The following is a 50,571-nucleotide window of genomic DNA, read 5'->3' on the forward strand; positions in this document are numbered from 1 at the left end:
TTTTTAGTAGTTAATCTTTATCATTTGTACGAGTTAATTTTTTAATATTAAAATATTAATCACTTTCATTTTTACTGTAATGAACCGAAAGTTACAGTATCGGAAATTGAGCCTTGAGTACTGTTTCCGTGAAATTTATTCATGAATATTTATTAGAAATATTTATGAATTATAGTTGAATGGTTATTTAGTGTTTAATTAAGTGAAGTAGCTTGAATTTAGTTTAAAGGGCTAAATTGCATAAGGAATAAAAGTTTAATTATAGATTAAAGAAGTAAAAGGGACTAATCTAGTAATTAGACCCTAAGTGTCATATGTGTGTTAATATTGAATAACGTGTGCAATAATTGGTATATATGTGTAATATAGCTATTACACATGTTAGTTTTATATTTATTATAGGTTAATAATAGTATAATAAGTAAAATTGATAAAATAGAAAAAGAAGATAGAAAGACTAACAGAGAGCAAACGTGAAAGAAAGAAGAAAGAAAGAAAGAAAGAAAAAAGGGAAATTTAGGATTAAGGCCCTAAAGTTTGATTAGTAAGTTGTTTTAGCTCATTTTCTTATGATTTTTATGTTTATGGATGCCTAATTCAAAGTTCTACATGTATGAGGTTAAAATGAAGAAAAATAGAGAATTTTTAGATATTGATTTAGTTGAATAAATTGAGGTTTTATGGGTTAAATTGATAGAAATTGAAGTTAGAAGTGATTAGTTAAAGGAATTTCTAAGTTAGGTTTAAATAGGGACTAAGTTGAATAGAGCTCAAAATTTATGTTTTATAATGAATTTTATGAGATATTTACGTTTTGGTGAAACAGGGTTAGAACAATTTCTGGATTCTCTGTTCTGACTTTAGAAATTCACCATAAATTGTGTATTAAGAATTAAGACTCAAACTTTATTTGAATGGATTCCTTATTGAGTCTATTTTTAATTGAAACAAATGGCATAGTCATTGGATTTCTATACAGGAAGAAATTTGATTCGTAGTGCACAAGGGTCAGAGTAGCCGAACCCTGAAACAGGGGAGACTTTTTCTAATAAACTGTACTAATTGGCCTGACCAAAAATTCTAGAAAAAAATTAGTAAGTAAATATATGAGTCTAGTTTCAGGAAAAATTTACGGAATTAGATTTCGAGTTTCGTAACTCGAGATATGATTTTTTTAGCGACCGTGACGCAGATGGATAGTTTACTACGAAAACTGTTTAAGTGCTAAGATAAGTTTTGTAATGCCTCCTGCTCGACTCGGGCGATGGTCTCGGGTAGGGGGACGTTACATTTACTATTTAATTTTTTAAAATATCAACTCTAATCAAGACAGAATTTAAACCTCCAAAATTTTATTTAAATTATGAATTTCATTATTTAAATTTTTTCCATATAGTAAAAAACTCAAATAGAAGAAAGAATGAAGAAAGGGAGAGGAAGAGAAGGGAAAATAAAGAAAATAAAAGGGGAAGTTAAAGGAAAATAAAAGAAAAATAATTAAATTTTTCAAAAAGAAAAAAAGTATAGGGATTAGTTATGGAATTTGGCCTAAAAATATTATTTGAAATGTGATATAACATTAGAGGTGTCCATGGCTTGGGCCGGGTCCAATGAAAAAATTGGGCCCATTTGCTAGGCCCAACCTATAAATGGGCCTAAAATTTGCCCATGCTTGGCCCGAATAAAAATGTTGAAACTTGAGCCAGGCCCAGCCGTATTATTTTTATATTATTTTTTATATAATTTTTAAAAAACATAATACATCAAAAATACTAAAAATATTAAAATAAATGTTTCTCGAAAAATTGAAAATAAATTAAAAATCAATATGTACATTTAAATAACACTAAGATATGTGCAACTTAATAAGCAAATACCTCTAAAATAGTAACAAAAATAATAATAAAACAAAAGTTATACAATATACAAACAATAACAACAAAATAGTAGCAACATAGCAGTGAAATGGTAGCAAAATAGTAAAAAAAATAGCAAAAAACGTAATTACAAAAACAACAAGAACATAAAAAAAAGTAGTAATTTTTTTTGTATATTGGGGCCGGGCTAGGATCGAGCTAAAAAAGCCTTATATGAGGCCCAACCCGTTTTCTAAACAAGCATGATTTTTTACACAAGCCCATTTTTCAGGCCTATATTTTTACTCAAACCCTTCTACTTTTCGAGCGAGCTGGGTGGCCCCGCCCATAAACAAATTTATATAACATATGCCATGTTAACTTGTCATTAAACTATTAATGGCAATTAATGATTTAATAATTAAAATATAATAAATAACATTAATGATTATATTATAATTTTTAAAATTTGATGATAAAATGTAATTTAAACTATTAAATTTATTGTTTACCCTAATAATTATTAGGAATAGCAACTCTCATCCTCATTATCCTCCTTAAATTTGAAACAAATACTTCAGTAAGAAGGAATTTAAGATTTCAAAAGATTTTTTTTTTGAAAAATATTTTTAGTATAATTTATTTAATATCTTAATAAAAAATAATTTGAGAAATTGTGACAAATTATATACTACAATTGGTTCACCATTTCAAAATTTAACACTAGAGATAATGATAGATGGAAATAGAGTTGAAGTGCCAAAATGGATATTTTCAAAATAGAAGTGGCACATTAAAAGATTTGTTAAATTATAAGAGCCAAAAACGGAATTATCCCAAATCTTGTTTCTTAAAATTGGGCTCATTATTTTTTGTGGGTGTTAGCAGGGGTGGGGTTTACAGGGGTTTTAGGCCCAGTTTGGAAAATAGGGTAAGAAGTGAGGAAGAGAGCAAGAGGAGCAGCGACCGGCGAGAGAGATGGCAGGAGCGTTTTGGGGAACAAGAGTGATGGAGATAGTGAAGAAGCACGACTCTGGTGGTCTCGTTTGGAAGAGAATTAAGCTCACTTCCACCCGCAAAGCCAACGCCAAGAAGCGTCTCCATCGCGTTTGGCAGGTCCTTATATCCTTCTCTCCTTTTTTTTTCTTTTTTTTTTAATGCCCCAACCTTTCTTCTTCTGGGGTTTTTGTCTTGCGGCTTCATGCTTTATGCTCTCAATTGTTTCACTTAGGTTTTGGGAAGTAGTTAGAATTATAGGGAAAATATGAACTGTGGAAGAAGGTTGTGAACAAGTTCAAGTTAACATTTGATAGTTTATTACATTTAGAGATTAGTTGCAAATTTCGTACCCACAATTAATAGCACAGTCAACCATACATGCTCAAGATAGCTTATAGACTTCAACTTCATTTGGTATAATGTCCTGTTAGTTTAGATTTCATCTTAGGATTATTTACTATTCATGATAAATGTTTTCCTCTTTGCTTTGCGTGTGTGTGTGTGTCCCTTTCCTGTAGCTCTTACAAAACGGTTCTTCCATTTTATGGCCACTGGCATGTGTCTGCTGAAGTTCCGTATGTGCTGTTTTTAAAGGGGTTTTAGTGGTAGCCTCGCATTAGATTGTGTATAATCAGTGAACTCGAGTTCAGTGGTTTAGAACTATGCAATATGTTATCTGGATTCTGGGTCGGTGTTAGATGCGGGTATGTGCAACTTCAAATATTTTTCTGTGTTTGGAAGATCATACCATCATATCAATGTCCAAATATGTGCCAGATACAATTGTATGATACGGATACTTTAAAGAAAATTAAGAGTCCAGTTAACAGAGCTGAGCACACAGAAAGGGTTAGTTTAATCTTGAGTCTGAAGAGGGGATAGTACAGGATTCAGGCGACCTGGACATTTTTACTTTCTATCTAATGACTTGGTTGGCCAATTGACTGCTGTCATTCTACTTGGTCAAGTTGTAGTTTAAATTTCTCACATTAGGTTGTCTACTTACCATGATTTTATAGTCATGGTGGCACTTGGATAAGAGAATCATCATATATTGTCTTTCGGCCTTTCATTTGCTTGGATCTAAAGACTCCTTGAGTTTTTATCGTCTGCTAAAGGGAAATTATTTAATTACAACCATGTAATATTCTGAGAAAAACATTATTTTAGTAATTGACCACTTTTGTAGTGGCCTATGGATGATGGATTCAAATCCCTATTTCATGTTTGCTATTTGTGAAATAGAGTTATGACTTAAACCATTATATGAAAGAAACCTAACATTTCTTTTATTTAGCATTGCCACTGGTGGAACTTAGCCTGCCTATATACCAGTTTTTCTTGCCACGAGGTCAGTTTTGTCAAAGGGTGGATGGGGCTCTCTAGGCTTTAGATCTCTTATATTGCCTTAGGCACAAAATGAAGCGCTTGCCTGATTGAAGTCATATTTAAATATATACACATATATTTATGAATACATATTTGTATGCATAAAGTAAGCTTAAATATATAGTCATATATATTGCAATATTTGTGTATAAATAAAATAAGCTTATATATAGTTATGATTTGCCCACCTCATCCCTTAACCATGTGGGCGGGGGTTCGATCCCCCCTCATGAGAATGGAGCACATTTCATGACCAACCGTTTACCGCTTTGGAGTGCACCTGTAGCAAGGGGATTAGTCACTGTTGGTGCCAGCGGTGGATACCCTAGTTATGATCAAATATATATATAGTTATGATTATAAATTCTAAAGAGTGGTCAAGTTTATTTACAAAACATGCAATTTTTTAGTTGGCCAATATGCTTGATTTCTTACTGTTCTGATATTGTTGAATTCTCACATATCGAGAGGTAGGGGTTTTGATACTATCTTCTTTTTTACTAGTAAAGGTTTATTTAAAAAAGTAAAAAATAAAATAATCAGGCGGGCTTTTCTTTTGCTTATTGCCATACTAAAAAGAGTGCCTAGGTACACCAGGCATGCACTTGATCAAATGCCCTTGCCGGAAAGGGTGTGAGGTGTTTTTGTTGTCTAACGCCAAGGCACTAGGCATGTGCCTTGACATCATTGAGGTCCAGACCTCCAACTGAAAGGCCATTTATAACCATATTTAAGAAAGAAATCAGGTTGTGATATTCTATTTTGCTGTTTGCATTACATTCAGTAACAGTCAGATAACTTCTGTTGCAAGGGGCTTATGAGAATTGAATCGTGATTCCTTTGGCTTTCACACATCTATGTGCTGCAAAACTCGAATGTTAAAATTACTATAATTGTTTCCTCTTTTGCCTAATTACTCTTTATATGGTATGCCAATGAACTTGCAGATTGTTGATCCTGTAACGTGGGACTCATGGATGATTATATTTTTGCCTAATCATTTTAGATATGATTTTCAAGCCTTGTATATTTTTGAGATTTTGGAAATGTTTACTTCTTTCAGAATGAAGCTGTTTTGAGAGCATGCGCAGAACCACCTCCTTCGAAAGCAACGGACGTAGCTGCTGCTGCTGGTGAGAAAGGTGTGGAACAATCAACTTAATGGACAATTAATGAAGAGTCAACATGAGCCTGAAAGGAAGAAATTGGTGACTCTTTGGGGGTTAATGGTGCAAAATTTTTACAATCTGAGATTTGAAATTTAGTTGTATGGTATCATTGACCACCTCTTTTTTTTTTTTATTGTTGTTTAAAGACGATTGTTGTGAGGTGGTGGGTCAATGGATATAGGCAAACCTTAATCACATATCTCTTATCAGTAGCTGTCCATGAAAAAGAAGAATGCTAAAGTGGTTTGGTTATGATGTGAGGTGAAATAAGGTATCATCATCCTTTACGTTCGACTTGATTGTTTTTAAGGGTTCACTTAAAAGGCTCCCCTTCTTAAAATTCAGCGGCTGCCGGTTTGCCTCTTGTTTCGGCAGCTGACACTTGACAGGGACATTAATAAATTAAAAAAAAAAAGAAACTAGCTTTTGAATGAATTAATTATGGGGCCAAAAATATCAGGGTCGGATCTCTAAATGAGGAGCAAAACCCTTTTTAGGGTTGTTTAGAGGATACTAACTTTTAAGTTTTTTACTACTGGAACCGAGGTTTGGTGGAATAGTAGTGAGATAAGATGGAGAGTGAAAGAAGAGGTGGTCCATTCGGGTAGTTTGAAGACGGATTAGATGGTGGACCCGTAACCCAACCAAAAGAAAAAAAGGGGTTTGAGAAGCCCTACTGCATTGTCTGATTTTGACATTTGGGGAATTCTTCTTTCTATACGTCTCGACTCCCCACTTGAAGAATAGATCCTTGAGTTTGCACATTGTTACACGCAACAAATCACATGTCCTTGTTTTACCAATACTTTCCTCATAAATATATATACCTTCTGCCTTGTAATTTGTGTTTGGTTAACGTAGAATCTAAACAGAATGAAGTAGATTGGCATGTTCGTAGGAATTTCATATATAGTATGTGCTTGTATTTGGGGTACTCTTATGAGCATTTGTATGCAGGGTGGAAGCTGTAGATGGCCTCCCTACCCTGTCATAAGAAAAAAAAAAACATTCATTGTTTTGTTGGCGAGATACCAACCAAGCCTTTCAAAACTCAAATCTAACTTTTGGATTTTGGGGTTCAAAAGTCAGATATGAGATTACATGATGGTTTGTATGAGGACAAGTTGAGTTTGTTTCAAGTGATTGAGTTGAATAAATTCATACGTGAAGCCTGCAAATACTTTTGCTGTTTTTCAATGCGTGGGTGTGTGGGCAAAGTCCTCCACAAAGGCCTCCCACGTGATTCACAAATTTGAAGCCCATCTCATCAATCCCACACCACCCATCCTATTTCTTCCCCTTAGTGTTACAAATTAATCAGATATTAACACGGTTAAGAAACTCACCAAATTATTTTTATTATATAATTTTGAAAAAAAAATTATGCTTTAAAATGAAAATAATAATTTCATGATAATTTATAAATTTTTAAAAATAATATCTAAAAACTCTCCCTCACTTATACTCACAGAATTAGACAAGTGTTTTTTTTTTTAACCTCAATCACACATTGTTTTGGTTATAGATTCTTTCTTTCTTTCTTTTCTCTCTCAATTTAGATTTTACATTTTTAATGATTTGATTTTATGTTGTTTCAAATTTAAGAGGTTTTGGTCAACAGTCAATGCTGGTCAATAGTCTCTTAACAACTGCCAATGACCTTGTCATCTATGATATAAGAAAAGTCAAACATGTGGTGTATTTTTATTGGTTGAATGTGCTATTTTCTTTTACCACCATTAACTTTTTGGAACAAAAAATATAACTGAATAATAATTTAAACATCAAAATGAGACAAAAAAAAAAGTTTAGGTGTGAATAAATAAGTATAGTTCAGGTTAAATTGTGACATACGCCTTTAAATACTCAACTATATTATTTCTTTATTCTTTTCTTAAACTATATTTTCCGAAAATTTGTTAAATAATTTATTTATTCATTTTTAAGTGTATTTTCTTAAAACTATTACATATATCTATATCAAAATAATTATATCATTTTTATTAGATCTATAGTAATAATAAAACTTCAGACTAAATTGGTATTATGAGTTAATTAAATATCAATTATGTTAAAAATAATTAAATTATCAATACACTCTAACATGAAAAACGTACTAATGAATTAATCTTCTCAAAGTTTGAGTTTTGAAAATGATATTATTAAGAGGAATAAATGATAAATTTTAAAAAGAATTAATCTTTATGAATTATAAAATAATCATATTCATATAATTTTATACATGCATACATTTTTTTTTAATGAATGACATCACCTGATTCATTGGTGCTATATAGATGACACAAATTGTAAATTCAATATCAATATAAATCCTACCTTTATCTAGATTTATAAAATTATAGTGATTTTTAAATTCTAATTTTTTATTTTTCAAAATATAATAAAAATATGTATTATTCTACAATCAAGTGGTTTTGTTTCAGTTACAACGTCAGTTGCATTTTCAAATATAGTTAGAAACTCAATCAAATTTGTCTTATTTGTGTTTATTTTTCTTTTATCCAAAACAGTATGTATTTTGATTTATGGATTTTGGAAATTTCTTGTGGCCAGGATCGAATGTTATTTTAACTCTTGAATTTTATAAAAACATCAAATTTGATCTTAATCATTATGAAGATAATCGAAGATTTTTTTATGTGAATACTTATGGAAAGTATGATTACAGTTTATCAAGCTACGCTTAAACTTTATTCAATTTAGAATATAAGTGTGAGGTTGTTAAATAGTGAATGTATAATATTTCAATAATAATTTATACCTGTTAAAGGATAATGAATTATCTTTCTCGACAATAAGATGAGACTCCAAACGACACAAATAAATTACTGTGTTTATCTCTGTTTTTTCCTACAATTGTCACGTGATTCAGTTACAACTTATCCTTAGTAAAAATTTTAATTCAATATATAAATTTATATCTATAACTTGGTCCTTTCACCATCATAATCTTCAATATATATTTATTAATTAAAATTAAATGTGTTGAAAAAGAAAAACATGTACATAAATGTGTTGCGTAAAGAAGTGCAATAGCGTGAGATGATCTAATAACCCATTTTCCGCATTTGCTTATCTTAGTGAGCTCCGTAGGATAGGAAGCTGATGGAATTTTTATTTTTATTTTAATACTATCATTCATTATTATTTTTAACTTGAATTTCAGTCAAAAATAATTTTGGACCAATCCAGTCTTCTTCACTAGGTTTATTTATTATATTAAAATATATTATAAAATCTTTATATTCTTCCTAAATTTTAAAATTATTTTGTTACTTAAGCTTCGTTTACAAGATCATTTTGTTTAGTTACATTGCTATTGAGTGAATGTTTTTTATTTAATTTTAAAATGTCACACTAACAAATTTAACCGTATAAATAATTGGGTCTAAATTTTGAAATCTAAAAAGTAAAAAGATTAAATGCTTGAAAATAAAAATATGACGACTGAATTTTAAATTTATGAATAATACAAAGACTCATTACATATTCTTAACTAAATCCAACTCAATTAACTAATCAATCGAAGCAATAAAATTTTGAATCTATACACTCAAAGTCTAAATGTCAACACGGTTAAAAACTTCGTTAATGAATTGAAAAACATTTCATTATTAATTTTAAAAAAATAAAAGTATATATTAATTAAGAAAATAATTGAAATGATTGACTCATTCAATAACTTGTTAAAGTTTAAATTGCACTATTTTTTCCCCAAAACCAAATTACAGACTTACCTCATCAATCATCCCTCTCATATATTAAACTTGGATTGTGTTGTTTTTGCCTTGCCTGTTATGGCATTGCACTCAATTATGGAGATAGTGAAGATATATATAATTTTATGCCGCCCTCAGCCTGTGTGGCATCCACTTGGCGATCACACAAAGCTCCATCGCCCACTGTTCAAGCTTTCAGGTTATTTAATTTTATATTGTTTTATAATAATATTTTGGCTCAATAAGTCATGGATGATTACCATAATTGATAACCTGTATTTTCGGCTTAGGTTTATGGGGTTTAATTAATCAGGAGTGAGTCAACAATAAAAGGGGACATCCTCCTTTGCATGCAAGACACGTGTGCTACACAACAGTAAAGCTGCTCCTTAGTCCTCCCTTCTTTCACAAAATCAATTATTCCAAAAAGTACTACTCATAAAAGGAGACTACTGCCCCCTAAAAGAAAATACAATAAGTTATTTCTGTTAAGTATTTCACCATTTTTACAGTAAAAATTAATGCAGTTAATAGAATAACTAGCATATTATATGTACCTCATTTTAACGTATATAGATTAATTTTTGACAATAAAAATAAATTTGAATTAACTTTTTAATAAAAAGATTGATTTGTTCTTTGATATAATATATAGAGACTAATTTATCTATTTTTAATAAAAGAGACAAAATGTAATTTTACTTCCAATACAATAACGCCATTGAACTTTTACCATACTGCAGGGTAGGTGCACAATAGTGGGAGAATCTTACTGTTGAAATCCAATTGAGCTACAAAATTTCGAAGCATGAGAATATTTTTCTATTGTGTACCAAGTTAAATGAGGGTCACCATTTCTTTACGTACAAGTAATACTTAAATGGCGATACGTAGAAAGGAGGTGGAAAAATCTTGAGAGTTTCAAGTTTAAGTTTTATGAATAAAAGGATCTAGTATCATTAACAATTTAGTCTCCTTACTTCCACCAACTAGTCTTTTAATTTCAAAGTTTTTAGTTAACCCTGTTTGCCTACAACCTTGGACCTACACAAACTTCCCTGTTCATTGTATTGATTTGAAAAAATTAAGATCCGAATGTCAGTTTCTGGGCACAAGAGTTGGTTGGCTCATCTTTCAATGATATTATACTGGAATGGAGTGTCGATGAAGGAATATGAGAACTAGGTGCCGCCGTTTCAGATTTCTTTTTGGTGAAGATTCTGACCATGGTGAAGTAGTGGATGTCAATGGGAATTGGGTTCTTTTTCTTTTCAAGTGACTACAAACTCGCCCAATGCTGATTTGCAAAGATCTTATGCCTTATTCTCATGCTTCTCAAAAAGATTTCAGCTTTTGGTAAAGTTCTCATATATATTACTGTATGCCTTTTTCTTTTTCTGCATTTCCTTCTTTTAAAAACCATTAGCCTTTTTTACCTAGCTTTACAATGCTCATGTGCAAATCAAAGTAAAGTTGACCATAAATGAGGTACCAAAAGGAGGCTAATATCACTAACTTGATAACATTTAGAGATTACATTAAAAGGGGATAACCATGTTTTATAACACAGTTTGCTCTTTCATTTAATAGTTAATGCCGAATTCTATCTCTTCCTTATAATCACAGACAAAGAGACACAAAGACATAAATTACCAAACACTAGACTAGTTTTTCTTTTCTTTTCTTTTCTTTGAAGATGTTACACTGATTGGCTAATCAGAATCCGAGCTACTGGTACAGGCAGGAAAAGAGAGAGAAAAAAAAAAGGGTGTGAACTGTGACTTTTTAGGGTTTTCTTCTGAAATAAGGAAAACTATTGCAACAACTGCTTTCCTCGTGGTCATCCGTGTCATTATTTGAAACTTGGGTGATCCCACTGGAGACGGATGACGAGGAAGAAGGGGCTAGGTTTAAGTCAGCCCTGTCTTTGGTCAGGAAATCATAGAAGACAGGCTTGCTTGTCCTTAATTTACCAATTCTTTGGTTGCAAGATTGCAGGCCTTCATCGTTTTTAGCACTTCTTTTCTTCAAGAATATGCGGCACAGCACCCAATTTTCCATCGGCACCACATTGTTCTGCACAGATTTTTTAATGCAAAATCAATGATTTTGCTTTGACCAACACATACAGGCATAATGAAAGCAACAATGTAATATGGCAATTGACCTGAGTTTGGTTCTTCTTATTGGGTGGGGCATTGGAAGCAGCTGTCTCGGTGCTAACAACACGATATTCATGCATAATCCAATCAGTCCTACATCCATTTGGGGCTTTTCCTCTATAAAAAACCAGAGTTTTCTTCATACCCACAGCTTGGTTGCTCCTAGATGTTACAATTTGTTTGTCGATTCCAGTTGCTTTCCAGTAACCTGAAATAGTGGCTCTGTTTGATCTATTGGTATTAGGATACTTGGCTTCTCTAGTGCTGAAAAAATACCTCTCCTGCTCCAAATCACCTGCTCAACCACACAAACGAACATTCAGAAAAAAAAATCTAATTTTTGGTCCCAAAAGATTTGGTGGTAAATGAGAAATTAAAATCAACCTGGCAAATCCCAAGGATCAGCTTTACAAACATCGACTTCGGGTATGATAGAGGCAGGCAAAGGGCAAGCAAGCACTTTTCGTCTCAAGTACTGAACCACTAACTCTTCATCCGTAGGATGGAAACGAAAGCCAGGAGGCAATCTCAGCACACCATTCTTTACAAAATTAAGCTTCTCCATCTTCAACACAGTTGGTGATATGAGAGAGAGAGAGAGAGAGGGGTGGTGAGTAATTGAGAGGGAAAAGTGTGGCGTCTTTATAGAAGGGTAATGGTGGGGGGGTTCTTAAGAGGCGAATAGAATAAGGAGGGCAGGGGATCCAATTGGCGTAAACTAGACTCAATCTCTTTTTTGACGCTATTTTAACAAAAAACGTTTAAACAAGTTTAAAATCGAAATGGTTGAAGTTATTGAATTTAAAGCACAAGTGAAAGCGTCTAAAGTTGGAAGCCTAGTTTACTTCGACTTCCTCCCTATGCGTATGGGAATAACCGTAGCTGTTTCCAATTATTTACTCATTTACCTAAACGTACATCTGTGATCTGTGGGGGCAGTTTCAAAATCCCATTTCTTCACTTCACTTTGTTTTTGAGTTATGGGAATAAGAGATATCTTTTACGTATTTATTTCTCAAACATTCTTTCATAATCTTCGTAATTTGAGTTATGGTTTAATTCACTCAAAAAAATAAAATATTTAATTTTAAAAAATTTAAGAGATTTTGTGTTTGATTGGACGACTATGTTATCCTCCTTGCGGAAAGTTTGGAGGATGGGAGGGGTAGTTTGGTCAAGAAAAATCAGGTGGGTCTTTCGGTAAATGTATGAAAATAAAGTGGTCGGACATACATGCCCTCCTAATTAAGGATCGAAAGGGGTGAAGTCAGGTCGATGTCATTATGGTTACAGCTGGAGCTCACCCAAAGACATTATAATGGGTGCGGTAATGAAAGTACGCAAGTACCCTTCACAAAACCCCTTTTATAGACAAGGCAACCACTCGTCGGGCATGCATCGCAGGGGACAACATATTGTTAGCCGTTGGTTTCTGGATACAGCAAAATCTCAACATCTTTTCTATCCTTTTGCCCTCTTTCCTTCTACTTATTACATAAAATCAAAGGTTTCATTCGTAATTTCACTCTTAAATTATATCTCAATTTTTTTAAAATATTTTAAATTCACCCTTAAAGTTTTTCTAAAATAGAAATAAAATTAATAATTTATTAGATATTATAGTAATTTTAAATCCATGACTCGCAAATGAACAAAATTTTCCACAATATCAGTAAGTAGACTTATTTGTAAAAACATTAGATAAATAAATGTGAGGATGTATTATTTTTATATTATAATAAAAAAGAAAAGAAAAGAAAAGAAAATGAAATTTGCTACGTGATGAAGGCAGCAACAATGAAAATTATGAAGCAAAGTGGAGGCTTCAATTGTTTGATATAATTATTAGTGCATGTTTAACGTATGTAGGCGGAGACGATTACTTGTGCCAATGGGATATATATCTTTCAAAAAAAAAATTAAAAATAAGCCGTCTTGTCCCCCAAAACAAATATCTTCTTCACTCATTCTATTATTTTTTTCCCACCATATACTATATTTTTAAGTGAAAACGATGTACAATTTTGTTTAAGTGAAATATGTTAGTAGCTTTCAGTAATAATTACTTATTATTTTAAAATGATGATGTGTCATTTAATATATTATTACTGCATTGAGTATAAATTAATATATATATATATATATTTAAAGACAACGTTAGGTGATTAAAAAATTTTAGTATGAAAATTTATATGCTTAATATTGATTGTTTTAATTATAAATTTGATTACCATGTTGATGTTGTTAAATATAAATATTTTTTACAATGATTTTTTTGCATTTTATGTTATTAATTAATGGTATATTTTAATCTAAATATACAAAAATCAAAGTGTTAAGTTTAAAATTATTATAAAACTTAAAAGTAAATATTTTAAACAATGTTGAAAGTAATAATAAATAAATTAATTTGAACTATTTTGTTATTTACTATTTAAAGGATAGTTTAATCTTAAATAAAATTATAAAATTCAATCATTGTAATTTTTTAAGTGATAAGTTACTTAGTATGTACTTTGCTTTTTCAATTAATTAAAAAAAATCTATTAAGTGAATTTTAATGTCAATTTCAAAGTAAATAAAAAATAAATTAATTAGGGCGTTGGCATTGTTGACAAAGGCTAAAGCCTTGTGTCTTATAGTATTGAAGTTTTAATTCCTTCATGCACATTTGTCTTATGTGATTTTAGTTTGATTGATGGATTTTGTACGAGATTATTTTAATTGTGTGTTATAATAATTTGATTTTATTTTATAATTATTCAAAAATATGTATATTTGTAATTATATTATAATTGTGTGTTATAATAATTTGATTTTATTTTATAATTATTCAAAAACATGTATATTTGTAATTGTATTATAATTATATTAAAAACGATCCATGAAAATTTTTCAATGCATTGCTTTTTTTCTTAGAATAACCAAATAAGCCTTAGCCTCGTTTGACATTACATTTGGAGGTGGAAAATTATTTTTCAACCCAAAGAAATGTCCAACACTTGGCTTTTGTCGTTAAAAGAAGGTAAAAAATTAGAGTTTAGGTGCTTTTGATTTTTGTGTTTGAAAATGTAAATTATCAAAATGTTATTATTTATATTAATTATTTAAAATACATTTCAAAATTTAGATTACTTTATTTATATTTTATGTATTATTATATTAAATAATTTAATTATTATTTAAAAATTATGATTATCAGTATATTAAATTATTTACATATTATTTATTATCATATTTAAAATTTAAAAATATTTCACTTGTAATTACATTTACAAATAATTTATTAATTATTAAAAAATATTTAAAATGTATATTCTAAGTATAATTATATTAAATTAATTAATTTTTAATTTTTAATATCATATCTAAAATGAATCTTTAAATTAACAAATCACACTTTTTTACAACGCTTTCTTGGAGCATTTCTGTAAACTAATTTTTTTCAAACTAAACTTTGCCAAATTACCCTTTAATAAGGTAATTATAATTAAGTATAAACAAGAATATCACAAAAATTGTGGGGAATAGATAAGTTGGTGACAGACAAAATCAGTTAGAAAACAAAAAACTAGTTGTGGAGTGACGATCCGGACGAAGGGAGAAGACCAAGACGATGATAAAAATGAATAAAAGAGACGCTGCTTGTTTCTATGGTGAGGGAGAGGGGTCCTTGAAATTGACAATGTCGCTCTTTTGACATTTGCTATCCTATTGTCTGTCAGTTTCTTTTTCTTTAAGGATGATAATAAGATATTAAATTGAGTGGCAAGAATGGTAAAAAGTGGAATTGTATTTTTATTTTTAGGTAAATTAATATTCATGTATTAGATAAAAAAATAAATTATACGTGGAAAAAAAAATAAAAAATAAGGAGGGGGTAAAGTGGTCATAAAAAGTCATATGGGATGCCTTGTAAAGGAGGGAGGGGGCAAGGCAACGACGTCAGAGAAAGGGGTAACGGAGAAAAGTGGGAGCTTTCAACTTCAAATGTGACGGATTACCCCATTTCCAAAGATTTCCTAAATCTTTCTTTCTTGTCTCACTATTTTGGATGAGATGCATCTATTTCATTTATATTTACTCTCTCTCAATAATGCTAAGGATGGAATCTCGCTGTGAAAATGACAAATATGCCCTCCCAAAGTTGTTTGCTGTTTGCTTCCTCCCCCATTTCTCTCTTTTCCTAATGCCAGCAATTGAAGTTTTGTGCAGGGTATAGGGTTAGTTTGGGGATAAAAGCGAGGTAAGCGTGGGGACAGTTGAGATTTAGTTAAACCGGAGCCTCTAACATTGACAAATGAAGAAAAAGGGCGTTTCCGTAGGGCGAAGAGAATGTCCTTTTCCACATTTCATCCATTTGTGTTGCCAGGACACAACTGGAAAATGCAAATTATATAAATATATTCGGAAAGAAAAAAGAAAGAGAGAATCCACAAGCGAATGCTCCTATCCCACTTCTGTCTTGTATAATATAATATAAATAATGGAAGGAAAATATGGGTTTCGTAATAAGCCAAGTTGCGGCTCTGATTTTGGCTTTCGAATTTTCCTTTTTATTAATTTGGCTTGGGTTTGGGTTCGGGGTTGAGTCAAAGAAGATTGCGTGTGCGTGTGGGGGTTGAAGAGGGTTTTAAGGAGTAAGAAAGAAACGTCAAAGGCTGCAATTATTGTATTTTTGAGTAAAATATGTTGTTCACTGGAATATGTCTTTCTACTCTCTCCTAAATATCTTTTACATTATATTTCTCCCTTTCCCCCTTCTCCTTTCTTCCTATCAACCCAAAATAAACCCCTATTTACCAGATTTCACACAAACCTAACCTTCCATCACGTTCACATCTCCAAAGTAATTGCTTTTTAGATCACATGGGTTTCTTTACAAAAAAAAAAAAACACTACTTAAAAGGTATAGATTTCTTCTATTTTTTAATTATTTAAATTACTTTGAAAAGCAGGAGAAATTAGAAAGTCGTGCAGAGCATCAAAGCTTGCACAGCAAGAGTTACACAAAAAACCAATTTGAAACACCCTTAATTATCCCTCCACATCATACTTAAAATAGTGATTAAACACTAAAGCTTGCCTTTAAGTCGAACATGAAAAATTAAATAAACCATTTGTTAATGTCTTTGTGTAATTATTATATGATAAGAAATTGAATAAAATGATGTTAGCGTTAGTGCTTAAAAGCCCTTTATGTCAATCATTTATGTATAATGCCCCCTTTCTCCTTTTTCTTTAGGCATCATTTGTCTTTGCCCTTTTAAATAAAAATGCTACTCTCTTTATTCCACACTTTGCTACTTATTCCATAATTTGGAATCCTCTTTTTTTTTTTTTCTAAATTAAATAAATAAAGATGAAATTATGCCTATCAAAAGGAATTTCTAGAAACAAATTAAGCAGGGTGTAGTAATTTCAAAAGCAACCAATGTATGTAAACATTTCAAAGTTGACCTAAGGCAGCACATTTTCTTGAGTTTAAAGCCAATTTTGTCAAATTAATTGCGGCCTCAAGCAATACATCCAAATGGAATACATGTATTATCCTTAAAATATATATATATTTAAATTTTTACGATATTCGATAATTACGTTAGATCTTAAAAGAAATTCCTAACTCAAATTCGAATTAAAAAGGGGATTGGAGAGAGCAGCGAAACATGATTAAATTGAGACTAAGACAACAAATAGAGAGACTTAAACCTCTCCTACTTGACTACGTAACCGGATGAAACAGACGGGTGGTGAGAGTGAGGTTTGTGGCTTAGGCAGGCCATTTAGGTATCTGTGTCGGGTGCAACCCAGCAACTTGCATGTTCCCAACCCTTTAGAAATGTGCAAATTTCATTGCTATCTTGGGATATAATGAGTCAATTCCTGAATTGTTATTTTCATTAAATACACCTACTTTTCTTCTTATTATTATGTATCTATTTAAATAAGAATCCCCCTCCTGGATAACAGTTTTATACGTATACGGACGGATTTTTTTGACCAATATGTAATTTGGTTTCTACTCTAATTGATATTACAATTGTAGTTAGCTTCTGAAATATGTAACTTTAATACAAAATTAGTTTAAATATTTTCTTTTTTACAAAAGACTTTGGAATTTATGGATGTTAATTAATTCACCATCCTACTTCTGTATTGAGTTCCTCTTTGGGAAATGAAGGAATTTCCTAACAGGAGCTGGCAAATAAAGCATGGGAAGTTATAATTAGTAGCATAACTATAAAAATATTGTTATTTCAATAGGCAACCATGGCTGGTCCATGGGTAGATACAGTTCAGCACTTGAGCTAATAATATATTTATTCAAGCAGCAGCAGGTCTTGTTTGGAAGTTGGAACCCAACAAACTTTCATCCCATCTACAAAATTCTCAAATTTGTTAAAGAACCTATACCTAGTCCCAGTACTATAGTCAAATTTACACGATTTAACTTCCTAGGCTAGATTAGGGGTGAGCACATAATTACAATCAAGTTACTCCAATTAATCAATGCAATTTGATTGATTTAGTTTGGTTCTAATTTTAATTTATTAAGAGAATTAATTTAAATAAATTAACTCGATTAGTTATACAAGAGTCGATAGTGAATAAAGTCACGCCTATATGCATTAAAAAAAAAAACATTTACTATCCCAACATTTGGGCCAAAATAATAATAATAAAACCCAATATATGATTTTCCCACGGCATCCATTACCACAATCACGTTCAATTTTAGATGGATATTAATTTTACTATGAAAGGGAGAGTTCATACCCCTAAAAGAACACACTCCCTATAAAGCACCTCTAATCCTCCTAACAGTACAATTTAACTGCAACTCCTTGGTAGTAAAAAAGTACGAAGCACAAAACGAAAGCCCTATGTTTCCACATAAGTTCACACAACACGACAATAACAAGTAGTGGATAGTTATAGGACCATTATAACATATAAATAAGCAGGAGGCCCCAGTTCTCAATTGCAGACTGAAATGCAGTGCAGTAGTTGTCACGTCTCAAACCCCTTCTTCTTCTTCTTCTTCTCCTTCTTCGTCTTCTTTATCAATTAACTTTTACACCTTTTCTGACACATCACGCTCCACCAATCCCAGATGATTTGGCTTTTGCCTTATCTGATTTGGAACCCAGTTTTCACTCCATATTTACATATATGTTTCTGTTTCATTCTCATACACATATAATTTGCCTTGTGATATCTCCTCTTTAACAAGCTACTCCATGCCCAAAAAGCATTGCCTCCTCTACCTGCCTCTAGCAAAGACCTATGGGGAATGACATTTGCCTTTTAAGAACTGCCCAAGTTGAAACTTTGAATTAGCTTCCAAGGGGGAAAAAATAACTAAAAAGATGGTTCCATGCAATAAAGGAACAGAAGAGTGTTTGGTAGGATAGAAAATCCTCACTTGTTAAAAAATTTAGTTATTATATTTTGTATGTTAAAATGCATCCAATTTCTGACTTTCATTAAATATGTGTGGATGCAAGAGGAACCATGTTTGTAAATGTTTTCTGGCATGGGGTAGAGTGAGTGCAGGATTGAAGAGGAAGTTGAGATAGGCTAATGGGTAAAGGTCTAATTGGGTTTTTTTGGCTGCTAAGGGATCACAACAATGATCCAAACTGTGTTATAGAATAAGCCCAAAGCTTCAAGAAAAAGACCAAAACCAATAATACAAATATAAATTTACCATTTTTTTATCTTATGCTATGGTGCATCCGTTATTGTAAAAATTATATTTATAAAAGCAGAGTGAAGTTTTTTTACATTTGCAATTAAATTAAGAGTTTGATAACTATATTATAGGGTGTAGTAAAAAAAATAAAAAAATAATTATCTAAATAAATGTGACACTTTCACACCCTCAACTAATTTGTAGAGTCTAAAAAATTCCATCGGCAGTGTATCAAATAATTATCCTAAAGATGAGTAATCGGTACATTGATACTGTACTTTTTTTATTCCACAAATAACTTTAAAAAATCGACATGCGTCTTTTTTTTAAAAAATATGTATTTTTTAACATTTTATTATACCTTTAAATGACACTTGTTCACCCCTAACCTTATTTGTAAAGTCTAAAAACTCTGATAGTGTATCAAATATTTACTTTTAAAAAATCGTGTGAAAATATCATTTAATTGATGAAATAAGAAAGTTGAAGCTTTAAAGATGAAAATTTATTTTTATATTTTATATTTTCGCTGTTTTAATTTAAATTATGTGTAGGGTTTTTTAGATTTCAATTATTTTGGTAAAATACTTTTCCAGTCTTTCTTAATTTTAATATAGAGTAAATTGATCTCTTTCAAAGAAATCAATGTAATTTAGTTTCAATTAATTTCAAAAGTTTAAGGAAAATTAATCAAGAAATTAATATTTCTCACCGATTATATATTATTTTGATTGGTATAAGAAGAAAATTAGCCCTCAGTGTTTATATACTCTATATAAATGTTGATAGAACATGCAATATTAACACCAAATTAATAAAATGTGTAAATATTGTGAGTTAAATTTATTATTATATCAATAATAAATATGTACAATTGATAGAAAATATTAAAGATGTGATTAATTATTCTTAATTGCTTATTTTCGAAATTGATAAAAATTAAATTATTTTGAATTTTTTAGGAGAGAAAATAAACATCTTTTTACCAATTATTTTTTAATAAATATATAAAGAATGATAAAAACATCATCATAGCACTATTTAATTTAAAAAGAAGAAGGTGTTTTTCAATTTTTTTAACTAAGTTTGTGCGACATTAATTTGTGAAACTAAGTCAATTAAAACTTAATATTTATTAATATAAATACAGATGGTAAAAGTACCAAGAAGACCCTTGTATTTGAAGGCAAATTGCATTTTCCCTCGCTATTAAAAAAATGGACAAATTAGCTCCAATATGTTAGAAAAAAAAAGTAGAAATTGGACCTTATGTTAAAAGTTTATCCATATGTGATGTTAAGTGATTATTTGGCTTTTTTTTTTCAAATATTTTATATAAGTGACGTGGAATTAAAGGATGAGTAGGCTTAGGTTAAAGTATCATGGAAACCCCTATACTAGGAGTCAGATTATATTTTGCCCACTTTACTAAAAAAATGGGTAAATTAATCCCTATGTTAAATCAAATAGTAAATTGGTCTTTCTATTAAAAATTCCATTGCTGTCTACTATAAAGTGATAACGTGGTTGATGGAGCACCTATACAACGACACATAGTGTGCCATGTATACCTCATGCTAACGTGATATTTTTTTTTTCATCAAATATTTAAAAATTAAAAAATTTCAAATAAATAAATAAAATTTTAAAAAATTAAAAAAAAAACCACATGTAAGATGAACCTAGACAAAAAAAATTATAAAAAATATTGAAATTATTAAAAATGATCAATACCAATGTCCAAAATGAACTTGGAAAATGGTTTAAGTTCATTCTAGAGTGGTTTCTTAGAAAATATTGAAACCATTTATCTAAGTTAATTTTAGAGTGGTTTCGGTAGAAAATTATTTAAGAATTATAAGAAAATATAAATAATTTTAAAACTTTTAAAAAATTAATAATAAAAATTATTGTGAAAGGGTACTATTATATATGTTTATATATATTTGAATTATAAGAAAATAACAAAATAAGACTCATCAACTTGATTGATTAAAAAATCAACTAGATTAAAAAGATATATATATATTTGAATTTTTTAAACACATCATATGTGTAAATATTTAGTTTTATAATTTTAATAGTTGTTTAACAAACACTCCATAATTGTCTATGTTCATTTTGAATATTATTTTAAAATATTTTATCAATTTTTAATAATTTTAATTTTTTAATAATTTCTTATAAAATTTAATTTTTTCTATATTTTTATAATTTTTGTAATTAAATGAAAAACCATACATATGTGGGATTTTAAAAGAAATTATAAAAAAGATTTATTTTTAAGATTTTTATAATTTTTTAAATATTATCATATTAACATGAGGTATACATAGTACATCATGCATCGATGGCAGTCACCTTAACACTTAACAATAAAAAATAGATGAAATCTTTAATAAAAAATTAATTTACTCTTTGATCTATTGTATAAAGACTAATTTGAAGATGACATGGACGGCACAACATATCACATGAGCTGTCAGCATTTAAATGAATGTTATTAGGTGAAGCTCTTTGTTTTTAGCTCACTTTATGTTGCCTGGAAATCCAAATAATTGACAGAAAGATAGTATGGAAAATTTGGAAAACTTGATACATTGGTTTGGGTCCAAAACTTTTGCTTATTAATTAATTATCTTTGAATCCAGCCACTCGTTTAGCTACTGCTAGATGCCAAACTCCAATAATTCCAACATGAAAATCACTTTGGCTGGCTTATTAATAAAAACACTTGTCTCTTTTCGGTATTTAATAATTCTTTTTTTGGGCATTAAACAGGTTTCTTTTCCCCAAGTTCTTACAAATCACACTATAACACCTGAAATTAAAAGTAAGGATAATAAAACATATTCTTACCAAAACTGCTCTCAAATTGTTTGTTTGTTTGGTTTATTGAATTGGGTTCTAATCTATTTAAGTGTGGTATACTTGACTAAACACGAAGCATTATTTAACTAGAATTTTAAAAACTCTTAATCAAATTATTTAATGTGATCGGATAAACATAAAAGTCTTAATCTCTTGGTGATTAAAATGCTATTTTTCAGAGATAAACATTTTTCTAGGACTCTTTAGTTCTTTAATTGATCATATTAGAAAGTTTAAAATGATGATAATGTTTATCTTTATCTCTTGAAAGAATTTTAGTGCTGTTAGAAGACTAATTTTGTGAAGACTTTTAGTTGATAATTAATGAGATAATTCCAACTTTTAAATAGGAGTTTAAAACTTATCAAAACTCTACTGAATAGACTCTTGTATCAAGCCCATAAATAGGTTGCTTGTGGTGCCACTTTTAAGTGCAGTTTTTTAATGTCTTTGTCGACAACTTTAATGTTTTTTTTGCGGTTATTTTGTGACACTTTTTCAGCTATTCTTTAGAGAGTTTATTAATTGTATTGTGAGGTACTTGGGTGAATAATTTGTGATAATTTAGGTCGGTATTGGTATTGCAATTACTTCTTTGTGTAAAGGTAGATTGTAATTAAGTCAATAAATGATCCAAACAATTGTTGAATAAAATCATTTACTGGGTAAAGCTTCTTAGACATTTTCGTTCTAACTGTTGTTACAATAAACATTAAGCAAAATTGCAGACTAATTATTTTTCACATATAAATAGTTTTCAAAAATCAAAATTTACTTTATCAAGCAACATAATTATATTCGATATTTAATTTTATTAATATACCAAATAATTTTATAATATAGAATTATTTCTTATAAAATTCAATACTAAAAATTCAACATTTAATTTTCAATCACTTATTTTTTTTAGTTTATTAAATAAAACCTAACTTATTATTAAGTGAATAGTTAAACATTATTAAATTGTTCGAAAAATTAAAACAAAATAAATTTAAAAATTAGAAGGAAATAACTTATTTTGTTACACACTTGTCTATATCCAATAAAGACAATTGTCAAAATTATATATGAATTTTGCTTTAATGTGCACTCTTAATACATAAAACTTCGATTTTGATCAACTTTACACATGAAACTTAGATTTAATTTAAATTTCACAAATCACTAACATTATTATTGATATAACACTATTTTGTGTTTACATATTACATACACAGATAATTATACTTGTATAAAAGAAAAATAAATTGATGTAATTGAATTAAAATCAAAGTTTTATATATACCTTTGAACCAAAATCAAAGTTTATGTATTAAATTGCATATTGGATCAAAGTTCATGTATAGTTTTAATATTTATTTCTATCCAATATCATTTCTAACTTAAATTAACTTTAATTGGTCAAGACTTGCTTGAAGTAATTGTTAGAAATCTTGTCTGGCACCTAAATGACACGGATTTAAATCTTGTCATCCCTCATCTCCTCCTCAATATTGTAATGATAAAAGAAAAGTATTTAAAACAAAATTAATTAAAATTTTGAAAGGAAAAACAAAATACAAAAACGTTGAAATTTTTCTAGATTTTATTAGGAAATGGCTCCTACCTTGAGCCTTTTACAGCTTGTTTTTCTCTAGCCAGTTGAGACTTGCTTTCTCCCATCATTGGCTCTTTGTTTCCTTTACACTTTGTACCTGTCCAAATTTGACCGGGCCCAAAGCCCAAACCTAAAACAGGCCCAAATAACCCCAAAACCCAACAACCCTAGCCCAAACACAAACAAAAAAAATCTAAAAGAAACCCTAGCCTAACCGCCCATAACGTTTGCCACCGCCTGTCACGCCAACTGCCTTCTCACACCCTAGCACGGCCGACGTCGCATCACTAGCGCAACTAGCGCACCTGCTCCACTGTTGCCACCGCCGTTTACCTGCAAAAGAAACAGACAAGTAAGTTGTAAGAATGGCTATATATAAAGCCACAAAATCATTTGTAAAAGGGGGAGATTTTTTTGAAATACATAGAATTTTACAGTAAACATAGAGCATAAAGAAGTTAGAGATCCAAGTATAAAAACAAAAATCCCAGAAATAGGTTCGGAGAAATAGCAAGGTATACAAAGGCCAAGGTTTCTTCATCTTTATTTTATTTTCTTTTTTTTCGAATCTATATACAGTCATATATCAATATTTCCTCCTTTTTTTAAGAAAAAATATCAAAGAAAATAAAAGTAAAAAAAAGGGGAAAAAAGGCACCTTTTTCGGAATTCGCAGTGGCCGACGACGGCGGCGGCGGACGACGGTGGTCGGCTGGAGCTCTTACCGGCGACCAGACTGAGGAGGATAGAGAGAGAGAGAGAAAATAAGCTTTTTTTTAAAGCATGCAGGAAATGAAAAAAAAAACAACTGTTTGACTTATATAACGGTACCAAAACGGTACTGTTTTGGCCCTCCCCCCAAGGCGTAAAACAACGTCGTTTTGGGGTGGAGCGGGCCGACCCGACCTGTCTAGCCTGGGATCTGCGTGTTTTGAAGCGGAGGGGTTATTTGCGCTTTTGGCCCCTCCGCTTTTTCATGACTTCGCAATTAAGCTTTTGTTAATTTTAATCTTACCCTGAAATTTATTTCGTTTTCAATTTGGTACCTATGTGAACGACGCCGTTTTAAGGGGTCAGGATATTTCCTCCTTTAGACCCTCCTGGTTTCTTGCGTGTCAGTCCCCTTTTCTTTTATTTATTTTAAATTCGCCTCAAAAATTCCATTTTCAATCCAATTTCGTCCCTTTTTCACTTTTTTCTCATTATTCTATTTTAATTTTAATATTATTCATAATATTATATTTTATTATTGTTATTATGTTTGTATTTTTTATTTATTAGCATTCTATCATTATCATTTTTATACTTATACATATATATGTTATATAGTTTTATTATTAGTTTTTAGTATTATTGTTCTTATTAATGTATTCGCATATCACATATGTATTCTTTTAATATATATACATTATACTCCATATTACGCGTATATATTAATATTATATTACGTATATTTGTTCTTCTTAAACATTATATATATATATTTTTTATGTATATTATGTCTATATTTTAATATATTATGTATATTTTATATATTGTGTATATATTACATATATACTTTTAATATTATCATATATTTATTTTTAATATATATGTATATATTTATGAAATATTATTAATAATTGTTTTTTTTACAATGTTATCATTATTATTGTATTATTACTATTATTATTATTATACCTTTTATTATTATTACTACTGTATTATTACTATTATTATTATTACATTTTCTTATTATTACATTTTCTTCCTTTTGTAATTACTTATACTGTAATGAACCGAAAGTTACGGTATCGGAAATTGAGTCTTGAGTACTGTTTCCGTGAAATTTATTCATGAATATTTATTAGAAATATTTATGGATTATAGTTGAATGGTTATTTAGTGTTTAATTAAGTGAAGTAGCTTGAATTTAGTTTAAAGGATTAAATTGCATAAGGAATAAAAGTTTAATTATAGATTAAAGAAGTAAAAGGGACTAATCTAGCAATTAGACCCTAAGTGCCATGTGTGTGAATGTATGATATAACATGTGTAATAGTTGGTATATATGTGTAATAGCTATAAGATATTTTATGTTATAGCTATTACACATGTTAATTTTATATTTATTATAGGTTAATAATAATATAATATAGTATAATGAATAAAGAATAATGAGTAAAGAATAGAAAAGTTATAGAGAGCAAACGTGAGAAAGAAAGAAAGAAAGAAATAAAGATAGAAAGACTAACAGAGAGCAAACGTGAGAAAGAAAGAAGGAAAGAAAGAAAGAAATAAAAAAGGGAAATTTGAGGATTAATGCCCTAAAGTTTGATTGGTAAGTTGTTTTAGCTCATTTTCCTATGATTTTTATGTTTATGGATGCCTAATTCAAAGTTCTACATGTATGAGGTTAAAATGAAGAAAAATAGAGAATTTTTAGATATTGATTTAGTTGAATAAATTGAGGTTTTATGGGTTAAATTGATAGAAATTGAAGTTAGAAGTGATTAGTTAAAGGAATTTCTAAGTTAGGTTTAAATAGGGACTAAGTTGAATAGAGCTCAAAATTTATGTTTTATAATGAATTTTATGAGTTAGAAATTGTTAATGAGTTGATTAAAAGAGAATATGAAGCTTAAGTTAAAGAAAAAAAGATTAGTAATGGAAAAAGGATGAAATTGGAATTTTTGTTAAAGTTTGGTAGAAAGTGAAAATGTGTTTTATGAATTAATATATTGATGATTTTTAATTGTATGATTGTTAGTAGCAAACGTAGCACCGGATACATCATCAAAGAAGGGAAAAGAGAAAGTGAACGAAGATATCGATTAAATTCGATAAATAGTGGTTTGTATTTCTATAAACCGAGCTTAATCGTTATTGCTATATTTGATATTTATATTGTATGAAAATGTGAATGAGGTAAGTATTTTTACCATATTGAAATGAATGTGATTTTGAATACCCTATTAACAGTGTCGGGCTAGTCGGATATAGTTGACATGTCATAGGAATTGGAAGTATTGGGATATTCCGACATTGAGTCAATGAGACACTATGTGTCGACTACTGTTAAAGTTTCGAATTTGTTCCGATGAAGTACTTTGTGTACTATAATGTTAAAGTTCCGGATTTATTCCGATGAAGCACTATGTGCTTATCCCGGAGTGTGGGTTGGATCCGTGTATCCGTCAGTGTCCGAGTTATGTTAATAAGGGTAAATAAAGTAAAGGTTATTAAAGTACTGATTGATATTGAATAATAGCAACAATGTGTTTGAATTACCATGTTTTAAAGTTGATTAAGCTATTGTTTATAGAAATACCACTGAGAGTATTCTCAGCGTACGGTTTGTTTCCGTGCGCAGGCTAGGTACGAAAGTATAAGGACTCAGCATACAAGCCGATCCCCAAACTCAAATTGGTGAAGTTTCTATCTTTTTGGAAAATGGCATTGTACCTAGGATGTCTTTTGGTCATTTTGAAAGTATCTAAGTTGTTAAGTGATATTTTGGTATGTTTTGTAAATGTTACCAAAACCTTAAGTATGGTATGTTTTGATATGTTAGTGAAGAGTAATAAGAGGAAGTGTTGGTAAATATTGTAGAGAGAAGAAATGAAGATGTTATAAACTTAGTTATCAACATTTTATACTAAAACAGATTTGGACAGTAGCGGTAGTCCAACTTTGAAAATATACCAAAAATAATATAAAGTGAATTAGATAATGAATAAAATTTGTAATTGAAGCTTAATGAATCTATTTTTATATGGAAGAAATAAAATAGGTAAAAGAGTTGTATTTTATGAGATATTTACGTTTTGGTGAAACAGGGTTAGAACAATTTTTGGATTCCCTGTTCTGACTTTAGAAATTCACCATAAATTGTGTATTAAGAATTAGGACTCAAGCTTTATTTTTATGGATTTCTTATTGAGTCTATTTTTAATTGAAGCAAATGACATAGTCATTGGATTTCTGTACAGGAATAAATTTGATTCGTAGTGCACAAGGGTCAGAGTAGCCGAACCCTGAAACAGGGGAGACTTTTTCTAATAAACTGTACTAATTGGCCTGACCAAAAATTCTAGAAAAAAATTAGTAAGTAGATATATGAGTCTAGTTTCAGGAAAAATTTATGGAATTAGATTTCGAGTTTTTTAACTCGAGATATGATTTTTTTAGCGACCGTGACGCAGATGGATAGTTTACTACGAAAACTGTTTAAGTGCTAAGATAAGTTTTGTAATGTCTCCTGCTCGACTCCGGCGACGGTCTCGGGTAGGGGGACGTTACATATACGCTATTATTTTCATACTAACTAATTTAATATATATATATTAGCACACGTATTTGGTTATATATCACTACTCTTATTATTATCGTTTCATCACATATTTATTTATATCCTTGTAAATAATTTCGAACCTTAAATCATTCATTATTTGTATTATCATTATTATTACTAATATTAATAATCTTATCATGACAATTATTATTACTATCATTAGTATTATTACATTTTACTACCATTATTATTATTTATATTATTATTATTATCGTTTTCGTTATCATTGTCATTTTTATTTTACCATATTTTATTTATTTTTATTTATTTATTTATTTACTTTTGTATTCGATTATTTCATTTTCCTCATTCATTTGTTTACATTTACATATTACTAAGCTTTGCTATTATTTCATCTTTTATAATTGCTCATATTACTGTTTTTGACACTGTCGCACCTATTATTATGTTATTATACATATTAATACCATAATTTGCTTTTATGTTTTACTATAAATCACGTTATTTTTTACTCAATATGTTAAAACAATTCTTTCATAAAAGTAATATCTTGTATTAGGTAATTCGAGATAATCATGCCCTAACTTACTGGGTTTCGATTTTTCTCATTTAACCTAAATAACAGAATATTCTTTTAAATCGCTATACGAGTTTTAAAGAAATACTTATTTTCGGGGATACGAGGTGTGGTGCCCTAACTTACCGGGTATGACATTTTATTACCTCGAAATAAGATTTTTCACAAATAAAGGCATTATTCGGTGTTCAGAAATTCGAGAAAACGTGCCCTAACTTACTGGGTTTCGATTTTCCTCGTTCACTTTAACTAGCCGAATGTCCTTTTAAAAGGAGTTAAAATACATTAATTTTAAATAAAAGGCAAGCTTAGTCTCAAAGTTCGAGATGTCATGTCCTAACTTACTCGGTATGATATTTTATTAGTTCGAGATGAGAGAGTCCTTAACATCCGTTTTAATTTATTCAATCATTTTTAAATTAGCATTAATACAAAGAGGGATCGCATTTTAAATTCTTTCAAGTTTTAGATTTTCGACACTGAGACACTAATTAATCAACTAGGTACCAATTTTGGGCGTATTGAGGGTGCTAATCCTTCCTCGTGCGTAATCGACTCCCGAACTCATTTTTTGATTTTCGTAGACCAAAAATTATCGTTTTAGTAAATCTTAAACTTTATTAAAATGATTAATTTAAGGTAATCCGATCACACCTCATCAAAAAGATTGGTGGCGACTCCCGTTCTGTCATTTTCGTTTCCAAAGTCGATTTTCGTTTTTCCAAAAAAATGGTTTCGACACACTTGATTTGAAAGGCCTTTCTTAATCATCATGGTCATGGTCATCACTAACGAAATCAAGATACCAATTCGTTGAGTTTTTAGTGGTTGATGCCCAAAGATGTGTGTGTGTGTTTTTCTTAGTTATGATAGTGATTTAGGATCAAATGTATGATTTAATCTTCAATAAGGTGGGCATAACATTTTTTCCAATAATGGTACGTGGGGGGCTTCCATCCCGGTCTAGCTTGGGTTTCTTCTAAGCTTAGATTCATTGTATAGGCTTTGAACTTGTGTGAGCTGGGGTTGGGCTTAAGGTTCATTGTGCTTTTATGTTTTCTTATATCTGTTCTTTTCAATATCGTCTATTGTAAGAGTGAAGTGATGTTATGCACATGAAGGTCAAACATATATATATTTTTTGTCAACATGGGCAATTGCTGAGTTTCGTGTCAAAGGTCATGTCATGTGTCGTATTAATTTAATTTAAGTCATGGATTGCACATTCATCCTCTTCATAATTTATAAAATCACGAGATGTGATGGCACATGCACCCAAACGCAACCGTCCATTGTTCATCTCCACAAAAAAAGTCTTGATATTCAATCAATATATTATGGGATCTCAAAGATCATATGCTAAATAATGTCGAATATTGCATATGCAATGCATGTGATAGAGAATTGCACCGTCTTAAAAATATAGAGAGAAGTATACATATTCTTCCAAGATTTGATGAAAAATAAAATATATATTCCAATCCATGCTACTTTGTGTTTACTACTTAGTGTTGATATTCACTAAATTCTTACTTTTCCAAAGAATATATATGTTTTATATTTTGAATTGAATAATCTTGTTTAACCATGTAACTAATAGAATAACTTTTACTGGTGATATAAAGGTTAAATTAGTTTAACTTTTATTTAATTTTTTCGGTACAATCAAATATTATAAATAAAAAAGTTTAAACATAAAATTTAATTCTCAAATCAACATGAACCCAAAAATGTAGTTGGAAGTCTCATCAAGTGTAGTAAAAGGGGATATCAAAGCTCCTATCTACTTAATCTTTTTCCTTCTCGGTCTTCGCCACTATTTGAATTCATGCTAATTATACTACCATTTTATTCGTAGGACAATTCTTAAGGAAGTGTTTAAATGAGTAATTTTCAAATTTTTAAGACTTTTACAATGTTAAAATATTATTTTATTTGGATAATTTTTTTTAGAAAAACATAGATTATATATTGAAATTTGATAAGTTAAAAAAAGTATTTATAAAATAAGAGTAATGATATTAAAAATAATATAAAAATATAACATGAGTATCATTATTAGTTTTGTAAAAATATATAAATAATTTTAAAATATAAAATACAAAAAAATATATTATATTTTTAATTTTATAGTGAAACTATATAAATTAAATAAATTTATAATTTATTTTGAAAAGTTATTTTTTAGGTGAAATCTAAATAGAGAATTTGAATAATTATTTTTTTTACCAAAACAAATAATATATTTTTTAGAGTATGTTTTGGACAATATAGAATTTATGTAAAAAAGTGTAATTACTAGTGTAATAATTATTTCATTTGTAATTATAAGTAATTTTAATTTCTAAACCATGTTTAACTATTAGAGTATAATTATATTGGAATTTGAAATTAAAAAATGAATAAAAAAAGTTTGGAAACCATCATAAAAAGTTTGGAAACCATCATACAAGTCAAATAATAATTGGATTTAAGTGTAATCAATTGTAATTACAAATATGCGTGACATGTTTGAATAATCATTATAAGTAGTGGGTGTCATTGAATTTAGTGTAATTCAGTTACACTTTCTAATTCTTAAATGAGTTTGAAAATTGGAGTAATTATGTAAATAATTATAAATAATTACACTCAAATCAAATAATCATATAATTTTTCATACATATTCGTGCTTGATTTAAGTTTTAATAAATTGTTTCTATACAATAATAATAGCATTTTAATTTTAAAATATAATTATAAGTTATTTTGCTAATAATTAATCCAAAAATTTTATTATTAAGAGATAATTTTCCAAATATTTCAAGTTTCCCCCTACTCTCAACCTATAAAACTTACTTTATATTTTTAAAGGAGGAGAAATATCACCAAAGTCTCACCACCGGATGCATTTGGGTGCACCTTCAATGGAGAAATACCACTCCAAATTACAGTTGTTGAAACTTTTTTTTTGAAATCGACTTTTATTTTAAAACGAAAAGATGTGGGAGTCGCCACCAATCATTTTTATGAGGTGTGATCGGATCACCTTGTAATTTTAATGAAAGGTTTGATTTATTAAAACGATTTTTAGTCTACAAAAATTTAAGAAATGAGTTCGGGAGTCGGTTACGCATGAGAAAGGATTACCACCCTCATGACCTGCAAAATTGGTACCTAATTGATTACTTGATGTCTTAGTGTCAAAAATTAAAAATTTGAAGAGAATTTAAAACTCAATCCCTTTGTATCAAGACATTTTAATAGAAAAGGCTTTATTCCGAATTAATCGAGAAGAAGGATCATGTCCCGTGAGTTAGGACACAACGCCTTTAGTTTTCAAAAACCAAAATAATCACCGTTTCGATCGTTATTTCAATTTTGTTTTTTGTTATTTCAAATAGGATATTCGATTATTTCAGTTCTAGGAAAATGCCATACTCCGTAAGTTAGGAATACAACTTCTTCAAATCTAAAAACTAATGGACATTACTCAGTTTTGAACATTTTATACGTTACAAAAAGTGAAGATAACCCCTTTTTTGAAATGATATATATATTTTTAAACAAAAATGAGTGAATAAACGAATTGATAAATGATGATAGTAATGCAACTACAATAATAATGAGATTATCAATTTTATAATAATAAGTAAGTAAAATAATGATAATAACAAGGATAAAATAGGATAACATGTATAAATAAATGATATAGTAGATTGATAAAATAAAATAAAATGGCTATATGGGTAGGATATTAGAATAATAAAATATAAATAAATAAAAGGATACTATAATAACAATAATGTAATCATAATAATAAAATAGATAAGGTAACTTAAAATAAAAATAAAAGGAAGATGTATGATTAAAAAGACATGATATGAAAGTGCCAAAAATAATAAAGAAATAATAAAATAACAAAAAATAAAATATGAAATAATAATGACAATATGACAAAAAATGTTCAAATATGAACAATAGAAATTTTAAAATAAATGGCAAGGCAATAATAAGTAAATAAATAACTAAATAATAATATATAAAAAAGTCTAGAAAGGGTTGAAATTAAATAAATAAAGGATTAAATCAGAATTAAAATGAAATTAAGAGCCTAACTTTTAATAAATGAATAAGTAAATAAGGACTAAATCAAAATTCAAATGAAATTTAAGGGGATAAATTGTAAATTAAAAAAAGACAGAATAAATGACCAAAACTGAACGCGCGAAAAAAAGTAGGGATCAAATGGGAAATTATTCCCAAACCCCCTAAACACACTGTTCCAAGGGACCAAATGATCAGAGGACCAAAATAAAAATAAAATAAGATTAAGTGGATAAATTTAAAAGAGCAAAAAGATTGAAAATAGGACTAGATTCAAAAGCCTTTAAAAAGCGGAAGGACCGAAGTTGCAAATAGACCCTTGCTGCGAAAACACGCAGATTCTAGGGTGGGTCGGATCGTTTTGGCATATCATGCCTGAAATGATGCCATTTTGGGGTTTAAAGAACTAGGCCAAAATAACGTCGTTTCCACTCCCTATTTAAGTAAAAGAAATTCCAAATAAAAAAAACATTTTAGCCAATTTTTTAAAAAAATTTCTGAAACCCTTTTTTTTTCTCTCCAAGCCTCCCCATGTCTGGCCCCGAGGTCCGGCGAGTTCTTGCGGCAGTCGCCGGCGACAGGCTCTGCCGTTCTCAGTGGCCGAAAGATGCAAAAACATCTCATTTTTTGGCCTTTTAACTCCCAAAACCGAAATCTGGGATCGATTTTCTCAGAAACTTGTTAAAAATTGCCAAAAAAACAAAAGAAAACAAAAAAACCCTTCGATTTTAGGGTTTTAAGAAACTTTCCATCATAAAAGGGGTCACCTTTGATCGGTGGTGACAACCTCAGCCGGTCATAGTGGTGGAATACGAAGCGTCATGTATGTTTTCAACTTTTTTTTAATGTTTTTATTTATATAAAAAAACATATTCGCAAAAAAAAAAAGAAAAAGAAAAATCACTTTCGAAATTTTGTATTCTGTTTGTTTGATTACTTTTTTTCCCTTTGAAATACATTGTGTAACACCCCCTACCCGTATTCATTGCCGGAATAGGGTACGAGGCAATACCGGAGTTTACTAAACTTTTTCAGATAATTTTGAGTCATTTATTATTCATATTTTGAAATAATCATAACGTCTCTCTATTGGGCCCTCGAAGCCCAAAACATACATTAGAAACCAACTGGAATAAAATCGAGATCATAAAAAATTTCGCAAAATCTTAAATTATATTTTCATCTAAGTACTTACCATTTCAATGCTCCTTATAATTAAACATGTTACTATTCAATCAATAGCTTGGCACTTGTCTAAGCGTCAAACAACAACATTGTTAGTATACTTGCACATATTTCATATAAATTCAACATTGATATACCTATTTTCTCAACAAATCACACTTGAGTTTAATAATAGTCTCAACTTACATAATTTCCTTGTATCAACATATCAAAGATAATTATATATGTACATGTCACAAAACATATTATTATCTTACTGTTTCTTTATAAGCATATATCATTCATTTCGTTATGTCAATATTTCATGCACCATCATTTCCTTATATCTTGTATATATTTATTTCGGTAATAGTTCGTATTAAACTTAACATAAACTAAATTCCATGTACCTATACTTATTTCATTTATCTATCTTCTTAATTATTTCATACAACTATTTTGTACGTATATTTCCATATGACCAATTCCTGTAAACATTTCATACAAACATTTCATATAACCATTCCATCTGATACATATTACCTGAATATCGATTGTTCAATAGATATCTTGGCGTTTCTCTTCCTCGATCTTATTTATCTTCGACATGATGTCATAGTATCTTTCAACTATGGTTTTACTCGTTTTCTGTCATGTTGCCATGGTATCTTTCAACCATGGTCTTACTCATTTCATGTCAGGTTGCCATGGTATCTTTCAACCATGGTCTTATTCATTTCATATCACGTTGCCATGGTATCTTTCAACCATGGTCTTACACATTTCATATCAGGTTGCCATGGTATCTTTCAACCATGGTCTTACACATTCCATATCAGAGAGCACACTCCTGCGAACCTCATCCTTATAGTGGGATTACCAGTCCAGGCTAAATCCCCTGTAATATAAACTCATAGAGTATTGTTGGGATTACCAGTCCAGGCTAAATCCCCTGCAACGACAATTAATCTAATGAGCTTGGATTTGGATTACCAGTCCAGGCTAAATTCAGACCCTAATTCGGATTACCCGTCCGGGCTAAATCCATTTTCCACATATTCTTCGGGAGGGCTATATCAGGATAGGATCACCCGTTTGGGCTAGATCCTTTTTATCGTCAATTCCCTTTCAGAGATCCATCGAATTTTCCTTTCATTCAACCGGGATTTTTTCCCCTTTTTTTTTCAAATATATCAATGTTTCATAAATTTCCATATAATGAACATTCAAATCATATTCATATAAAAAAACATACATTTCAAGCATTTAAGAATAGAATTCAAGTTACACGAACTTACTTGGCGAAATTGCAGAAATATTAAGATTAAGGGGCATTTTGGTAATTTACCATTTTCTCAATTTTCACCCGATCTTAAATTGAAAATTTCATTCAATTTATTAATTTAGATAATAAAAAAAATTCATTCCCTTCAATTTGGTCATTTTTGACATTTTTACAAAATTACCCCCTAAAGTTTTACTTTTATTCAATTCAGTCCTTAAGCCTAAAACATGCAAATTAACCATGCTAGCTGGATATTCATATATATTTTCCTCCTCCTCCTCTCCATTCCACATCCTTAATGTATATAACACACTTGTAAGTAACATTATCTATAATCTTTATTATTTACTTTTATGAATATTCAAACTGTCTATCTGTATCATAGTCACTAAATTATTTATATCTGGAGCTACATAACTCCAAATTAAGATCCGATAATTTTCCCTAAAACTAGACTCATATATATTCTTACCATAAAATTTTCAGAATTCTTGGTTTAGCCAATAAGTACAGTTTATTCTTTAAAGTTACCCCTGTTCTGCTGTCTAACAGTTACGACTCTTCTTCACTAAAAATTAATTATATTCTCGTACAAGATTCAAATGATGTTTTTGTTTGTTTCTATGGAAAATAAGATCATTAAGGATTCTAAACATATAAATTTAAACCCATAATTATTTTTATCCAATTTTTTATGATTTTCCAAAGTCAAAACAGGGGAACCCGAAATCATTCTGACCTTGTCTCATAAAATTTATTATATCTCATGATTCAAAATTCCATTGCTTACATCGTTTCTTTTATAAGAAACTAGACTCAATAAGATTTAATTTCATATTTTATTCATCCTCTAATTAGATTTATACAATTTTTGGTGATTTTTCAAAGTTACACTACTGCTGCTGTCCAAAACAGTTTTAGTGAAAAATGTTGATTTCCATTTTGCCCCAAATTTCACAGTTTATACAATTCATTCCTTGCTCAATTAACCCCTCAATTGAGCTAATTTTTATCAATTAATGCTTTAGTCTATCATTTTAAACTTCTTCATAACCCCTAAAAATCAGAACTTTAGCATTAGACATTAATTCCAAACTCTTTCTTAATTATGTCCTAAAATGAATTTCCATCAATTTTACTTGATAAAATCATTATATACCAAAATTAAAGCTTCAATTCTATGATTATTCATCATATTATTTTATAAATCATCCATAAAAACTTTAAAAATTAGCCATGGAATCAAAAACTAATGAAATAGTAAGTTGGACCCAATTGTAAAATTCCAAAAATATAGAAATTTCAAGGAGAAAGCAAGAATTAAACTTACATGAAGCTAGAGTATGAAAACCAGCTTGAACCCCCTTCCATGGCTGTTTTTCAGCTGATGAATATGAAGAGAAATGAAGAGAATTCTAGATATTCCAATTTAGTCTCATTTTTATTTAGCTAATTTTGGCAATTTTCTAATTTTGCCCTTATTTCACCCATTTCTTGATTTTTCTCAGCTATTGCCGCCCAAAATATCTCCTTTGGGCTTATTTTCACTTTAGGTCCTTCCTCATTTGACAATTGAGCTATTTAATCCTTTTAGCAACTTTTACACATTTTTCAATTTAATCCTTTTTATTTAATTGACCACCCAAACGTCAAAATTTTCTAACAAAATTTTAATACTACCTTATTGACATTCCGTAAATATTTATAAAAATATTTATGGCTCGGTTTATAGCATCGAGATCTCGATACCTCTTTTTCTCAATTTCTTGACCAAATAAATCTTTATAAAACACAATTTACTATTCCAAAAATCTTTTAAAAACTACATTTGGCTCGTAAATATTAAATAATATAATCTACGAGTTCATTTTTCGGATTTGATGGTCTCGAACCACTATTTTCGATATCGTTGAAATTCAGGCTATTACACATTGTGGATCCGACTTTTATAGCCGTTTATACATATTTTCATCTTTTTTTTACTATTGTTTATTCCTATTGTTTTTTGTTGTCATTGCGTTTCTGTTTCTGTTCTTTGCGTGTTGCATTTTTTGTGTTTTTTTTTTGCAGGTGGTGGTTGATGGTAACATAAGCAGACAAGGCATCAGACCTCAGGCGATGAAACCGCTGGCAAAGTGGAGGCAACAGCACGTAGGCTAGTGTTTCTGACTTTTCTACAAATAGTTTAGATTTTTGGGCTTATCGGGTTTTTGGCTTGTAATTTGGGTAGTGAGCTTTAAATTCGGGCTTGTATTTTGGGTTGACATTGTAATTGGACTTTGGACTTTTATTTTAGTTTTTTATATGTTTGGTTTTTGTTTAGGCCCGGGCTAAATTTGCCTATTACAACACTAAATAGTTAACTAGACCGTCAATGGAGGGAGAAAGTTCTCCTTTATTCCTTGTCGAAACCCTATTTTATTTTGAAAATAATGGGGATCGACTTTAAAAACCGAGTGTGGAGTCGCCACCATTCTTTTGATTTAGGTGTGATTGGATCGCCTATTAAAATGCTTTATTTAATGAAAAAAACAAAGTAAATTTGGTTTAGCTAAAAAAACGGGTTCGGGAGTCGGTTACGTATGAGGAAGGGTTAGCACCCTCATTACGCCCAAAAACTGGTACCAAATTGATTTGATGCTGTCCTTAAAGATTTAAAAGAAAAGATTTTTTGAAATATATAAAAATGTTTAAATAGTTCAAGTTGGTGATCGAAAATCTCTCGTTCCAAAGATATGCGGTTTCATACCCAGTACGATTGGATATGATCCCTTATACCTTTAAGATGTGATCAATTTTCGACTTTTGAAAAATTATAAAAGAGGTTATCTAAATATTTGGTTTTTCGGGAAAGTCATACCCAGTACGATTGAGCACAACTCTCCCAAATTCCCCAAACACTAGATATTGCCTTATTTCGAAACCTTGAATAACAAAAATTTAGAAATTCGTTTAAAAACATGTTTACTCATTTTAAAATTGATGAAATATTTAATACATTGTAAAAAAATATAAAACAATATACTCAAAATACAAATAACCTTGTTTAACAATCATTGTAAAAAAAAACAAAACTTTTAAGCATGGAAAATGAATAATTAATATAAAGTATCATACATAATTATAACACAAAATAAAATGATGTACAAAATGTGCATAAAAAAATGAAGAATTATATAGCATATATAAGTTGACACATTTACATAAAACTTGGGATATATATTTATTGAAATAGTTATTATAAAGTTCAAATCAAATTATGTATAAAATATTTAAAACACAAATTTATTCAAAAATTTATAATTCACAAGATAATTTAAATAATATATTATGTATGAAGGTATAACAATATATGATATAAAATAATATACAAAATCAATTTATGAAATCTTTATAAACATTGGGTACAATTATTTAAAAAAAATCAAAATTAATAATGTATATAAAAAATAAAGTAATGCTATATGAGTAACCAAATATATATATAAAAACATAAAGACTTGCGAATTAAACATAAATTAAGAAATATATAATTCATGTATATAAATATATTAACAACACTTATTAAAAAAAATATTACAACATGCAAAATAATAGTTATTATAGAAAACTTAAACCAATGATTAACATATCAATACATAAAAAATATTTAAAGAAATAGGATACACAATGTCAAAAGAATATTCTAAAAATAATTATACAAATGCAACATACAGAGTTATTAACATAAATTAAAGCATTTACATATTAAATGTATTCTAACTCAACTGATTATACAAATATAAGACTCAATTAAAAATGCATCAAGATGAAATGGATAATTTGTAAATAAAATGATCATAAAATAAATCAATGCATAACATGCCTAAATATACAGGGATTAATATTGCAAATCTTCCCAAGTCTAAATCACCTCACTGCGTCATGAATTTAAATGAGAATGCAATCAAAACAGTAAGCCAATTTGAAGAGCAAAGCAAAGCAAAGCATGCAAATGGAAAGGATTGAACGCGCAAATTTCCCTTGCATACAAAATGGCGCATATCCGGTTCATATTTCGGGTCAATGCGCGGACCCCCTTTGCTGGCAGACGACACCGTTTCTTCAATAGGTTATTTAGAACCTTTTTTTTTTTTGGAAATCCTTTTTTTTGAAAATTTTAGATTCTGTATGCGTATTGTGTATTCAGTGAGCGTCCCTCTGCAGGTACATTCGATGGCTTTTTATAGCCAAATTTACAGAGTAAATAAAAAATAAAATTACATTTTCCTGCTGTCATTTGCTGTAAATTCTATTAGCTCCTTCTTCTCGTGTGTTCCGTTACAGGAGTAGCCGTACGAACGGAGACGCGCGCGAGGAACTAGTGGCGCACGTGTGGTGCTGGAGACCGACTGCTAGTTGCGGCGTGAGGGGAGATGGCTAGCTGCTGGTGTTTTCCAAAAGCCTCTAGGTTTTCTAGTGTTTTTTAATTATTGGGCCTTTTTCTGGTCATTTTGGGTCTCGGGTTTGGGCCCGAAATTTTGTAAATGGGTTAGGTTTGTATTAATAGATTTGGGTTTAATTTAATAGGTTATGGGGATAAGTTTATTCAGTCATGGACTGTTTTGGACTAATGGACTTTTATTGTTTTTATTTTGGTTTATTTTTTTTATTTTTTTGGTTTTTTTGGTTTTCTAACAGGCCCGGGCGAAATGGGCCTATTACATTCCTCTACTGTTTTTTCTTTTTAATTTATTCAAATTTACTAAAAAATTAAATTATTTATTTTAAAATTTAAATCTTAACAAAAATAGTTTCAATACTTATTAATTATTATATATTTCATTATTAAATGTGTTATACCATCACCTGACTGGATACTTGCGAACGACCCTCCATCTTGTATCGTCCGAATGGTCACTCAGTGATTGACTACCTGCATGCCTCATGCCTTTCGCCTTGTGCCATTCATTATTAATGGATACGCTCTCCTTAAAGAGAGGCCTCCCATGAATCACTCTACCTTCCATCGCATCCCTACCTTAACTTGGGCTCTCCGTTGGGTCCATACCTCCCCTATAAATACCCCAAGATACCACTTAGTAGGAGGATTCCTCTCCTCTCCTCTCCAAAACCCTAATACACTAAGCCCTTTATAACCTCTGCTTAAGCATCTTTATTTTTTTTGACTCTTGACCCAAAAATGGGTGAACCGACCTTTCCTGTTATCGCATTTCTCCTCTTTCTCCATCTCTGTTGATATTGTGTATCAAAAAAATGTAAATATTAATTTTTTTATCATTATAATATTAGAGAATGAAAGGAAAGAATTTGAATTCACATAATCTAAACGTAGAACAAACATTTAATCACTACTCCAAACATATATTAAAAAATATTAATTATTCATTATCCATACATTTTAATATCTTTTAATTTATTTTAATTATAATTCATCTCACTTCTAGTCTACTTTGACGACAACAATACTCGATTTCATTCTTACAACTCATGTCATCACCATATTTATAATATTTTTAAAATCAATCTCTTGACCCTAAAATAGGGTGGAACAAATAAAAAATTGATCCAAATTATTGTTTTTTATTCAAAAGTTAAAAATTGTAGTTATTCGAATCGAATTAATTTTTATTTAATTTCTTTCTAATTAAATTTTTATAATATAAAAAATATTTTATATATAAATGATTAAAAAATTAACTAAAAATTTGATTAAGGCAAGCGCACATATCAATTAATAGTATAGTTACAAGTGAGCAAAGATATAGTTCCCACGAGGACTAAAAATATCAATAATTACCATCTTTCTACTATTTAACCGAATAATTCAAATGATTGATTAAAAGCTAAAATTAACTAACGAATGCGGCAAAGAACAAAACACGAAAATAATCGAATAACAACCAAAAAAATGAAACAAGACTCATGTAAGAATCCGCCTAGATTTCATTTGTCACTATCAATCTAAATTAAACAATTTCTTTACTTAGCACATTGATTCGTAGAAATCCCTAAATTATGCTAATATCTCTTTCGAGCATAAGAGCAATTGACTTTAGGTTGATTAATTGAAATTATTTCTAATTAAAATTTCTATTATGGCATTAACTCTAATCTGGAAGATTTATGCCGCCTTATTTCTAGGATTGCATGCAACTCCACTAGATTACGCAAGATCTAATCTTAAACAGGGTTTATTCAACTATCGATTTAAGCACATCAAACAAATTAATACTCTAGAAATATCAAACCAAGAATTAGCACATATAATTGAAAACAAAGAAACTAAGCATTTATTACATAAAATAGAAATCAAACCACAAAATTCATCATAGGGTTCATCTCCCCTAGGTATTAAAAAATTAGTTCATACTCAAAAAGAGAAAAGTCAAAGATATAGTATAACCAAAAGAATAAAAGAAACTTGTTGTATTATACGTCGATAATGGTAGTAAGAATGATCGCAAAACAATAACAAAGAAAAATAAGAACATATAAATTTTATGTGGAAAACCCTTATTGGGAAAAACCACGGGTAAAGGAGAAGAAATTCACTAATCTTGAAAAACAACAATACAAGAGGTTTTCGACTACACACGTTTTAAGGGTTAAACAATTCTGTTATAATCGATGTCTAATAGAAGAAGCATAGTCCTATATGGATTCAACTTCTGTGGCATGGTTCGTACCCGCACTCCCGGTCGCACCCCCAGTCGAGTTTAATGGTGGACGGGGATCTGTGGCAGGCTACGGCCTTAAGCCTTTGACCTTCGATCTTTCGCCCCCATAATTCCCTTATTTTTCCTCTCTATTTTATTTCTTTAACAAGTGAGTTGCACCTCAAACTTTTCAGATCCGATCAAATGGGATTCGGGTACTTTAACAATCTCCACTTTGGCCCAAATTCTTGATGAACAACTTCTCCACCTCTTCCATGAAACCTTTTAAGGGGTATTCTTCAACAATGAACACTGACTAAGTCCAAGCAATACTCAAACTTGGTTATAGGAACTGACTTAGTCATTATATTTGTAGGATTATCACGAGTGCCAATTTTGCTCACAACAATATCACCATGAGCAATAATATCACGCACAAAATGATATCGAACATTAATGTGCTTCGTCCTCTCATGAAATATTTGATCATTCGTAAAGAAGATAGCATTCTGACTATCACAAAACACTGTACTGATCTGAAGGTCTTTACTGAGTTCACCAAAGAGTCCCTTTAACCAAGTGGCTTTCCAACTGATGATGCAACCTTTAATAGTAAATATGAGAGACCTTCTTTTATCAAGGTATCCAGGTATCCAACAAAATTAAAATTAATGTACCCAATGACTCCATCTCTAGTTCTTCCAAATTATAAGCAAACATCAGTGGTACCTTGTAAGTATCTAAAAATCCACTAAACTGCTTTCTAGTGTTTTTTATAGCGATTCGCCATGTATCTACTGACTACACTAATTGTATATGATAAATCTGGACGTGAGAAAACCATAGCATACATGAGAGATCCCGTTGCACTAGAATATAGAACCCGTAACATGTAGTCAATCTGATTATCTGATTACGGAGACAAGGCTGATGAAAGTCTGAAATGGGCTACTAATGGAGTACGAATAAGCTTAGCACTTTGTATATTGCATCTGCAAAGAACTTTCTCAATGTATTATTTTAAATTTAGGTACAATTTACATGCTTTTCTATCTCTGAGAATCTCTATCCCAGGTATCTTCTTTGTTGCTCCCAAATCTTTCGTCTCAAATTCTTTACTAAGCTGGGCTTTAACCTTTCTTATCTCTCATTTATCTTTGGTTGCTATAAACATGTCATCAACATGTCATCAACATAAAGGAGTAGATATACATATGAACCATCACTACTTTTCTTAAAATAAACACAACTACCAAAACCTTTTTTTTTTGAAATCATGAGTAGTCATAAATGGATCAAACCATTTATACCGTTGCCTAAGTGACCGTTTCAGGCCATAATGAGACTTTTTCAACAAGCAAGCATAGTCCTCCTTTCCTAAGACTATGAAACCCTCTGGTTGTTGTATGTAAATAGCTTCCTCAAGTTCTCCATAAAAGAATGTTGTTTTCACATCTAACTACTCAAGCTCCAAATCATACCTGGCCACAATACCAAGCAAGACTCGATTTGAACTATGCTTAACAACTGAAGAAAACACATCTGTAAAGTCTACACCTAGAATCTAACTTTCACCTTTTGTAACTAATATTGTTTTATACCTGGGTTCTTCAGCTCATGGAGTCCTTTCTTTCTTCTTAAACATCCATTTACAGCATACAACTTTTTTACCCTAAAGAAGATTTATTAGGCTCCATGTACAATTCTTAAGAAGTGATTTCATCTTTTTTGCATATCAATCATCCACTTGCTTGAATCTTTACAAGTAATTGTCTTGGAATAAGTAAATGACTCTTGATTTGCATCTATATCATCAGCCATATTTAAAGCATAAGCAATTAAATCAACCTCAATGAACCTCTCTAAAGGTTTAATTTCTCTTCTAGGTTTGTTCTTGGCAATAGAATATTATGGTGCTAATTGTGGTGAAGAATTAACTCTATTCTGAATTACTGTACTAACCTGAGGAGTAGACTCTATTATATATATTTTGAATCAATCTAAAGCTTCACCTGCATGTTTGATCTCTTCTGGACTTTATCAGAAAAGTCTTTAAGAGGTAACTTATTCATCATAGCAATCTTATAAAAATAAAATGTCTGCTAATTACAACTTTCCTAGTTTTCAGAACACCATAGCTTATACCCTTTAATGCCAGCCTTATATCCAAGAAAAACACGTTTAATACATCTAAGCTTCAATATACCATTATTAACATGAGCATACGCAGGACACTCAAAAATATTCAAATTAGAATAATCAGAAAGCATGATGTAGAGCCCACTTCAGCCCAAAACAACTTTAGTAAACAAGTGTTCGACAACATACATCAAACACTTTCCATTATTGTTTTATTAATTTATTTTGAAACACCATTTTGCTGTAGAGCACGACGAACTGTCAAGTGTCTCTCGATCTCTTCTGATTTGTACAAATTGATAAGTGTTAAAAGTAACATGTTTTAACCTTATTCTAATGTATTTTTGGGTGATTATCTGATGTTTATTGCGAATTTTATGTTCCTAATCCTTTAAATTCATGTTTAGATGCTTAATAAAGCACTTGGAAACAAAATGAGTGAAAATAGAAGTGTTACAATAAGCTACAAGAGCCACATGGGCTGAACTATTCTATACAGCCAAACCACACGCCCATGTGACCGACATGAGCATGTGGTAGACCGTGTCAATTTCATGGAATTGCGTACTGAACAATAAAAAATCATGATTTTTAGGTTTTTCAAGCATTCTAAGACGTATATATTGTCATATCCAAAAAATAAAGTTAGTAGAATCGAGTCAGTAAACCGGGGGTTGAGTCAGGTATTGAAAATTAGGGTTGTAAGTGGGAAATTAAAGAATTAAAGTTACATATTCAAGTTTTATTTTATTAGCTAGCTCAAAAAAAATAGTTTTAAGGTCTAATTTGAAAAGAAATATATTTTAATTAATTTAAGACTTATTTGAAAAAGGAAATAATTAGAAGTGAACTAAATGGCGAATTGCCCAATTTTTGAAAATTGGTATCCTGCATATAGCCATTCATGTCTTCCCCTTTTTTTTTAACCTCAAATCATTCAAAAGTTTTTGAAAACCTAAAACTAGAGAGTTCTTTCAAAATCAGTTCATTCCTTCAAATTTATTAACTTCCCAAACACCAAAACAACCTCAAATTTTGAAGGAAAATCACATTTTCTTCCCTAATTTCGTCATTATTCTTCTTGAGTTCAAATATCAAATTAGAGTTGTAGATCATCGTTTCTAACAAATTAAGTGATGCAGTCGTTGAGAGCACCAAAAATATCCTATCCCTATAAAATAATGAAAAGAATAGTATAAGGAAAGTAAGATCAAATCCTCAGGGACCGAATTTGCACAAGTTCTTGTTCCTCGAAATCCTGGACAAAGTTGTGCCCAAGAAAACCTGCGTACTTGGGAAAAAAAAGAATTTAAAGTTTGATTGAATTGAAATTACGAAAATTAAAATTAAAATTGTAATGAAAGACAGAGTTGAGAAAAGAGTTTTTATGGAGAGATTCCAGCCTCCGGTTGTCTCGATCCACCTTGAGTTCTATCATCAGCTTTTAGGTGATCCTTCTCGAACAGAATAAACTAGTTATAGTGGAAGAGGACGCCTACAACCACCAGCTCCACTTAGATTTTTAGACTTACTATTTAGAAGAATCTGACTCTAGCCAACCATCACTTTTGTAGGATTATCTTACATTAGATCATCACTTCTCAATGGCGAATGCGACGCCATTTTGTCTCTTGGGCTCAACAACCATTGACGTAGTAAGCTAACGAATCGACTGTGCAACCTTCCCAAAACATACAAAGTGGCCGCCTTTGCACAAGGTTAAAAGATTACTTTTAAAGGGACATGGACGAAAGCGTCAGTCCCATAGTGCAGAGAAGCGATGAATACTCGTTGAGAAGGCTAAGCGCAGATTCTAAGCCTCATGAACCCTTTTTGAAAATGAAATTTTTATTGAATAATATGAAAGGAAATAAGGCTAAGCTTTTTGGGAGAGGGAATGTTTACAGAAAAGATGAGTTAAATTTGTGTCACTCCATCCCTTATTTATAGTTGTAACACCCCTTACCCGTACCCGAGGCCGGAACAGGATACGAGGCATTACCAAACACATACGCAGTCATTCATACAAAAACCGAGCTATAAAATTTTTTCTTTAAAACAACCTCATTCATACATACACAATTTGTCTTGATATGGGCCTACGAGGCCCAAAAAACCATCGAAAGGGATTCAGAACTAAATTGAAGACTTTAGAAAAGTTTGGGAAATTTTCCCTAATATAGAGCCACACGCCCTTAGGAGACAGGGGACACACCATGTCCTCCAGCCGTGTAGCTCTCTGACTATGACGTCAGCATCAATTTAGGGTCACATGGCCTTATCACACGGTCGTGTGGCCAGATCGTGTGGTCAATTAAAATTAAATGAATTTTTCATAAAAAGGTGCAGACTTCACACGGCCAGGGTACACGCCCATGTGGGTAAGCCGTGTCTCTCACATGGCCAGGACACACGTCCGTGTCTTATCCCATGTGTTTACTACTGAGCATACTGACTTGTAAAAATTAGGGTACAGGGGACACATGGCCATTCAACAAGCCCGTGGGGCAGACTGTGTGTCACACACGGCCTAGACACATGCCTATGTGTCTACCATTGTAGACCATTTAAAGGCTATTTTCCAAGCCAACTGTCACCCTCAATCAACCATACATTCAAACATATTTCATGGCATGCAACATGACATATTTAGACACTCAAATATTCAACACAATGGCACTTTCACATCTTCATAATGTCATCCTATTGCACATAATTTTGTTACACCATTTAGAAGCATTCCGCACCAACTTCATGCATTATTAAACTTGTTATCATAACTCCAAATTAGGCATTCATGACTATAGTCATTTTAAGCCATTAAGTCATCCCTTTATCTTTTAGCATCTAAGCTATTCTTTATTATACATTCACCAAGCAATAACATATCACACCATCAAGACACTAACACATGCATGCATGGGTAATTAGATTACAATCTAATGATCAAATATAAGCCATATCACATGGCCATTACAAAATGAACCATCATCATCATAGGCCTTCACAATTTGGCCAAATAGCATGACACATATCACAAAATAACCAAGTCCCCTATACATGCCATACTTAAAATAACAATTTCACTATACCCAATAATCTTTTGATAGTGTGATCGAATACTCCGACAGCTTCTGATCCCCGAGCTAGCTTGGCGGAACTACAAATGATGGAAAGGAAAGGGGGTATGTATTAAAGCTTAGTAAGTCCACATGCAAATAATATGCAATGGTAGTGAGCAATCAACATGCAAAGACATAGTAAAATATACATAAAGATTATTCATCACTTAAACCTTTTGACTTACTTATCATAGTGCACATATACTTTCTCATCACAAACCATTCTTTACTAAGGCATTATTCATAGGTTTAGCGTACATACCTGTACACATCGTAGTATATCATATAACCATACCTCTTTAACATGCCCTCATCGGGATTTTCATCACATCCATTGTATTACTCGTTGAACACTCGGAATACTATTAGATACGTGGAAAACTTGCACATAAGTGCCACATATACATACATAGCCTAAGTTACCTCATAACATGTAACGCTCGCAATGGAGCTACTCACGGGCTGGCTCATAAAAGCTATCGGTCAAGGTGTAGCTACACGGGCTGCTCACACAAGCTGTCAGGTATCCGACCAACTCAAGGATTACCTAGCCACAGGCAGGACATACAAGACCATTGCTCGGAGCCCAATTATATGTATCGCATCCATAATGAACTCGGACCAACTCAACGAGCTCGGATGCTCGCATCCGTAATGAACTCAGACCAACTCAATGAGCTCGGATGCTCGGATGCCTCAACGAGTTCAGATTTCTAAATTCCTAGTGACATGTCACTTGTATCCTAGACTATTCCTAAGGTTCAAATGGGATTTTCCTCACTTGCACATGGCATACTTTGTCGTACTTGCTCGTGATGTCGTATGTAACGGCCAATTATCATTTATGCTTTCATAACAACCAATAAGAATATAACCCATAATAACAAGAAAACATTTATCACATAATATCAAAACATTAAAAACATGCTACAACACCAAATTATTTGCATATGAACTTACCTCGATACAAAATGATGGTAATCGAGCCTAATCGTCGTACACTTTATTCTTTTCTCAATCAAAACCCGGTTCATGTTTTTCTTGATCTATAATGCCAAGTCTAACTTGTTTATTAATCACATTATTCAAATCAATCCATAACTCATGCTTTGGTAAAATTATCTTTTTACCCCAAACTTTTCACTTATTCACAATTTGGTCCCTAGGCTCGTAAAATGAAATGCATGCATTTTCTTTGTTACCCAAGCCTAGCTGAACCTTTACTATGCTCATATCAGCCTATATTTTCCTTTATTTCACATTATCACTACTTACTTTTACACTTTTACAAACAAGTCCCCTTTTTAGGTGTTTTCACTAAAAATCGCTTAGTAAAAGATGTTTATCATGCATCAAACATTCATATTCCTCAATCAATCATCAAAATACAGGCATGTTACACATGGGTCAAATTTCATACAAGTACCCTAGCTCAAAAAATAGCTAAAATTGGGTGGATCATGCTTCAAGGACTTTAAAAATACAAAGAACATTAAAAACGGGGCTAGGGAACACTTACAATCAAGCTTGGAAATATTGAACAAAACCCTAGCTATGGCTATTGAGAAATTCGACTAGCACATGAAGAAGATGGACACATTTTTGCTTTGATTTTCCCTTTTTATTCTTTTAATTACCAAATGACCAAAATGCCCTTAGGATTTTTCTTTCAAAATTTTCCTATGCATGTCAATTTTTATCCAAAATTATAGAAATTGGTCAAATTGCTAATTAGGACCCTCTAATTCATAATCTAAAGCAATTTCATGCTTAAAGCTTCTAGAATGCAAGTTTTGCATTTTATTCAATTTGGTCCCTAAAATTTAATTTGACATTTTATGCATAAAGGCTTTGTTTGTTTAACAGGAAAACATTTCCCGAAAAATGTTTTCCTGGTTTTACGGTGTTTGGAAGCATGAAAATATTTTTCATTTGGAAAATATTTTCCAAGACAAGAGTAAAATCAACGCTATTTTAGGGAAAATGTCTTACAGGTTTTTTTTCGGTAATACATTTTCCATCTCTTTCTTCTCCGGGTAAAATCCTTCTCTCTTCCTTCTGTTCTTCATCTTCTTTCTCTCTTTCTGCAAATCTCATTCCTCTTTTTCTTTCTTTCTCAGGTAAAGGCAAATCTCATTTCTCAGGCAAAGGCAAATCTCTCTTTTTAAGTTATGGCATCTTCTTGTTCTTTTTTTTTGGATTTGGGTAAATTCATTGATTCAGGGTTTTGTCGATGCAAATATCATTTCAGATTTTTATGTTGGGTTTATGTTTGAGCCAAATTTCGTGAAGTACATGTTTAAGTCTTTGCGAGCAGTAGAGAAAGGTTTTTTTTCAGTCATTACAGTATCAGAGTCTCCATCGTTGTAACTAATGTCTTCAACTTCTTCATGGATACCTCTTAGAAATTCTACATCTTTACTGAGCAAACTTGTTAATTTCTCCATAACCAAACTCACAGCCACTTCAGCCATCACAATTTCATTCAAATCCTCGATACCACTCTGTCCACTTTTGGAGCTGATTTTTCAGTTCCCGCACCCTCAGTACCAGCTTCAAAATCATCTCATCCTTCTTACCTTGAGGGACTTACCCCCCAATGAATTACCAAATGGCATCCCAACATAGCTAACATTAGCAACCTTGAAATGTGAAACAGAGGGTACTACAATTGAATTGCTTTTGGCAGGCAATGAAAGGGAAAGCTTAGTATCAGTAGTTGATAGTGGAGGTGGATTATTCATAGGTAGTAATTTAGGTGGCATGTTTACTGGGTGAGAAATAGTCGCTATATCAGTCTTAGGTACTGCAGAAATATTACTATCATTATCTAAGCAAAATGATGTAGAAGAAGACGGACCCAAATTAGCCAAAAGATAACTCCCATTATCTTGAGAGACATTGACTTTTGATTAGAATTAGAACAAACGTGACAATTGGTTTATTTGCATAATCACAAAATATATCCTCATAGCCGGTAATGGAGTGGTCAGTTTTCATACAAATTAAGGTGTGTTTAATAAGTATTAATCTATGAAAACTGTCTATTTTAGTTGGATGATATCAACTTGTTTGATCCATTTCCTTTTAGTAAGAAAAAGACTTTGCAACATTTTAGGTGGCTATTATTATTAATGTTGCTTCCTTGCTTCTACCTACGAGTTGCAGCCACTACGACTCGATAATTCCTCGAGGAAGCATTGTTAAATAGGCTTATTATATTATCACCCGACATTACAGAAAACCTATGCTTTGTAATCTTGTTAAAACCCATGTTGCTGTACCTTAGGTTGGTTCTTCTTTATCGATTTCATTCTCTCTTTTTTTGTACAAAGATTATCGTGTCTATAGGGAATGCAGATTTTGGTGATCAATGAGCAAAAGGAAAGACTGTGTATATTTGATCTATTGGGTTTTTAGGATGATTGTAAAGAGAAATAGAAAGATTCACTACCCTATTTTTAGCATTTAACTGTATTTCTCTCTAAAGCAATGTCAATGGTTTTCTTGTTGCATATACAATTACATTTTACATAAATATTGTACAAATGTTTGAGCAGCAAAATGACTTTAAGATAATGGCACCTCACTCAAAAGAGAATTGCAGGAACTGTTGTGCTTTACTTGCATCAAACACATTCAATTATATGAATCTAGTTTATGTTAGTATATTGCCTAGTTGAGAAGTGAAGGGACGGTTTTGGGGTTGTGCAATTTTTTTTTATGTTTTTTCTTCTTGTGGTTTGAGCAATCACAATTTAGGCCT

The 50,571-nt window shown here is 30.7% G+C and overlaps 2 protein-coding genes and 1 long non-coding RNA gene across 3 annotated transcripts; 1 reads left to right on the forward strand and 2 right to left on the reverse strand.

Annotated features, from left to right (window-relative positions):
* The first annotated feature begins 2,731 nt into the window (after positions 1–2,731).
* Positions 2,732–5,707, forward strand: LOC107898988 (uncharacterized). Its single transcript, XM_016824577.2, has 2 exons — positions 2,732–2,972; positions 5,308–5,707. The coding sequence occupies exons 1-2, from the start codon at positions 2,835–2,837 to the stop codon at positions 5,404–5,406; spliced, it is 237 nt and encodes a 78-aa protein (XP_016680066.2). The 5' UTR covers positions 2,732–2,834; the 3' UTR covers positions 5,407–5,707.
* Positions 5,708–10,642: 4,935 nt separating this feature from the next.
* On the reverse strand, positions 10,643–12,178 carry LOC121202817 (NAC domain-containing protein 83). The gene is made up of 3 exons (XM_041111479.1): positions 11,700–12,178; positions 11,321–11,610; positions 10,643–11,229 (listed from the first exon to the last, which is right to left on the reverse strand). Exons 1-3 carry the CDS (start codon positions 11,878–11,880, stop codon positions 10,939–10,941), a joined length of 762 nt encoding a protein of 253 aa, XP_040967413.1. The 5' UTR covers positions 11,881–12,178; the 3' UTR covers positions 10,643–10,938.
* An 11,271-nt stretch (positions 12,179–23,449) lies between these two features.
* LOC121228200 (uncharacterized) lies at positions 23,450–24,268 on the reverse strand. Its single transcript, XR_005925754.1, has 2 exons — positions 24,138–24,268; positions 23,450–23,812 (listed from the first exon to the last, which is right to left on the reverse strand). It is a non-coding gene; the product is annotated as an uncharacterized lncRNA (long non-coding RNA).
* Between the last annotated feature and the right edge of the window lie 26,303 nt (positions 24,269–50,571).

Source organism: Gossypium hirsutum, chromosome A04 (assembly GCF_007990345.1).
Source record: "Gossypium hirsutum isolate 1008001.06 chromosome A04, Gossypium_hirsutum_v2.1, whole genome shotgun sequence".
Taxonomy (NCBI): Eukaryota; Viridiplantae; Streptophyta; class Magnoliopsida; order Malvales; family Malvaceae; genus Gossypium; species Gossypium hirsutum.

What these genes read in the sequence shown, in the direction of transcription:
- LOC121202817 (XM_041111479.1), bottom strand. Translation starts at nt 11,880, where the DNA reads ATGGAGAAGCTTAATTTTGTAAAGAATGGTGTGCTGAGATTGCCTCCT. An exon ending in TGATCCTTGGGATTTGCCAG is followed by an intron (nt 11,611 to 11,699) that starts GTTGATTTTAAT and finishes GTGGTTGAGCAG; the next exon opens with GTGATTTGGAGCAGGAGAGG. An exon ending in ATAAGAAGAACCAAACTCAG is followed by an intron (nt 11,230 to 11,320) that starts GTCAATTGCCAT and finishes AAATCTGTGCAG; the next exon opens with AACAATGTGGTGCCGATGGA.
- LOC107898988 (XM_016824577.2), top strand. Translation starts at nt 2,835, where the DNA reads ATGGCAGGAGCGTTTTGGGGAACAAGAGTGATGGAGATAGTGAAGAAG. An exon ending in GTCTCCATCGCGTTTGGCAG is followed by an intron (nt 2,973 to 5,307) that starts GTCCTTATATCC and finishes TACTTCTTTCAG; the next exon opens with AATGAAGCTGTTTTGAGAGC.